This window comes from Pithys albifrons, chromosome Z, assembly GCF_047495875.1.
Source record: "Pithys albifrons albifrons isolate INPA30051 chromosome Z, PitAlb_v1, whole genome shotgun sequence".
Taxonomy (NCBI): domain Eukaryota; kingdom Metazoa; phylum Chordata; class Aves; order Passeriformes; family Thamnophilidae; genus Pithys; species Pithys albifrons.
In genome coordinates this window covers 78,804,429-78,876,517 of record NC_092497.1, presented here as the reverse complement: position 1 = coordinate 78,876,517, position 72,089 = coordinate 78,804,429, and positions in this window count along the sequence as shown.

Sequence of the window (72,089 nt, the reverse complement as noted above, 5' to 3'; positions counted from 1 at the left end):
TCAAACGATAATTAAATAATATTCCTTTGCCTAGCATTACAATATTCTTGTTTCTTTAGGAGATTCCTGGAATGGGTGATCAATTGAGGCAATCAAAACAATGCTTTAAGAGAGTGGAAGATTCAGCTTCATACTCATATTGTTCTTTGTGTATGTTAAACAAGGGATCACAGTAAGTTGTATTTTATTTCTTAATATTTAAGTGTAATTTATTTTAAAAATATTTTTTATTTTTAGGGACATCATTTGCATAATCTGTAAAACTTCCCTTTTAAGAGAAGTCATTATTGTATTGTATGCTTCTGGAGCAATTATGCGTTATTTTACACTTACTGAAATTCTTTTTCAAATTAGTGTAAGAAAATTGGCTCTATTGCATTCATTGTACTGTTATAATCGATTTGACCATATTGAGATTGTTTCCAGTGCAATGTCTTTATTTTCAAAGGCTGTAAGTTTGTTTGTTTGTTTGTTTGTTTTTAATACAGCACAGTTTTATGAAACACATCTAAAAACTTATGTGAAATGCCCATGATCTTATCCCAGTGGTGGACCTTAGACCCTCCAGTCTGATTCTACTTTCAAGAACAGAAGCTGAATCCAGAGGAACCTGGATTAAATAATGTATCTGCATAATTCTATACATACAAATCTCTGACTAGTTTAAATTCTCTTGTATGTTTGCAAATGAGGTAATTGTGCGTATAAATCAGTAGTTAGATACTTTATTAGCTGTTGAAATTGTACATAGTGATTGGAAGTAGGTTGTAAGTATGTGATTTTGAACACTGGAATTGCTAATAAGAAAACAAACATTTCAGAGGGTTCTTTCTGGACTACACTATTTCTAACTTTGTTTTATAGCAAGAGGGGGGTGACTTTGGCTAGTTGTATCATTTTGCTCCCTATGTTTTCATAGGGTAAGTAGATTTTATGTCAAAAAGAGATCAGAAGGAAAATATCACAAAATACGATACAATGTATTGATAAAACACTCAAAAGTAAAATGACCATGGTTTTCTTCCGAATATTATTATTTACCTATAAAAACTATAAGTATGGATGGTGCTCATCAATGCAGAATAATTGTACAGTTTATGCCCCAAGATATTATAATCTAGATGTTTATTGCAGAATAAATTGAGTCTTGTTGGGCCTTTTTTACTATTGCTATTTGGAGTGCTCTTTATATTTCTCAAGACAGCATTTTCTGTGCTGCCAGACAATAAATTTGAAAACAGTTTGAGCGCATGCTGCTCTTTGCACATTTTTGAGTGTTTGCAACACCTAGCAAGAAAAATATTTGGTTAGCATGGCATTATATAATGGTATTAGACAGTTTGGATGGGAACAGGAAAATTCAATATAGGGTATTTATGGACTAAATTTATTCTGGTCCTAGAAACTTTACATGGAACGGTATCATCTAGGAAATTGCAGAAACTAATTTTTAAGTCGTCTGATATTGATCAAAAGGACACTAAAAGATTTACTGAGGGATTTAAATAGAGTCCAACAATACAATTGGTTTAATAATTTCATTTGAGAATATATGCAATTTATTCCTATCTGTATTAATATAAGGAGAATTGTATATGAAGCATATCAATTTTGCATCTATTCACATCTTTGAAAAGTTTATGGCTTTTTTGCCAGTCAAATTCACTTTATTAGGTCAGAGGTCTCTGAGGAGTTATGGACCCCTTCTTAAATCATGTCCATCAGTGGAACTCACTGCATTTGCCATTAAGCATGTATGATATGTATATTAGGGATAAAAGAAGTGCAGAGTTGAAAGAAACCTTGAGAAATCATGTTATCTGTCTTCCTGGTCTGAAGTAGTATTAAGAATACTTAGATTATCCATGGTACTGTTAGTTATTTTGTAGTTTAAAAACCTGGTAAAGTTTTAATAACCTTTACAGGGCAGCCTTTATCCTCTTAGTTGTATTTGCAGTAGGAGTTAATTTTTGACCTGGAGTCCCACAAGACAGAAATTTTTTTCATTTTTATTAATGAAATCTACTGTGTTCTTTGAATTTAAGCAGACGTAGAGATGCAGTGTTTCCTCGGGATGAAATATATTTTTTCTTCTGTATGTTTGCTGAAATAATTAAGTGCTACACTAAAACTGAAGTTGTACTCCAAATAATAGCTCCATAGAATACGTAGAATAGAATAGCTGTAATTATTGTCTTAGATACAACATTTTTGTTACTATACCTCACAATGGTAGCTGCCTGACATGGTGATTAAGAACAGCATTGTACTTTTGACTTGCACTCTATTTCATCTATTCAACAATTATTTTCTGTTTGCAGGACTTCAGCCCAATCCATAATTTTCCATTCTTGCATTTGTTAGGTCCTTTCCAAATGTAGGTCTTTGCATATCTTTCCTGAATATCATCTGATTTTATGCCAGATCTCAAATGTGCAAAAATATTTTTTTAGCTAAAGACTTGCTTTCTAAAGGATGTGCAATGCATTTCAAGCCAGTATTATACTTGAATTTTTTTAACTGCACTTTTTATAGAATTTAGTTATATGAAAAGTAGTGTTTTCTCTAACTAATGCAATAGGCCTGTCATAAAGAATGTTGTTTAGCATAATTTTTTTCTGATTAATTTACATTTCTATAACCTTACTAATTTTCTATTTGCATACAATTTGCTTGTAGTCATTCATTCCAGCATTATTCTGGAGACTGAAATATGGGATGACTGGTTACCCTTATTAAATATTAACATATTCCCTGTCTGTTTCTGTCCTCTTAGATGTTAGTATATTAATTCAGAAAATGAATTATTTAGTTTTTTAAAGAATGTTTCCTTTCTATAGCTTTTAAAAAAGAATAGAAAATATTTTTGATTACATTCACTTAGATTTGTTTGCTTTGACATTTAGAAGTTTTTAATAAATAAAATTTAAGAAAAATGTAGTGTAAAACAATGTATTATGCTGTTATGTGCTAAAGGAGTTAGCAACATAGAGACCTCTTTTCCCTCTTCCTTTTATAGCTTCTTATCACTCAAGCTTGAGTATGTGAGAATATGGTGGATGTTCAATATGCAAAGTTAAGTGTTAAATTTTGCTGTGAAAAAATTAAGAAGTATGTAAAAAACAGAACTGCAGGTCTGTATTTCATAAATTTATAGTAACTACAGATTCTAAAAATCCCAAACTGAAGGCTTTTGCACCAGAAAGAATGTTGATGTAACCTAATTCCAGCCTGTGTCTTGGTGCTTTTTTTTGATACTCAGATTCACCTTGTTATCTAGTTGGTTTGGGATTTTATTTTTTCTTTTCTCTTTATATTTTTTCTTTTTATATTATCTTTAAATTCCTTTTTAACTTGTTAAGAAATAGAGTAAAATTCTTTCCCTTACCCATGACACTGGTTGCTAATAATTTAATTTCAAATTCCTATTAGAAACCACCAGGTAGTAGCAGTTTGTTCTTGGTTTGCTATGCTTTGTAAATACAACTCTAGTGTTGACTGGCTCTGATTCTCAGCTGGGCATAAAATGTTCCAGGAGCCTCATTTTACCTATAGAGATACATTTTCTTCTGTCAGTATAATGTATCTAATTAAAAGAGTGTGTAGCATTAACTGTCCTCATCATGTACACTTCCTGTGTTTTTATGTCAAGACTGTCCTTTTTTCACTGGCATATGAAGAGACATTGGTTACTATTGGAAAGAGGTCTCCCTGAGACTATGCTCCTCCTTCTGCACATTGTGCACACCTCCCTTTTGCAACAGAAACTGTAGATACTGTGCTCAAATTGAATTCTGGTCAAGTTCTGGCGTCAAACCCGTCCTTCCAGTAAGCTTCTTTAGTGGGTTCCATAACACTCAATAAACCCCTATCTCTTAATTTCCTTTAATAACAAAGTGGGTCATTCTGTGACTAGGGAGGCAGCCAATTGCTAAGGGCAATAATCATCCTAAGAGCACCCCCCAGGGTGTAAAGTTGTAGGTAGACAAATTTATAATTCATGCTAAGCAAACTTTTTGGATGCAGCAGCAGTTCCAGTCAACTCCCACTGCCCTGCCAGATAATTAGCAGTTAGCGGAGGTACCAGATGGAGCTGTGCTAAGTCCGGCTGATTGAAGCTACTCTTTTTAGAGCCTACACCAGCCATTACCTGTGCATTGCACTTAACCTTCATATGTGGTTGCACTCATGGGTAGATGCTGGATGTGGAACATTCAATTCCTGTGGCATCTGGCATGGTGAAACTTGTATTTGGCTCATAACAAGGAACAAAGAAAACAAATTGGCAATGACCATAGAAATAAGATAGCTTCTCTGGCCATGCAGCACTCCCTTGAGGTAAAATACAATTTTTCTAGTGTCCCAACATCTGCTTGCCAAAGGAAATGGTTTCTAATCTAGGGAGAGTTTATTTCCTTTCTTTATTAAATGAACTCATCATCTCATTACAAAACAAGCTCAGGGCTTCTCAGTGCTGCCAACATATAATGAATTACTGACTCAGCTGGGAAGATGTTTCTGTAGTTGAAACTGAAATCAGAAAATAACATGCAGGTCATTCCATTCTACTGTGTAAATCTCTAGGAGCACAGTACACACAATATTCAGTTGCTTACTGGGTGGGGGTGATGGACTGGGCAAGGAGCTTCTCCAAGTCATCTTCATCCCAGTGGTTACACTGAGAAAATGTAAAGAATAAAAGAGTATTTCTTGTGAATAATACTTCTGGTAGAGTCAGTTTTAAGATTGTTTCTGCATTACCTTATTTGTTTGTTATTAGATTTTTCTAATTATAGATATACATTCATATTTATAACATTTCCTGTTATATTGTAATTATGTGCTGTATTCTAATTATATATACTATTTGAATTATAAACAAAATTATCTAGTTATGTATACATTTCTGACATGTATTTTGCATTCTATTTTTCTAATTTATCAATATATTGTGTTTAATGTAAATAACTCCCTCACTCAGCATTCACATATATAAGAAAAGACAAGATAGCACTATTTGACTATTTCAGGATGCAATCTTATTCAAACTTGTTTATATTAGTCTCTAGGAAAATTACGACTATTGACATAAAAACATCTCTGCTGCTTTCATTTGCATCTGAAAATTAGGAGTTCCACATGTGCAGTGTACATCCAAGGTTATATATTTTCTAGAACCATATAGGAGGAAATTGAATAAAACAAACTTTATAAAATTAAATGCACTAACATGGTATATCTAGAATCTGCAAAAATGGTTGGTTGCTATCTAGTCGGAAGGTCTGTAGATTTATTTTTAATTAATTCATAAAATACATTCCTGAATTGGTGCTTTACATATAAATTATTGCTATATATTGCTTGGAAATATGATAGATCATTAAAATGTAATGAAGATTTTAAAAAGTTCTACCAATTTACCAGTTTGTGGAAGAGCTTAATTCAGGTTTCATTCATTCTTTCTCCAGCCAAAATTGAAATGTAATGATGTAGAAACCCTCAGGATCCTTGTTTTATCAGAGTATGCTTTGCTGCTTCACTTATACATTGAACTATTTAAAACTAATTTATATGACTCTAGCACATTATCTGGAAATATGCAAATAGGATTGATGGTTTAATATTTGCATGACAGCTATCTTCAGCTAGTAATTTTACATCAGATAATTTATATCCCTTGTTCTTAACCTTACTGGCAAGAAAATAAATTCTGTGTTGAAGGAGAAATGCCAAGTTGACATCCAGTTTTCAGCCAGAGAAGTAGTGAGTGAAAAGTAGGGTCTGTACAAACTGCATTTGCTGGGGGAATAGAAGGGAAAAGAAAAAAAAAACAACAAAAACAAAACCAACCAACCAACCAAACAAAAAAAAAGGAAAAGTATGCAGAATGAATATAGAAGTAAATCTGGCTAATGTCTGGATTCAGAAACCACCACAAGTACAAAGTGCTTCTAAAGGGGACGCAATGTACACATAATAAATGAATGGGAAGAACTGAGGAGTACTGTCAATGTGGTTTGGCTGAATATAACTTCCGAGAAGCACCTAGAAAGAGAAGAGTTTATCTTTTATCTTCTGCATAACTGAACAGCCAGTGAAGATATCTTCTTTAGTTCTTTAGCAGCCTGGATTTTGGTTGCCAATGGGAATGGAATGAATGGGATAGCTTCCCGCTCATGTTGAGATATATGTACAGCTGATCCATATCCAGAAAATGTAACATTAGTTCCCAGGACAAAGCAAGAAAACTGCACCAGTATTTCTGCATAGCAACCCATTTTTATTGTTATATGTGGTAGAACATAAAACACTAACTTTTTTTTATGGAAAGAGAAGTGCAAGGAGAGAAGAGTGAGTAGGGCCAGCATCATTTTTTCTGTGTGTGTTTGTTTGTATATATACATAGATGCATATATATATATATATATACACACATATATACACACATATGTGCATATATATGTACGTGCATATATATATATACATACACACAGACATACATATACTGATAAGCATACAGTGAAATGCTTCTATGAATTGTTATTTAAATAGCAATATCTAATGCAATGGCACTTTTTTATTGACATGGCAATTGGAGTTGGCTAAAACTTGTATATAGGTGTACGAGGACACAGTATTAAAGGAAGAATATATTTCTTTATTATTTGCTTTTCTTACTTTGCAGAGATAATTATTTCAATCATTGATAAAGTCTAAGGTAGAGAAGATTTAATTTTTTGCAGCTCCCCAGAAACAATTTGTGGAGCACAGGTATGGAATATAAAGCAAACATATTATTTGTATTTTCTATCTTATCATTTACATATAAATTTGATGCGCAGGACAAAAAAGTGGTCCCAAATTAATGATGTATATTACAGTTAGCTTTCAAACTGTTGTGGTTTTTTTCATTGTTAGCTATGTTCAGTGGTATGCTTTTCTTTGAACCCACAGTATTAGTGTAGACAAATTCTCACCTTGAATGCAGTTTGGATAAATGATTTGAAGATGGAGCTGCACAGCTGTATAGCTACAGCCACAGCCTTAACTGGTCCCAGTGATGGAAAAAGGCAAAACAATGCATAAATTTTATACATCCCAGATGGCAAATGTGTATTGAATTTTGTTCTTGTATCAAACGTTGAGGCATTTCTATTTGACATTTATTGTCAACTGTTTGGCTTTTTTTCCACCATCTTTTAAAATAGCATATTCTGCAGTTCATCTGATTTCTATGAGTATCAAGGTATGAGAGTAACTTGTTTGTGTATGCCAAATGTCTTCTGATTAAAGCTACTTAAGGTCATGCTGTAAAGAGTCTTCTACTGTCGTATGAGACAGAATAGCCCAATAAAGGAAGTGCATAATAATAAGGAAAGAGAAATATTACTCAATATAAGCCAGCTATGTGGAATATGACAGCTGATAGCAGGCACAATGGTAAGCAAGCTGTGTTATTTTTGTTCAGTGTCCTGGTAAAAGGAGGCACAGAAGGATGCACTGTGACAGGAAAAAGAAGATAAATAGAAACAATAAACACCACCATACATTTTTTCCTGTAGATGTCCTTTCTTAAAATTTCTAATGTATGTAATATACCTCAAAACATTACAGTATATGAGTATCTGTGGTAACGTTTGGTTGGCAATTTAGCACCAAGTTTTTTGAAATCAACATAAGCATAAAGTATTTTCAAATAGCAGTTATAGGAAATAATTTTTATTTTCAGGGCAGTAGGTATCTTTTTATAATGGAGTTGATAATATCAGTTCACACCACTGCACTTGTTGAAGTTATATATAAGGTTCACTTCCTATGAATGAGTCTGTGACTCAATACATTAAAAGTGTAATTGAGATTGACTTTGTGCAACTGAGTCATAACAACCCTCAGAAAGCTATTTACAACTAAGTTAAATTTACCTGATGTTTCGTATTTTAAGTGAGATAAGTGGCAGCATTATAAAGTGCTTGAGTAACACTTCAGTAGCTGGCGATTACAGTCGTGAGCTTACGAACGTACTGGAGTCAACAGCAATATGTTAGGCAAATAAATAGTCTCTGGATTTAGTTTGCTTTCAGTGATACTGTGCTGCTAGAAATAGGAATTCTATTCTGTGGATATTGAACACCAAACTATAGTTCTACATTAAATGAATAAAGACCTCCTTTTCTCCTTAAAGTCCTTTTGCCTTTCAGGAAATCTTGATTTTATTACATACCAAGTAGCATCACAAAAATATGTATTAAAAATAATAAAAAAAAGTCACAGAAAACCCAAGTAGAAGAGTTGAAATGAAACAACTGTAACTCAAAGGACTTAGCTTTACTTTTTGTGGCAATACATACCCTGCATGTTCTTGATTTTACCATGATGAGATTTAGTGCATGGTAGTAGAAGACAAATACAATGTGTTTAAGTTCTTTTTGTTATAGATTTCAATAGATTAAAAAAAAAAAGTTGTCTTTATAGTATGGTCTTATAGGGAGTATGTTGTAAAATTTCTACAGACTTATTTGGAAAAATGATTTTTTGAAAAATAGTCAAGGAAAATCTTTAGAAAAAGAATATTTGAACCAAAGTCAAGAAAGGCTAAAGCCTTTTTACAGAAGAGATGGCAGATTTTATATGAATGATACCAGGATAATAAATATTTATTATAGAACTCAGTGTGACAATTACAGCAATTCCAAAAATTAAACAATTGGAAAATAATTTGATCCAAACTCCTTGACCATATTTTTTTTAAGAAACACTTATACATTTTCTATTTGCTCATGGGTCTGGAAGGAAAATATGATACCTGAAATAGATAATTTTCCCTTCAAAGTAACTTACCTCATTTTTCTGCTTTATTAGTTTGTGAAATTTGAAAATTACCAGGAAAAGACTTCCTGTATTTCATTTACCATCTTTCAGGAAATACTGTTTTTCTGCTAAGAAATTAACATTCTTCTAATTTGGTGCACTAGAAAAATTATACAAAAAAAAATGCTTCAGTCTTTTAACCCTGTTAACTATGAACTCAGTACAGAGAAATGCTGAATATTGTCTTCTCATGATACTTCAAATCAAGGTATGTCCAATTTACATTGTTTTTACTATAAGGATTTTTTCTTTTCTTTTCTTTTTTTTTTTCATTATTCATTTATTCCCTAGTTTCAAGGTCCTTTTGGTAAATACAACTCAAAATGTGCTAAAACATTTCTATGGTGCTACAGTCCTACTTGTTGTGAGAAATGTAAGTTCAGTATGAAAAGTGGCTGCGTGGATATGGTCAGATGCATAAATACAAGTTAGTCTGCTCTCCTCTCACCCTACAGGATTGTTTGTGATTTTAGGAAAATATTAATTTTGTGACACTCGTGTACCCAAGATTTAGCTTCTTCCCATTTCTCAGGAATTATGGCAGAATAAAAATAAACAGCCTCTGCTCAGCACAGAAGACAGTAAATTCACACTTATCTTTGTTTTTCTCTGAGGACTGCCTCTTAAAATGTATTTACTGTATTATCTTAAAATGTATTATCCATGCATGGATCCAGGACAGAGGTAATTTTTGCAGGAGCTCTGAGGAGAGGGAGCCTGGAGCCATCTGGGCATGTCTAGGAAGTTATTCTATACCACCCATGTCAGTTGCTGGGGGCGGGGGTAAGAGACTCAAAAATGAAAGACTATGAATCTCCAGCTTTCATATGATCTATCCTGCTTGATTCGAAAGATTGGAAAATATGATGGGTGTAACTCATGCCAGTTTTAGATCCCTCGCTAACAGAAAGACAGTGAGCTGATGGAGATATGAGGAGCTGCTGAGGTGGGGCTGCGGCAGTTTAACCTTGACAAAGGAAGGCTAAGCGAGACCTTATTGCTCTCCAAAACAACCTGAAAGAAATTTGTAGCCAGTTGGAAGTCAATGTCTTCTCTCAAGTCACGGGTGATAAGACAAGGAGATAAAAGTAGTTTCAAGTTGCACCAGAGAAGAAGGTTTAGACTGGATGTTAGAAAAAGTTTCTTCAGTGAAAGGGTTGTCAGGGACTGGAACAGGCTGTCCAGGGAAGTGATGGACTCACCATTCCTGGAGGTACTTAAAAGCTGTGCAGGTATGGTTAGTGGCAGACTTGGAATTGCTTTGTTAATGGCTGGACTCTATGAACTTACAGTTCTTTTTTAAGCTAAATAATTCCATGATTTTATGATTTAAATTTTCTGGAAGAAGGTTTAGCTAGATAAGACAACCTGGGTTTCATTAGAAAGGAGGTTTTGTTTCTTTGTGGGTTTTTTCCCAATTTGAAAGAAAAGCTAATGAATATCTCAAACACATTTCAAATTTCCAGCTAACTTAATTTCATCACTTTTAGGTAGATTCACAAACAGTGCTGTTTAAGTCACACTTTAAAGTAAAAGTCATCTCATTTTACATTTTTTGTTTCTAATAGCATTGCTATGTAACTCCATAAAAAACCTTACTTCTTTATACTGGTGCTTCAAAAATGTGAATAATAAATCTCTAAAGCTGTTTTGGGCTCATTTCTGAGCAGAAAATATTTGTAAAATTTAAATCTTGAAACATTTCATTTTGCTTTTCAGTCTCTAATGGAAAGTAGATACTCTTTAACTTTCCACATGAATATTCTCTTCATGGAACACTTTTGGGAAACACATGGCCTTATGAAATACTTTGGGATCCATCCATGATTAAGTTCCTGTGCATTCTATTAGCATGCTATATTAAAAAACTTTATATTAAAAAATTTAGAAGTTGAAACTTGTAATATCAGCTTCTAAGGCATAGCCTTGTTGTCAGGATAAGTGAGGTTTCTGACCAAGTTTCTCACAGAAAGTACTTTAACACATCTAGATTATTCTAGAAATTCAGACTGATTTCTACCTATATCTGACACATAGTCTGCATTTCTTATCATAGCAGAAAGTTGTGAATTAATAAGTGGAAGAAAAGTATTGAAAAGGCAGAACATCTAAACAGTATGATGGAGGATGAACATCTGTAGCCAGCAATGCAATCCTGTTTTAATTTGATATGATACAATAAAATGGTTAAAATGGTATAAATAAGAAAAAGAAATAATTTGAAGACAGACTAAAACAAACAAGAAAACCCAACACCTCTTTAGAGAGATTAAATAAGTTTATTACTTACAAGTATTCTTTCATTTATTTCTCTAACACTTATTTTTGAAGAAAACTAGTTTAACTACAACCTATGAAGTAATTGGTGTGTATTTTCTCATTGTATTAGGCAGTCTTCTGCTACAATCAGCAGAACTGTTTCCATAGGGAATAATGAAAACTTGAATGCAACCACGCCTCATAGCATGAAATTTCCCTCCTGTTATGTTCTAGCTTTCGTAAAAAGCATACTGGCTAATGATTTAAAGGAAAAGCAAGAAAATAAGTCTTTATGTCAGGGTTTGAATTGTGAATTCTAGTGGAAAGTACCATGCACTGTATACTGCTGGCAAATGAGAGTTCTTTAAAAGCTTCAGAGAACCTCAAAAGACCATGTAAACCTCTCATATATTAAAAATAATTGAGAAGGTCAGTGCCAAAAGGATTTCAGGAGAGTATAACAATTTCAATGGACTGTTTTTATCCTGTGTGATGACATAATTTGTGTCTTTCTCTTTTGAGATGACAAGCCCCCAGACATACTCCTGTAAGATGAAGATACACAATGAATAGAAAGTCTCAAAAGACAAAAATTAGGCATGAATTTTCACACCTTTCTTATTATCCTAACCATAAATTGAGAACATTGTAAATGGACTATCTCTTCTCATCTTGTGTATCAAATTCCAGCTTAAAAGCAGGTCTATTTACTCCTGTATAATAAGGTCATAACTTTATTGCATATAGAGTATGAAGGCAAAAATTTTCTGACTAGATTTAAAAAAAAAAAAATCCATATCACCTTTGAAGGTGTAACCACATTTCTTGATTTGATGTTTCATAATGTACTGGTTTTGCAGGGCCAGCTTTTGGTAGCGAAGAGCTACAAGGGTAGGAATCTTCCCTTATGCCTGGCAGAGACAATGCTAGCAAGCTCAAGGATGGACTCACCACTGGTCAAGTCTGACCCAATCAGAGAAGGTAGTAACACCTCTAGGATAACATATTTAAGAAGGTAAAAAGTTATTATGCAGAAGTAATTGTGACCAGAGGAGTTGAGTAGGAATAAATGAAAGGAACAACTCTGCAGACACCAAGATCAGTGGAGAGAGACAGAAGGTGCTCCAGGTGCCCAAACACAGATTTCCCTGCAGCCTGTGATGAAGACCATGGTGAGGCAGCTGTGCCCCTGCAGCCCATGGAGAACCATGGGGGTGCAGAGATCCACCTGCGGCCTATAAAGGAGACCCACACAGGAGCACGCTGATGCCCAAAGGCAGCCTGTGAACCCATGAGAAGCCATGGGAGCAGGCTCTTGGCAGGGATCTGCAGGTCTGTGGAGAAAAAAGCCCATGCTGAAGCAGGTTTCCCGGTAGGACTTGTGGCTGTGTGTGGGACCCATACTGGAGCAGCTTGTTCTTGAAGGACTGAACACCATGGAAAGTCACCCACTCTGTAAGAGTTCATGAAGAACACATGCTTCGTGTGTGATAGTCAATAGATTTGGACGATGAGTCTTATGTGATGTTAAAAATACATGAATAAACAGAATCAGTTAATACTTCACACCACACAGACATACATGCATGCATCTATATCTTTGAAAGCAGAGATACCACTTCAACATGAAAAAGAGAAAACCTCTGCTTTTCCACAGCATGAAATGTTAAGATCTACAAAATTATTCTAGGTTTGACCCATGGAACTTACAGCTTTTGATTCTTTCTTCTGTGTTCATTTTTTTTTAGTCCATTTTGGAAGCTGTTTTAGTTTTAGATAAGTAAGTTTTTTTGAGAGCTTTGTTTTAAGGCCAAAGAACATTTTAAACTTGCAACCAAATGCATTGATACAATAGCTATGGGACCACAACACCCCATTTTTTTATCCTGTTTTTCCTATATTAGATATTCAGGTTTTAAAAAAAATATTTTTATCAAAGATATATAAATTATGTTTAAGCAATGTTAAGATATGACATTGGAATTACTATCTTATATCAGGGTTTGCTACATACATTATAACTTTCAGATTCTAACTCAATGTTTCATTTCTCTCTTACGCCTTTAGGCAAGTTACTTTCTCACCATTAAAAAGTGTTTTGTGTTGGATAAATAGTGTCAGTCTACTCCTTTATTCTTATCCAGACAACTATGGCTTTCATCTGTAAAGAGCCTGTTGGAATGAATTAAGACATTACTTAAGACTGTGAAAGTTATGTTGATCATTAGAGCAATTCTAGAAGAAGATATTTCTTGAAGCTCCAGTTCTTATTAGAACTTAACAGAATACCTTGTGATAGCCTTTTTATTTTCCTTTTACCTTTTTTCTTTTTTTTTTCTTTTCATAGAAAGCCACATTGTAAATGATAATTTATTCTGGGGAAAATAATTATTTAAATCTTAAAAACAATACATATGGGCATACTTCTGAGTCAACACAGCCATTTAGCCGTTGCCTAGTCCCCTTCTCACCCCACAATACCACTGGAAGGTGTACAGATTTTTTATAACAATTAATTAATATGGTCAAACTATTCTAACCTCAAGTTATAACCTAGGATGAACTCATAGATTTGTAAATTTTATACACATATTTATTATTTTATAAAGGCTGCAAGTGAATGGATTGTACTCTACACAGTAGAAAATCTAAGAAGAAAAAATCGTTTAGTGGAATTATTCCACTTGACACTCACAAAAATTAAACCCTTATATGTAAGTATTCTGCTTTAGGGGATGTCCTAATTCTGCAAGCTGGGACCAGTTTATCACTGTGTGGGTGTGACCAAAGCTGTGTATTTTCCACCCTCTATGTCATTTCTTATGAACTGTTAACAATGGACCATTTTCAGCAGCTGCCCAGGGAACACCTGACCCTCAGAATGTAAGCTGGGTGTTAAAGAAGCTTGTGTGATAGAAGCTGTGATAACTCCCCTCCAGGAAGTTGTTAGCTCCTCCACACCCAGCCTGAGGGGTCATGTCTGCTAATGGGCCATCAACGATTCCAAAAATATCCCATGACTCACAGAGTTAAATCATCTACTGTGGAACTCCCTGCCCTGGGGGAGGTACTGGGTGGTCCCACCTGAACCTGAGGGTATATAATCTTGGACTCTGGGACCTCTGGACCACTTGTCGGATCCAGAAGAGGACCAGAACTTTGACAGGACGAGACCACTCCTCTTGACCGGATTGTGACCGTCATCTGCACCAACAGGTTTTACTTTGGACTCGGGGGAACCACATGGGTCTCAGCACAGAGGCCAACAAAAACCATTGTGTTTGTACCCCAGGGTGCTGGGTTATACTTCTGGGTTTTGTGGGTTAAAACCAATCTCTCTTTATACCGTAGAATCTATTGTAATATTTTTATTAAATTGTAACTCTGACTTACAATCTCATTTGTGTTGGGTTCATTTCTTATGCTGATTTACCTTTAAACTAGCACAGGGGGTAAAAAAAATCTGTTTCAAAGTACCCACTGCAGATAATCCAGTTTCCTTGCTTTGTGACAGAGCAAACAGATCAACACAGGTAATGGAGTTATTAATAAAACTCCAAATCAGAAGATACTGAGTTCACACCAGATGAGTTACAAAGAGAGAATCTAGCATTGCTAATGTAGTCTGAATGCAGACTTGTTAAAAAGTGTGCAGTGCCAATTCACACACCGGGGTGAGGTATTTCTTTTTTTTTTTCTAGTTTGTGCAAAGAGGAGAGCTGAGTGATAACCTGCAAAAGGCTGGCTGCCTTATCATCAGAACTTTACACCATTTGTATACCTGAACAAAGACATCTGCATTCATTGGTTAGAGATTATGTAACTTCACATTAATTAGTTCTCAAGCCCTATTTCCTAGTAGCATCTTTGACTTCTCATGCTAATTTTTTGGCATGCACTATTATTCCCTCTGTTTGAATCTGGGGCCCATTTTGAGTATGTGGTCAAAGAGTCAATGGTTGTGGTCACTCACTGCTGTAATTACCTGTCCCTTAGTTATTGCTGAGTTCTGTTGACTTTGCTCCTGGTGGCTATCATCCACACAGATCATTCATCTTGGAATTGTCTTCCCTTTTCTTTAAAACAAAAGATTAGCCAAGCATGCAATATTTTCAATACAATTGCATAATAATTACTGTCCAGATATAGCTACTGATTAACAACTGAAAAAAATTTGCAAAGTTTGATTTAGATCTTGAGAGGCTCAAATCTTGAGTGGCTCAATATCAGTCATGTTATTGTATCAGCTGATTTACTGTTTCTGAGAAACAATATAGAGACTCTGCTAGAGACATGACCTTAAAGTGCTGACAATTCCTTCATAAACTCAAAACTCACTACAATTTTTATTTTTTAAAGAAATGATATTGTTATATAATTAATGTGGGTATAATGAAAACAAGGAGTAACTGACTTAACTAGGTATTCATTTGAATGTTGAACTCACAGAGGTGTCAGGCTTTAATTAACAACCAGCAAAATGGATGACTTCAGAAGGGACAGGCAAGAAAGCAGAGGCAGTGGCGTAATCGTGTATGTTAGGAACTGCCTTGATTATCCAGATCTTAATTATGGTAACAATGTGGTTGAGTGCTTATGTGTAAAATCAGGAGGAAGGCCAGCAAGGTGGGTATCATGGAGAAGTCTCTTATAGACCCAACCAAGATGTAGAGTCAGACAAAATACACTATACACAGCTAGAAGTCTCACATTTTCTTTCCTCATGTGGGACTTCAAGTTCCCAGATGCATGCTGGAAATGCAACACAGTCTAGGAGGTTCCTGGTGTGTGTGCAACATAACTCCCTGACAGAGATGGTAAATGAGCCAAATAGGGAAGGCCTCACTGGACCTGCTGTTGGTGAGAAGGATTTGTGAGTGATTTGATAGTTGGAGGCTGTCTCAGGCACAATAATCATGAAATGACACACATTTTTAGTTGTAAGCGAAGTAATGAACTTCTGGAGGGCAGGCTTCAGCCTATTTAGGAGTCTGGTTCAAGGAGTTGCTTGGGAAGCAGACCCAAGGGACAAAGAAGTCTAGGAAGGCTGGATGCTCTTCTAAAAGAAAATCATAAAGACACATGAGCAGGCTGCCCCTATGTGCCAAAAGAGGAACCAATGTGGAAGATGACTAGCCTGGATGAACAGAGAACTTTGACTGGAAGTCAGTGGAAAAGGAAGAAGGGGCAGGCAACTCAGGAGCACTACAAGGATGTTATGATGTTATGCAGGGAAAAATAAGAGAAGGGCCAAAGGACAACTAGAACCTAATCTGGCTACTGCCATGGAAGACAACAAAAAATATTTCTGTAAACATGTCAGCTACACCAGAAGACTGTCCATCTTTTAGCAAGTTAGTTATTTACTGCAACATAAGCAGAGAGACTTAAATACAAAAATGAAATATGATATGGAAAATGAACACTAGCTTCTATGTATTTGATCTACATCTACTTACAGCTGAATGTACTTAGATCCAGCTGAATGACCTAGCATAAGATCTGTAAGATGAAAGTTTATTAATACCTCAGCCAACCAAGTAAAATCTCAACAACACAGCTACTGTAACAAAAAGAACACTATAAACAGTACTCCGAGTACCTTTTAAATATTTATTAATATCTGCACTGTGCAGATGTATGGGCTTTTTCAGTGTATCCCCAGGTGTTTTCTAAATTACTGATTTTTAGCACAATGACAAGCAATTTATTTCCATATTTTCTGTAATTTGGTCTTAAAATATTTTTAACATGTCTGCTTTATGTATTTTGTAGGTATTTGCTCTCAGAGTAGGTTGGACCAACCATACCTGTGTTACTGTTTTCTGAGATGACTTTCTTTGTTGTCTTGGTTAGCTTTGTGCATTTTTCACGCCTTAATTTTACTTCCTGTGCCCCAGAATCACTCTCCCAAATTTTATTGTCGTTCAGGATATTGTTATTTGCATAACTTCTTTGAGATTATTATCATTCTCCGTTTGCTTCATGCTGTTTATAAGGGAAAAAGGGCTTTATTTTCTTTCTAGTATGTGCACAGAATTGTCATTATTGTTAATGGAAGTTTCATGTGCCCATTGAATTGTAGAATCTGTTCAAAAAGAAGGGAACTCTAACTAGCCTATCTATTTGCAACATGGAAACCCCTTGTTCATTATCTCTAAACTAAACCCAAAAAATAAATTAATTCTATAAGCTAACTATACATATTACTACTGATAGTAATTCTGCTGTCTGTGTTGGAAGCTTTCTTCAGGGTTTTTGTGAGAAAGTTAAGAACAGCAATAAGGTGTTTAACTGAGATTTCCATCAAGTTTGGGAGGTTTGTGAATGTGTCATATGCAATAAATTGTGTACAATCCTTCAGAAAGAAAATTTTTGCGATGTTAGAAATTACTGTGTCATGAGAAAGGGAGGAGGGACAGAAATGCAAAGATTTCTATTCTTACCTGTATTAAATAAAAGTTATTACCTATAAGCACCCCCAGAGTAATCAAAGCTTTATGAACCCAGCACTGCCTGACGAACTCTGGACAGAACACAGGCTGGAAAGGTTTTTGATTCCCCTATGAGGACCACATTTAAGCCAAGGAAGAACTTATAGCTATATAAGTGTCTCCAGAAAATTAGAGCCTTATGTTTCCCAACACTGCCTAACAACACGGCTAGCACACATGTTGGAAGGATTTTTAACCTCTGCTCTGAGCCCACACTTAACAGCTAGAAAAGAACTTTCCCCACAACAGCTCCCAAAATAACATTTATTAATACAAGTATGTGACAGTTATTGTGGGTTTTGCGTTGCCGGTGATAATGTTTAGCTGCAAGATTGTATTTAATTGATGACAAAAGGCCCCAAAAGAAACCAGCACAAAACACATTTTAGAGAGACAAACACACCAAACTTAAGTTTCAATACAGAAGGGTATCCCATTTTCACGACAGACAGAAACTAGCAACAAAGAACTACTAACTAGAAACACAGCCACCTAAAGCACTTATCTAGACACTCTCAATAACGTAGGTTAATAAAATAGCTTCCACACCACTCTCTCTGTAACACAAAAGAAAAGGAAAGAACAGAGCTGCTTCTCATCAACACACATGTTGAAAAAGAAACTGCACACTGCAAGTAGCAAAGTGTAAAGCAAATTACGGTTAGTATTATAGTAGCAAAACACAATTAGTAAAGATGTGCTTATAGAGTAAGAAATAAAGTAGCTGTCAGCAAAAGATGTAAGATAGAATGTATAAAGGAATAAGCTTTGTAAGAAAGTGAAGTTTAAGATATAGAGTATAGAAAGGACATGGTTTCCTCACCCTTACATTGTTCCAGGAGGTAAGAGGAGGCAGGACAAGCTGCCAGCAGTTACTCTCCGCAGAGCCATGGCATTTCTCCCCCTCTCTGTTGCAGCTTAAACTGCACTTCTTTTTATACCTTTTTTTTTCTTGAGGTGATTTTGTGTGTCAGTTTTCTGAGGGTGATACAGATGCTTGAGGGGTGGGCTCCTTGAGTCTGCAGGGTGCCACAGGATGTGGCAGAGAAAGGCTATGCTCATTTAATAACATTCCATTCCTTGGTAACACCCTAACTTATCAGCATCCCTCCAGGGGGCTGAGGCATTTCCCTCAAGTCATCAAGGGTTAATCAGGGCTATCACCCCACAACTGGGTTATGCATAGACTTGATACGAAGAACGCTACTAGTTCTGTCAGACTTCTTGAGTATGAAGGTTTGCATTCTTGTTCTCATTCAGTTTTCTGAAATAATTATCTTTGCTGCAAAAATTTATATGTAAAAAAATGTACATGTTGCAAATAGTCAGTAATGAATATTTTGAATTAGGCCTTATACAAATATAGAGTACTAGTGAAAGCCTTATTGTTGAGAGATATTAGTTATTTAGCCTAAATAAATATGTTTTAATTAGAATGAGTTATGTAAAGTTATACTACTCTGTGATTTGCTGTGCTGTTTTCTTAGCTGTGCATACTTATATGGGTCGATGTATTTGCTGAAACCTGGGGACCTGAGTTGTGAATTTACACTTAGATACATCTTTGACTGGAAGAGAGTTACTTTTCTTAATAATTTTACTGGTAACTGGTACAGTGCTGTATTTTGTTTCTAGTATAAGAAGAATATTGATAACTTACTGATATTTGGTTCTTGAAAAGTAATATTTATCCTAAGTCTAGGACTTTTATAGTTTACCATGTTCTAGCAGGAAGCAAGTCCACATGAATTCCAAACCAGAAGACACGAAGATCACAGAGTCAAGTGTGTGTGTGTAAGAGAGGAGCTGGAAGGAGCACCCTTTGATTCACTGGGGCTGCCCACCGGAAAGGGACTATGGTCCCAGCAGTTACAGTCTCAGGTCATGAGTGTGTGAGTCCTTGAGTGGTGTGAGAATGTTGAGGCAGTGGCTTCTCCTTTAAAATTAGGCTATTCCACTCTGAAACCAGTGTACAGACTCTTGGATATCTTAACATTCCCTGAAGATATAAGTACTGAGCTGCCTCAGCAGCTCACACTTGATAATACTTTTCTTTCAGACAAGGGTGTAGAGAATTAAGTGGGACAAACTAAAAAAGGCAGGTAATTCACCTTCTACACAAAAAAGTATCAGCTTCTGGATTTAAAAGCACATAGAATATATGAAATGGTTCTGTATAAGCACTTGGGAAGAATGCTAAACTGGGAAGGGCTGACGAGTCTCTTGAGGGACAAGAGCCTTGCAGAGGCTGAAACATTGGTCAATCATCAGTGACAAGAAATTTAACAAGGCAAAATACCAGATTCTGCCCCTGAGGTGGTTCAACACTGGGCACAAGTATAAACTGGAAGAGAAGTGTCTGGAGAGCAGCCCTACAGAGGGATCTGGGGGCACTGGCAACAGGTCAGTGTGAGTCAGGAGGGTGCCTGGGCAGACAGGAGGGCAAACTCCATCCTAGACTGCATCAGACATCACCAGCTGCCAAAAGAGGGGATCACCCCGCTGTCCTCAGCTGTGGTGTGGCCTCACCCTGAGTTGTGTATGCAGAGCTGAGCTCCACAGTTTGAGAAGGACTTGAAGGTCCTTGAATGCTCCACAGGAGGGCAACACCACTGGCTGGAAGGCATGTCCTGTGAGCAGCAGCTGAGGATCCTGGGTCTGTCTAGTTTGGAGCGAAGAGGCTGAGTGATGACCTCATTGCTCTGTACAGAGTCCTGAGGAATGACATCAAGATGCTGATCTCCTTCGGATACAATGACAGGATGCATGGGAATAGTGCAAAACTGCATCAGGAAAAGTTCAGACTGGACATTGGGAAACTTCTCTTTTCTGAGAGACTGGTTAAACACTTGCACAGGCTTCTTAGAAAGGTGGCTGAACCCTGGGCCTGTCATGTCTTAAAGATGCATTTGGATGATGTACTTAATATCAGATTTGAACCTTTGGTCAGCCCTGAATTGGTCAAACTATTGGATTAGGTGATCTTTCTAGTCCCTGCCAAATGAACTATTCTTTTCTTTTGTATTCACTTCTATCCCTTAATTTTGGAAATGATCTGTCTGTTGCCTTAAGAGACCACAGAAAACAGGACTCCAGCCAACTTAGTGTATAAGATAAAAAGGGTAGGTCTTTTAATTCCAGGCCTGAGGCCCACAGAAATACATATCCACACTCGTGTACCCAGAATATTGGTTCTATGGTTTTTATAATAATGTTCATTCAATCACTGTTCTGCCACCCCCTTGTTCTTCCCCATCCTGACTCCTGGCACACCCTGTCAGCAATTGAGTCTGGGGGAGTCTGGAACTCTTTCTTCATCATCTTTGTCTTCCCCATAGCATGCAAGCGTTCTTGGAGGCCTTCCAGCGTTCTGAGTTTCGAGATCACTCTGTCTATGTTTATGTGTCTTGTGCAGGTCTTAAGGTGTTTTTCTGCAACTCTGCCCTGGAAAGGAGACTGAGCAGCTAACGGAATTTTGAGAGATTGATATGGGTATGGGTTTGATATGTCTAAACATTCAACTTAAGCTACTAGAAATACTGGTACACTAAAATCTACATTCACTACAACTACTTCTAAAATCTATACAAATTAAAAAAAAATCAAAAAGGCATCATGAAGCATCATGTCACTTTTACAAAAAATTTTAAAGAAATATTCTTGAACTACAGTAAGCACAAGTATGAATATCTGATAATATGTTTGATGTTTTTACTTGAAATGCTGGAGAAATGTGAGTCAAAACTGTCCTTGGGGCTTTCATCTGTGACCCCTACATCTAATAAGTGAATAATATAGGGTGATCTGTGTATACGAAATGTACTACCTTCTAATATCCATAAACTCTCTCATGCTGCTGCTAGGTGCTCCTTCTATTACACGAAGGCTATTTTCTTAAAAGTTCTGCCTCCTTGAATGTTATAGGCTGTGAAAGTTCATAGTCAGGTGCTACCTGAACCCAAACATCATCTAGAAAGTATACGATTCTAGGTCTCCAATGTCTAGTGAGAAAAGTGACCTCAATGTTTGAAGATGGACTTGCATAATTAATGTTTTGACATGGATTTTTCAAAGGCATGGTGTTGACCTGCCCATTTTTTACTTAATAGTTCTTATGAACATTTACTAACACCACAGTAATTTCTCTGCATGTTTCTGAGTTCCCAAAGAGTGCTACAGCCTCTAGTTTAAAGACGAAAGGTTCATGCATTTAATTGCTACCCCCTTTTCCTGAAATCTACAAAATATTTTCATCATAAAGAGAGCAAGCCTCATTCTTCAGGAATTATCTTTATCCCTCCTGTAATCTAGTATTGGGACATGAATCCAAGAAGGGTTTAATTTGTTTTCTGGATCCTGCTTCCAAAATTCATCTGGAATTTAGACTCGATAGTCTTTGTAGGAAGTATATCAATATTGACTGGAGCAAGAAACACAATCAGAACTCTTCTGGAATTTTGTAGGGAGGACAGTGAACATTTTCTTTGCTTATTTGAACCTTCCTCAGTTACCTGTTCTCAAAAACAAAAACCCTAAAAAGAGAGGGGAAAAGAAAAAAAGGCTTGGACTAGCTTGCCTGAAGGTAATGTGAGACACAGTGTCCATTTAGAGCTTTCATGCTGGTAATTGTACTGAACTGAACTTCCACGCAGCAGATGTGTGATGTTTTCTGTGACGAAGGCCATGATTTTTCTCTGTTCTGTACTGGAGATTCAAGTATTTGATTCAACTTTCTGGGACTGATGCTAGAAAACTGAACTATATGTTCAGTTCAGCTCTAAAACCCAGACTAAAGACTGTCATTTTGCCCTTGGGTAGTTGATTCTAAAAATTTAAGGAGAAAATAAAGTACATTCTGTAGTAGTGTATTATACATTTCTTCACCATTAATTTATGTTTGTTTCTGATAAACTAAGACAACTGGTAGTAATATACCATGTCCCACATGAGAAAATACTTCAATAGAGGAAAAATGGCTTTAAAATTAATAAATAATGAATGATTATAAAGCATTTTTCAATTCTAATTAATATCTTCCTTCTGCCCCCTTTATTCTTTTTCTTTACTTTAGAGTAGTCTTCCCTAAGTTATCCCTGAATAAATTATTTTTCAAAAGGTTATGGAGTTTTATTAATTAAAAGTAATATTTACACCCTGATTGCCTAGTAATGTTATTCTAGTTCTTTTTTGTTCTATTTTGATATTAGAATTTATGCAAAATTTGCTATTAGTTAATACTTATAGTGCATTTACTTCATAGAATCCTCAAAGTTTTTATTGCAATTGAAGATAAATAGTAACTAGTCATGTTGTGTGTTTGTTACCTCAAATTATATATATATAATGTTAATTTTACATTTTAGACTTTAATGCATGCAGAATTATTTGAAAGCACTTCTGAGTTTTCTTAAGCAAGCAGGATTATGCTGCTATTTGAATAAAACCTCTAAAATACTTTCATAAAATTCTATAGGGAGTCTCAACTAAATATGGAGCCAATGAAGCACAACATGATGTTTATAAATTAAGTAAAACTTTATAATCCAGACTGGTGTTTAGAAGTGCTATTTGTGTGAAAAAATTATCTTTAAATTGTCTTCATTAATTTAGAAATTAATGTAATTTACAAAAATGAAAGCCAAGGCACACAGCAGCTGCCTTTAATATGGCAAATCCTAGTATTTTTGTGTAATGAGCAAAACATACAGTTTGCTTAGTGATGGGAGATGTCATATTGTCATGGGTTCACCCAGGTGGGCCTAGATTTGGGCTCTGAAGTCTGGACTAGGCCGAAGCTGTCAGCTGACTTGAGCTGGGCTGAGCTAACAGCTGACCTCTTCTAGCCAGTAATTTTGTATTCCATACCACATTATGACATCATCTCCAGGGAAGTAGGAACCAGTGTGGGAGTGGTTAAGGCAGTTGCTTCTCAGCCTCCTCTTGGGAGGACACATGATGCTGTCCCAGGGGGGATGGAGAGGACCAGGCCCACCACTGGCTCACAGGGTACCTCAGGAAAGTAAAATGTGTTGTTCTGGGTCTCTCCTTTCTGCTTGGGTTTGTCTCCCTGGGGAATAAGCTTCTTCTTAAGTAATGTGTAGTTAGGACAGTAGAATTTGTGTGTTCGTTAAGAAGTTGAGGTGGGGAACTTGTTGTTGCAGACTTGTGTGAGTGTATATTTGTACTCTCTTCTAATTGTCTCTTTCTTTCTGTGAAAAATATATGTAGATTTAGTATAAATGCAGTTTGAAGTGTTTTTTTTTTCTTTCCCCTCTCTTTTCCTCCCTTTCCCTGGTGTTAGGAGGGAGGCTTTTCTCTCTGTGCTTGGGGGGGTTGGCAGTTGCTTATCTCAAACCAAGACACATATGCATCAGGGTGATCTGAAATTACAGAAGACATAAGAAACCGCCATTCATATTCAGTGAGACTGAAATATACCTGTTACACTAAAATAACCATGGAAACACAAAGAAGGAGAACATACTGAAGGACAGTATCCTGCTTTGCAGAATGAAGGTGTATAATGGAGTCCTAGAGCTAAGCCTTAAGGACAATAAATTTTCTGATTCAGAAACGTAAAGCTGGGTTCTCAGCTGGTATAAAGTATGTTGCTATGTTTATTGAAATTGAGCTCTACAGATTCAATTCTTGCCAAGAAAAGCAAGACAGGTTGATTATGTAAAAACAAAAAATAACTCCAACCAACCAAAGAAAACATTCCATGCAGTGATGGAGGGTAGAAACTAGTTCATTTAGGTAAACATGGTAAGTCTTCTGTTTTGTTGAAATGTAGAAAAGAGAATTGAGAAAAACCCACACACCTTTCTTTTTTCTGCAGAGTCTGAAAAAAAACCCAACAAACCCCAGGATAAAATAACCTGTTTTGTCTTCTCAAAAGTCAAAAGGGGGAAAAATAATCCTCCCATGAACAAGCAGATTTCCAAGGTTACAGCTGCAGGATGGGCAGGACTACGACTTTCCTTAGCAAACCAACTTCTTGATATTTAATTTCCAATAAAGTTTCAGCTCTTATTGGTGTGAATGCTTACTAAATTCAATTTTAAGCTTGAGCAGTTGTATGTTGGCCAAAAGCAAGTTTCTATTTATTTATTTGATTTTGAAAATTAAATCTTATATAATGCTGGTTAGTTGCATAAATCACAGAATAGCAATAATGTTACTAGAGCTATACAATTAAAGTGAACACGGCTCCAAGCCTGAGCATTCATCAGTGATGGACTACATGAGGAGGAAGTGCATGCTGCAATGAGACTTGAGTGGTTCTGCCTAAAGAGTGCAGATGATTTCATGAAAAGTTCATGAACAGCTAAAGACTAAATTGTTAGACTGCAAGAATAAAAATGAATTATTCATCCACCTTTGTAAGAGAAACCTTCTGGCTGACAACTGTGTTAGTCAAGACATTGAGACCACCTTTCCAGATGCTGTTTTAAAATCAGGACCAAAGGTTTCTATGGCAGTTTGTATTGAGACTAACTCCAACTGCCAGCTAAGTAACAGCTTTATTAACAACTACACTACAAGTAGCAAGCAAGCAAGCAAGCCCAGAGACCCAAAAGCCCAAAGAGCCTAAGGAGCCCAAAGAGGCCCCCTTAACAGAAGCCTTAACTCTTTATAATCTCTGTCTACTGTCCATGCACACATATTTAATTTTTAATTGGCTAAGAGTCTTTGTTCATGAGCCTTAGCTTGAGTCTTTTTAGGTGGCTGATATCTCTCTCCATGTTGGCAGTTCTCAAGCTTTGTGCTGGCATTTCTCAAAACACATCTTATTATTTTGCAGGTGTTTTTCCTCTTCTCTGCTTTCTCATACCACAGTTAAATCCGCTTAAGACCAAGGCCGAGGCTGACAGCAGCACAGGCTTCACCCACAGGCTTCCATCAGAATTTTAGTGAATCCTCATCTCCAAAAAACCCAGTGAGATTTAATTTAATTTTGTTGCAGTTTTGGATCCTAATAACATTTTCTAGCCCTACCAATGCAGAATTTGGGAGCCAATACCCAACACCCATGCCACTAGATAACTAAAGGGGGTGGCCAACTCCTTTGAATTCCAACTTGATTGCTGAGGAGGAGCAGGGAAGGAGACATTTCTCTGGAGGGGGTAATGTAACTTCTTTTTTTTTTCTTTTTTTTTTTTTTGCTAGCTGTAGTGAGTGAAAGCCACAGTGTGCTGGACTTGTGAAGGTGATTTGAGGGAGCTGAGTTGTCGCAGTTTTGCCCAGCCATGACCCCAGCTCAGCTCTGGTGTTCTGTGCTGCTTGTCAGATGGAGAGAAAAGACGGAGAGGATCTTGGATTTCTGCTACGGATCCCTTTCCTGAGACAGCTTTCCATCTGCACAGGAGTGAGTACCACCACTTCCAGCCCCTGTCCCCAGTTTCTCGTCCCTGACCAGAGGACGAAAAGAGGACTCTGCATTTACCTGCCAGAGGGTTCCACCCCATCCTTTTTTGGCAGCTTTCATCTCCTACGTGAGTCATTCGGAGGAGACAACACCTCACCCTCACCCTTCCATCTTTGTTTTACTGGAGGAGCATGACGTCACGGCCAGCCGAGGCCCAGCAGCGACCTCTGCTGTCCATAAATATAATTGCACCAAAAGAGTAAAAAATTCAGTTTCTCTTAAAGGGTTTATTCTTTTCTTTGGGAGTACAGTATAGTTGTTTGTTCTGTTGTTCTGTCCTAGTTTTGGTTATATATATACACATATATATATAGGTATATATATTTTTATATATATAAATATATATATAGGTATATATATTTTTATATATATAAATATACTTATTTTATATATATATAAATATATTTTTAATATATAAAATATATATAAATATATATACACATATATATGTATATATATTTATATATATATAAATATATACATATATATATAAATATATAGTATATATATTCTTATATATATTTGTATATTTTTATATTTATATATATATAAAATTTGTAGTTAAGAACTGTTAACCTTTGTTTCTATAAATTTTTCTGATTAAAACTCCTAAATTTCAAACCTGTAGTGATTCTTTGGGGGATGCTCTTCTTTTCTGGTCCATATAAATAACTTAGTTTTTTTCTGAACTAAGATAAATTTAATGTCCTACCTTCAATGTTTGTAATTTTATTGTCTAAGAAATTAAATAGCTACAGGATTAACGTCTGATTGCATATTATATTTTCTGCTAATAAGTTGATGAGGCAGAAAGTGGGTTTGCATTTGTGTGTGTTTGTCCTTTTGAATCAAGCTGTGCTTTTTTTTTTCTTTAACCCCCCTGGTATGTATCAACTCTACATTTAGGAAAGTCCAAATCTACATTTAACTGCAGTTGAAAAAAACTCTGCTGGTTAAACAACAGAAGAAGTCTTTCTTCAGTCTAGTGTAGAAAACAGAAGATATCTACTCAAAATATATTGAAATAAGACCTTACAAGGGCATTCAGCTGCCTAAAGAAGCTCTTAAGCTGATAGAAATTGTTATGTTCAGACCACGTTTTGCAAACTACTGTATGTTAAATGACTATTTACATAGGACAGGAAAAGATAAGAAAGAATGGGGATATGGAGATATAAAGCTGAAGGAAGTGATGAAAGAATAAGTAAAAAAAAAGGTGAGTGAATAAAGTGATGAGAACCTCAGACACACATTGTAGTACAACCAAGCCTGCAGGGAGGGAAAGAAGGAGAATATGACCTTGGTGAACCTATTCGCAGTAGAGAAAAAGAATGAATAGGACAGTGGCAAAGATCCAGGAGAGATGATAGCAACTTGTAATAGTGAGTGTGTACAACTTAGGAAAATTATTTCATTAAATTTCATTATCAATTTAAGCCTGCAAGCATTACCTGAAGGTTTTCTGTTAGCTACAGATAACGAAAACTGGTATGTTGAGTAATAGTATAATATTTAGGTGGTAATGATTCAACAGGGTAAAAGTAGCTCCATAAGACTTTGGAGTAGTAGTTTCTGATGGATCAGAGTTCTGACAAAGTAGAGGGATAATACAATATTCTCCAATAAGTTCGGGGAAAATAAGAAAAGATAAGAAAATGTATGTATGCGGTAATAGGAATTCAAAGATGATTTGAAGAAATAGCTTGTCAAATGTGAAGACAGCCCCTTTACAAAACCAGACCTTATAATATCTTTTGCACTGGATTTTGTGTCTGTTGCCGTAGAAGTCTGTGAAAGACTCTGAGCCAAGTTTTGTAGGAGATAAGATAATGGGCAGGCACTTTAATGAGCAACCCCGCTCATCCAGGAACACATCGACGCGCGTGCGTGCAAGCTCTAAGTTCTATAGCTTTTATAATATAACCTATCCAATCACTACTGTCCACATGTCCAGTTCTACCTCTGTCCCCTCCCAGTTCCCACCCCCGTTGAATTGGGGCTGGGGTCGTTGGGACACTCTGTCTTCATCCACCTCCTCTTCTTCAGCACACAAAGGTCTCTTGGACGCTCTCCAGGGCTTCGGGTCACACTGCTCCGTGTTTATGTTCTCTTCTGATATGCTTTAATCAAGTACCTTGAGAAAGAGACTAAACAGCTGGCAGATCTCAGCTGCCTGTTCTGGAGCAGGGGTAGAGATAGAAGGACTTTGTGCTACAAGCTGCTAAATATTAATTCACTAAAATCTACAGCATTACATCTACTGTGTCTCTAAAATCTACAAAATATGAAAATTGAAAAATTAAAAAAAACCCTTTCGGCATCATGTCCATATTATTAATTGCCCCATGTTTCAGATTTTTTGGAGAGATTTTTTGATGCTGAAACACCTATTTTACAGTGATACTGAATTATTTCATCTGAGAAATGTTAATCTTAAAAAAAGTCAAGCAAAGAATGCTAATCCTACAACAAGGACATGATACGTGTGCTTTTAGAACTGGAGATTCAAATAGTTTCTTCAAGCTCTAATGAGTTTACTAAGGTGATGGTATTCTTCCAGAGTTTTTGTAATGTAATGTTTCAGGGGTGGGGAAGTAACTACTAAACACAGTTGGAAGGAAATCCCATTTTATTTCCAGTGCCAAGTAGCATATACTTTTCTGCTTGGCTTGATCAAAGCTTTGGATGAGATTCATTTACTGTACAGAAATTTTTTGTACCTGCACAAGTCCCTGTCATGCTCATCTGCTGCAGTGAGTGATAGGAGTCCATAAGCAGAACTGGCCAGGGTGTGCTTTTCAGGGAATGGTATATGAAAAGGTTAAATGAACACAGCTACATTAGATGTCAGCAGTACTAAAGCAAACAAATCAGGTTTTTATGGCAAAGAAAGCCACAAAATGGTCAGCCATCGGACACAAGCTGAGGAATACTTTTACCCCAAATTATAGCTCATTTAAGGAATGTAGGTGTAGGTGACAGACAGAAAACGTGAGGCCACTTTGAACCCACATCCTTGACAGTTGAATGATTTGGGAACTTGTAGAAAAATATCAAAGCAAAAACATCCTAATATTCTTTCCTCACTTTGTTTTGCCCTTGCTTTCTTTCACAGAACTTGTGATCTTATGGCATTTGGAAATAATATTTAAAGCTGTTCTCTGGGGGGTGGGGGAAGAAGTGTCATTGTCAATGTTAATTTAACAAAGTCATTCAGCTTTTTTATTTTAGTGGATTTATTTTAACACTCATGAAAAGTAAGATATTTGACAGTTTTATTTTTCTTAGTCATTATTTCTTATAACATTTGAGCACCAAATTTATCTGTATATGTTTTGTTTTGTAGTAACACTACTTCAATGTTTTAAACTACAACTGTTCATGAATAATAAATATATTATTCCCCTTGGAAATTTATCAGCTATTTATCTATGCAGTTCTTGGAAAAGTCAATTATTTGTCATAATTAATATATTAATAATTCAGAAATAACATAGAATAATAAATTGCATGTTTTCAGATACAAGCACTAAACGATATTGAATCAGTAAAATCTTCTGAAGTGTGTAATCCCCATTATTACCCATTTTGAGTGTTTATTTTTTAATGTTAAAAAATAGAATTGTTTTATGAGGCCGAAATCTATAACCATGTTAATACTTTTTCTAAAATAGACTTTTAAGATAGAAATTACTTTCTAATAGATGTAAAAGAAAAAAGTCCACCACAGTAAAATTGGTATTTTACTTAAATATTTAAATACTTTTTAAATATGTCTTTAATGATTTCAGATAATTCAATTGTCAATATCTAAGCTGTGTATGATTACTGGGGGAAGAGGAGAGCTAAGAATAAAAACCAAACTGAAAAACCCAAAACCAAGAGTCACCTTTCAGGAGTTGGCTTTATGATTAAAACTCCATCACCTCCTAACTTGAATATTTGCCAACAGGTCATTCTGATTGCATTATCTCCATACACCTCCCACTACACAACTAGCAAGACGTTGTTCTTTTCAGCATATATATTCCCCAACTCTCCAAGCTGACCCTGCAGAAAAAGACAAATTCTACACCAACCTGCGCCACCTCACTGAAAAGGTTCCTGCAGATGATAAGATCATTATCCTTGGTGACTTCAGCGCCAGAGTAGGTAAGAACTCTGAAGCCTGGAAAGGAGTCCTGGACAAGCATATTGTTGGAAACTGCAGCGACAGTGGATGCCTCCTGCTAGAGTTTTGTGCAGAACAGCAGTTCACCATCACCAACACTGTCTTTCAGTAGAAAGACAGCCTGAAGATAATCTGGCACCTGACTGACTATGTCTTAGTGCGGCAGAGAAATGTTGGTGGTGTCCGTCATACCCGAGTGATGCCTAGTGCAGAATGTCAAATGGAGCATTGCCTTGTTGAAGAAGAAAACTATTTGTGAAGCACGCCTCACTCAGCCATTTTGCCATGTAAGAAAAAAGGCCTTTTGTCTTGCATGCAGCAAGCTCCGACAGAAACTTTGAGACATCCAGAACAAATGGTGGCTCAACATAGCAGAAAAGATGCAATTATGAGCAGATTTGGGTGACCAAAGAGGATTCTGTGAGGCCCTGAAAGCTGTATACAGACCCACACACCAGGTTCAAAGGCCCTTACTCAGCACAGATGGTCAAATGCTTCTCACAGATAAAACCTCCATCCTGAACCTGTGGTCTGAATATTTTCAGACTCTCTTCAGTGCCAATCATGTAGTCCAAGGCTCAGCAATTCAGCACATTACACAACAACCAGTGAAAAATGAATTGGATACAGCCCCTACTATGGGAGAGACACTTAAGGCCATACAGCAGGTGAAAACTGGCAAGGCAGCTGGGGTTGATGGAATTTCACCCAAAGTCTGGAAGCATGGAGGTCAAGCACTCCATGCTAGATTTCACAAGCTCATTGTGCATTGCTGCAAACAAGGGGAACTACTACCAGATCTCAGTGACACAGTCATCATAACCCTGTGCAAGAAGAAAGGAGAAAAATCAGACTGCTCAAATTACCGAGGTATTACTTTGCTCTCCATTGCTGGTAAAATCCTTGCAAGAATATTTCTGAACAGATTAGTACCCACTATAACAGAACTTCTACCTGATAGCCAGTGTGGTTTCAGAGCCAATAGGAGCACCACAGACATGGTATTTGTTCTCAGACAACTGCAAGAGAAGTGTGGGGAACAGAACACAGGATTCTAGGTAACTTTCATTGACCTCACCAAAGCTTTTGACACTGTGAGCAGAAAAGGCCTGTGGCAGATCTTAGAACATTTCGGACGTCCCCCCAAGTTCCTCAAAATGATCATCCTGCTACATGAGGATCAGCTTGGACAAGTCAGATATGGCGATGCTCTCTCTGAGCCCTTTCCAATAACCAATGGTGTGAAACAAGGTTGCGTTCTTGCACCAACTCTATTCACAATCTTCTTCAGCGTGATGCTCCAAAGAGCCATGGCAGACCTTGATGAAGAAAACGGCATCTACATCCGATATCGTACCGATGGAAGCCTATTCAACCTAAGGCGACTGAAGGCCCACACTGAGACCCTGAATCACCTTGTCCGTGAGCTGCTTTTAGCTGACAATGCCACCCTCGTTGCTCACACAGAAGCAGCTCTGCATCGCTTAACATCCTGCTTTGCAGAGGCTGCTGAACTTTTTGGGCTGGAAGTCAGCTTGAAGAAGACAGAAGTTCTCTACCAACCTGCACCTCAAGAAGTCTTCCATCATCCTCGCATCACCACAGGTGAATCAGAGCTTAAGTCAGTCCAGCAGTTCACCTATCTGGGAAGTATCATTTCCTCGGACAGTAAGATTGACAAAGAGATAGACAACAGGCTAGCAAAGGCATACAGAGCCTTCAGAAAACTCCATAAAAGAGTCTGGTCCAATAAACACCTGAAGAAAGGTACAAAGATCAGTGTCTACACAGCCATTGTACTGTCTACTCTTTTATATGGGTCTCAATCACGGGTCATCTACCACCACCACCTGCGACTCCTCGAACGCTTCCATCAGCGCTGCCTCCGTTTAATCCTAAACATCCTCTGGTCTGATTACGTGACCAATGTGTCTGTTCTTGAACAGGCAAGGGTCAGCAGTATCAAGGCCATGCTGATGGGAATGCAGCTGCGCTGGGCAGGGCACGTCTCCAGGATGGAGCGCTTCTCTAATATTGCGCTCTATGGTGAACTCACCACTGGCTGCTGCAAGAGAGGAGCTCCAAAGAGGAGATGCAAAGACTCCCTGAAAGAATACCTCAGCCTTGGCTAATTGACTGCTATCAATGGTCCACTCTGGCCTCCAATCAGGATTCATGGAGACACACCATTCACAATGCTGCTGCTTCCTTTGAGTACACATGCAGAATCAGTCTTGAGGAGAAAAGACAATGCAGAAAGAACTGTTCCTCCCCAATGTCACCTAAGGAGACTTTCCACTGTGCCTTTTGCAACTGAACTTGCCTATCTCTCATTGGCTTTTTTAGCCACCAGCGCTTGCAGCAAGCGTGGGTAGTGCCCTTCCCAAATCTTCATTTGCAAAGCCTAGCCATGATGATGACAGAAGTTTTCTAACTCTGTATATTTGTCACATGCAATTGGATGCCAAAAAGGACATGAAGCACTGTACTTTCAATTTAGGAAAATCAGATTCAGGGGATGAATCTTTCTTAAACATTCCATTTGTACCTGCTATAAATATTATAAAAAAATATTTGCATATTTCAAATTCTGAGGATTTCTGTATATCTCGTTCCTGCAATCTTAATCATATGAATAGCATGTAACAAACCAAAGGGAAATATTTGCTGTTAATTCAGGATTTCTTAGAGATAATGTGAGTTCTGCTGGCATTATCCCAAGGACCTGAGTTCGAGTCTCAGTGGGGACCGTCCTCTGGGCAGTTAAATGTTTGCCTGCCATCTGATCCTGTCAGATCTCAGATGCTAAGCAGGGTCAGCCCTGGTTAGTACTGGGTGCTGCAGACAGTCCCAAGGACTTCACTGTCACTGTCCAAGCTCACTCGGCTGTGGCAAATGGACCTCAGAACTTAAGCGTTGGGGCCAGTTCTGCACACACTGTGCTTCACCTAAAAAGAAAACCCACTGCACAGGCTGGAAGGGCACTCCCACATGGGGAGAAACTTTCCCAAATCTTTGTTTGCGAAATCTGGCCATGCATACATGCACAGTTAATGGGAAATGCACAGTCTTACAGTCACTCTATACTCAGCTTGTGCTATTTCCAGTATCTAAATCACCTGTTATCAAAATCCATATTCACAAGCATAATGTCATTTCCTAATAATATTGCAGCAATCTATAATTTAATCAGCCTCTGTTGGACCGAACAACTCAGTTTCAACATTTTATGCATCACTTCCACTTTTTCCTAGCTGGGAATCCATGACAGGCAAACCTATGGTGGAGTTGTACAACACTTTCCAAGATTTTGTCTTTGCTTCTCTCTAGTGTTTCACCTTTTTGCAGCAACTTTGGCTCCTGGATGCTGTATTATCACACATGTTTCAGTTGCACGCAACTACTATACAATGAAAGGCAAGCAGCCTAATGATGTTTTGCTCTGTTCATGTAGGTGACTGCTTGAATCTCTTTTGGTTTCCACATTTCAGAGATCAAGCCCATAAAGAAACAATATGACAAAGCATGAGATGGAAATCTTTGAGGGGACAGACCTCCTCAATTCTCTTACCTATGGGAAAAATAGTTAATTTGGACTAGATTGGCTGATTTATCGTGCTTATTTTGACTGCTGTGGAATTATGGTTTGAATCAAAGCTGTCATGTTTTTATGGGAACTGAAAGGACTGCTACATATCCATCATGGAAAGCAAGAGCTTCTCCTCATCCTATATGCTTGAAATAAGCTTGCTATGTTCCAAAGAATGTTGGGGAGTTTGGTATTTTTTCCCCCGCATCGTATATTTAAGTCCTAGAAATCCCAAATATATTGAAGTGTTTAGGTGTTCACAACACAGAGAGTACTATAGTGTGTAAAGACACTATCTGGAGGATTTATTCCTTCCTCTCTGTATATAATATATATGTCTATCTTTTCAGTTCTATAAAGGGTGTAGATACATGTATATATTGAGGTGTGTGTATACACAGTTCACCCTATATTGCTTAACTGTATCTAGAACCACTATATATTTCAATATATAGTAAGTGTGTTTATATGTGTTTATACATATACATATAAGGAAGACACAATATAGAAAACCAGCATTTCAAAATTACTTAAGCTGTAAATTCTGAGTCCAAATTTGCCAAATTTGAGTTTCTTTAGTTTTTGTAGCAATCCTGTTTTTATTTTGAAGAGAGGTTTAAATAGAAACTTTTGAAAGGTTCATAAAAAGGGCTGATGCTATTGGAATATTTGTATAAGATTGAGGAAATAGGAAAGAAAATTTGGACTGAATTGCACATCTAATGCACTTGAGGAGAACTTAATGCAATGTAAAACTTCTCAGCAGTATAAATGGAAATCAATTGGATTGATTTTTTTAAGAACTTGCTGCACTGCTGGTATTTCAAAACTCAATTAAACACTGTGTTTAGTGATAGTCATTAATTGATCAATAGTTTCAGCTAATGTATGAAATTCACAGATTTTTGGAATGCATTTTGTGACTTTTAAAATTGTAATGTATTTTGTATTACAAACCCACAATATGCAAGTTTACATTATGAACTACTGTACAAAAGAATCTTGCTCTTTCATAGGTGTCTGAAAACTTCCATGGGTGCTAATGGAACCACATTTCCATAATATTTACTGTAACAGTCCTGAGATTTGGCACAACAACTGCAGTGGTCTGTATTCAGAGGAGCACTCCAACTGCCAGCAAGTAACAACTTTATTAGCAGCTAATAACTACAAGTAGCAAGCAAGCCTAGAGGCCCAACAGCCCAAGGAGCCCAAGCAGTCTAAGCAGCCCCCTTTAACAGGAGCCTTAACTCTTTATAGTTTCTGTCCATGCTCACATATAGAATTTTTAATTGGCTAAAAGTCTTTTTTCACAAGTCTTAAGTCTTGATAGGTGGCTGGTATCTCTCTCTCTGTGTTGGCAGTTCTCAAGCTCTGTGCTGACAATTCTCAAAACCCTTGTTATTTTGCAAGTGTTTTGCCCCCTCTTTGCTTTCCCATTCCACAATTAAATCTACTCAAGGCCAAGGTCCAAGCTGACTGCAACTCAGACTTCATCCTCAAATAACTATGAAACCAGCAATTTATGTGTTGTATTTGGTTTAACTAGAAAGGTTTTCATGTGTTTTTGTGGTGCTGAAGGGTTGGCCTCCATGAGAAGATACCAGTGTCTGATCCTTGTCATACACAGCAGGCTCCAGTGGATGATCTACTGAAGAACACAACTGAGTCTACAAACCAAGCTGATGGTTCCTGTGTGATAATATATTTCAGAAGGGTTAAAAAGTGCTTCATGGCAGGTGTGTGAGAGAGGGTTGAGAAAAATGTGAGAAAAACACCCCAGCAGACACCACTGTCAGTGAACAAGGAGTGGGAGGAGGTATTTCTGGTGCTGCAGAACAGGTTCCTCTGCAGCCTGCAGTGAAGACCACGGTGAGGCAGTCTGTGCCTCTGCATCCCATGGGGATCTCCAGAGGAGCAGGTATCCACCTTCAGCCAGAGGAGGAGCCCATGTTAGAGCAGGTGGATTCCCAAAGGAAGGCTGTGACCCTTGTGTAGAGTTCATGCTGGAACAGGCACCTGGCAGGACTTGTGGTCCTATGGAGAAAGAAACCTATGTTGGAGCAGGTGTGCTAGCACCAGTTTCAGCACATGGAATTATCCCACACTGAAGCCATCTGTTCTGGAAAGACTGGACCATGCTGCTGAGTTTGTGAAGAACTGCAGACGACAGAAAGAATGTATAGTGGAGAAGAAGTTTATGAAGGACTTTGTCCTGTGGAAGTGACCTAAGCTAAAACAGGGGGAAGAATGTGAGAAGGATGAAGCACTAGAGACAAAGTGTTATGAACACACTGCAGGTCTTGTTTCCCATCCTCCTGCACTGCTCAGGGGTAAAGAAGTGGAAGAGTCAGAGATGAAGCTGAAATTGGGAAAAAATTGAGGGATGGAAGGAAGGTATTTTTAGATTTATTCTTATTTTTCATTATTCTGCTTCGTCTAATTGCAATATATTGAACTATATTCCTCTAGTTGAGTCTGTTTTCCCCTTTATGGTAATTGCTGAGTGATTTCACTGTCCCTATCTTAACCCATGACCTTTTCATTGTATTTCTTTCCCTTGTTCTATTGACCAGGGACAGTGATAGACCAGCTTCATGAGCACCTGGTGTCCAGCCAAGGTCATCCTACCACAGGCATTGTACTGGTGCCCAACATGGGAATTTTAAGATGTTCAAGATAAGAACAGTAATTAGAAGGGTTAACAAAACATGGACTGAACTTTGCTGGAGAGCAGAATAATTAGGTGGAACTCCTGTTTTCGTTGCAGCAGGGCTTCTGGCAGGAAATGCAGCCTAGCAAGGACCCACGCTGAGTAGTCTGTTCCTGAAGGATTTTGCCTCTCATCAAGGATCCTGTGCTGGATCTAGGGAAAAGTCTGAAGAGGAAGAAGCAGCAGACAGTTTCTATTATACAGTGAGCACAATCCCCATTCCCCACCCCTCTTCATTACTCAGAGCAGAACAAGTAGAAAAATTGGGAACAAAGGAACAAAATTGAGCCTGAGGCTGGGATAAAGGTGCTTTGGTTTTCTTCTTGGCTTCTCACCACCCTATTCTACTTTTAATTGCCATTTGATTTCACCAGGTCAAGTCTGTTTTGCCGGTGACTGATTTCCTTACCTTTTCTTCAACCAATAAACTTTTCTGTCTGGTGTTCTCCTCAAATATTTTTGACCAGGGGAAGGAAGGATTGTTTTGGTATGCGCCTGGCAGCGAGCCAAGGTCAGCCTGCCACATGTGGCATGATGCCACCTCATTACTCCAAACTTACAAAGTTAATTCTCTCCCTGAATTTATTATTTTAAGAACAGTGTAGACTGAAAGGGAGGCAGAAATGTTGAGAAACTGCAGATTGTCTAAGGTTATATTTTGGAATTGATTTCATATGTGATATCCCAGAATCATGACATCATACTGGCTTAGCTACATAATCAGCCACAGAGTAGACAACATAGAACCATACTTATGTCAATCTTTCCAGATGTTCGAATACTGCTGTATCTGAAGTAGAGGAGAGCATATGAGTGGTGAACAAAAAGCAAGCAATCAGTGGAGCTATACTGTCAGAGAACCTGACAGCTCAGAGCTTGTTTAAAGTAAAGGCTACCCTTCCTCTCCTGCTCATAAGTAACTGCTAGTTAATGAGTAAGATTTACTATCTCTAAGGATCCTTCTTAGAAATCCCTCAGAAAAGTGAACTAGGGAAAACCAGTTGGCAAGAAGATGCCTCATGGAAAAAGCCACTGTGCTATAAACCAAATTTTTATACAAAGGTTTCACTTTGAATCTGTAGGCTAGAATATTCACCTGCAATGGTGCTGTTCACAGTGAAAAATCTTTCAGTGTTAATAAAATATTCTTTAAGTGTATTTCTGAGAGTTGGAACTTCCTTTTAAATGCAGGAGCTGAAGATACATTCTTGGAATCTATATCATGCTGAAGAAGAAAACACAATCATCAGCCCTGTCCTTTGTGAGTTTCTTCCACACACAAAAAAGTTTTAATTAACTCTATTCTTCTTATGCTGTTTTCAAATGCCAATACGATATTTCAATTTGGGAATGGGCTAGAGATTCTGGTTGAGAGTACTTTTGCATAGTAAGAGGATGGGTGTGAGTTCAGATACACCTTCCTTCAGACAGTTTTTTTTAAATTATCCTTCAAAAAGCTTGCATTTTCTTTAGCAGAGTACAGGAACTAGTGCTTAGCTGTGTTTTGAGATTCAGATTTTGAAATTTTCCTATTTGAATGCTCAGTAATCTGCTCTCCTATTTCTAAGACTTTGCATACCCAGAAGAAAAGTAACTGATTTCATCTGCAGCTGAAGCATCTAGAATTTGATACAAGTATTGCTTTCTGCTGTTCCTTCCTACCTTTTCTCCTTTGGCCTCACACTATATGAATACTGTTATTTTCTCTCACACATTTCAGGAACAGCTTGCATAATTTTTAGCATTCATCTTCTCTTTTACCTGGCAGCATTACTTTTGTTATCATTACTGCTGAATTTTCCTGAACTATTTTCTTGGATTGCATATTCAGAAAGACCCATGCTGTTAAATGCTATCACATGAAGGCCCTCTTTACTCTAGTTCTGCCCCTAAGTGCTGTGTGGCTGTCTGATTAAACTGTCTCCTAGAATTTCTGTAGTCAGACCTCATTGTTTTACATTTTCCTGTCATTTTATCACCTGTACCTGATTCAGTTTTGTTGTTTGGGTTTGAATGTTCTTTGGAATTCTTTATCCCTCTCTTTTGAGTTTGAACTTCATTTAGCTGAGATATGTTTCCAGGTTGTCTCAGTGAATTTAGAACTATTTGAGATGTCAGCCAAAGGTGAATTGATTCAGAAGTGATTTCTAGGTTGAGTGGTAGTTTGCCTCCTTCCTGTCAAGTGTTGTCATTAAAAGACAAAACAAAATTCTAATGAGACAAGTTTATTCATATACTTCATATTCTGTGTAATGTAATTCTTAAGTATTTCATATGAGCAAAAGAAATTAAGACAAAGTTTTACTTTGTACAGATATTTCCAGGGTTGAATGCCACTGTCATATTCTGAGTGATGTCTATGAAAATGGTATCAGCCTTAATTGCAAGTGTATCAGGCTACAGGCTGATTATTTTGTCTCCTTGTAACAAGCTTGACTTCCTTTACACAGCCTTTCTTGTTTCAGACTTTACTTTTTAAATGTCAGATCTATTCTCACATTAATGAGAATATAATTGCCCCTTTAAAATGAATGTGGGTACCCAAAACATTGCGGCACTTCACTGGAATTCTATGCAATGTGTAGTGTTGTGTATGTTTATGGAACTAGATATTGCTTTGATTTGGGGGAGTTAGATGTTCTTTTAATTTCTTTGATTTCCTTATAGTCAAGAACTCTGAATTAGTTGATGCTTAAAATTATCTTCCTCATTCTTTGCAAAGAAGAGGAATGCATGAATTCTTTGGAGGAATAAATATTGAGGTCAACCACCTTTCCATCCTCCTTGTATTCAACTATCTTATTGGCAATCCTAGGACAAATAAAACAAATTGACACAAGTATCAATAGTTGCCTATTACCTGGAAGATAATAAGTTCACTGTACATTTATTTGAAATTGAATGTAAGATCTAGTCTCGTTTGCAATGCTATTCTGCTTGAGATACCAAAATTGAATTTTAAAAATATTTTTGAAAGGTATTCTCCAAGAGTCAAAGTGCTCAGTCATCATAATATTTTAAACTGAGGTGACAGTGTGCAATGTGAATGCCAAAACTCTTGTGTTGACAAAACAATGTCAAGAAAGAACATACATTTTATACATTCTGTTTCCAAAACTTTCTATTTCAGAGTCAGGACTTCCTTCTTTTTCAAGTGTTTGGGGTTCTTTACAGAACATAGATAATGATATAGGAACTAGATTTCTTCTACAAGTAAGAAGAAATTAAGAGAAAGGAAATGTTGGTTGGGTTTTACAGAAGCTGACAGTGAACTTAAATAATTCAATTCATTTAAAAACAGTAGCTCTGGAAAATAGGACAGTATTTCCCAAAAGAGACAACAGTTATATAATCTTGTTGCCATCTGCAGTGTCTGGAATGCGTGAATGAAAAATAATTAAAAGCTCAGTTATTAATAAATCCACTTTGTTTTAATTTGGTGATTGTTTTGTTTTAATCTTATTTTAGTCACAACAACTGAAGGAGAAATATTTTTACAGCATTTTCCCAGACAGTTTTACAGAAATCTACAGAAATCTATTTTCTTCAGCAGGGATCCATTTCAAATTAAGTAATTCACTGATATTTATCTAGAAAGAGGTTTTAGACCTAGAGTATCTATTAATTTCTTGAAAATCCTTAGGTGAAACATAGTGCTTTCAGAGGTACTTTGAAACAAAATTTGTATTTTATTTTAAATCTTATCTGCATGAATTTACTTGCAAATATTTCAAAAAGATACTTAATCTTATTATGATGTCATTAGGATTCAGTTTCTTTGGAGGCTGTAATATAAATTGATAAAAGTAACCATTTTAAAGCCATTAAAATGAGAAGAGCTTGCCTGAAGCTAAAAATCTGTAAGTTCTTTAATAATATCATGTTTTTAATCTATAAGTAGCTGATTACTAATAATGCAGCAACCAATTGACACTAGCTAAGCTACATTATTAACATGAAGATAATGAGAAATAATGTTTTCTCATACATTTACATAGTATTATACTCTAGCAATTAATTAACTTGGTCAGATATTTGCTGATTAAGTAATATAACAGATCTTTCGAATATATTTTATTAACTCCAGCAATGGTATTTTTGGAACAAAACTTTTCTTGGGGAGGTTTTCATAAATTAAGCATAGTTCTGTTCATGTTGGGGCACTTTGTCTTTTACTGATGAGGAATGACAAATGTAATCCTTTTTAAATCTTAATTTAATTAAGAAATATTCTGTTGCTGTCATGGGAGAAATCACCAAGGAAACCAGGCAGTGTATTTCCTGCTGCACAGCAGTGTAGTCCTAAGTGTATCCAATTTCTGCTGCTTTCTAAGGATTAATGATTAGTGGAGTAAGTCACATATTTAACACCAACCTAGAGTGACATCCCACACAAAGCTTAAGTGAACTGACAAGGAGAATGATGCACCTGTCTTTTTGCTGTTATTTCATTGCAAATGATATTCTGATCTTCCTTTTATATTTTCCTCCTCCCCCGTCAATTATGAGGAAAATATGAACTTAAATAAATATAACCAACTTCTTTGTATCTCAGTAGATGAAGTATCGGACTTAATTTTCATTGGACTTGAGGCCTCTCTGGAGGTGATTTTTTTTTTTTTTTGGTTTCAAGTAAGAATCATTGGTGCTAGCTCAAGTAGTAAGTTTCAAAAAAGACTAAAAACACTATAATTGTACTTGCTATGTTGAGAGAGCACTTTGGGAGGCAGGGAGGAAGGAGATGCCTGTCATACTGCTGCTGAATCTTTCTTCCTTTCTGCCAACACTGATTAGAATGACAGAAATTTTCATGACTCATCCTGACAGTTAATGAAAACTTTCCTTGCTTTCAATATCTGTTCTCGGGGAAAGCCAAATGCATTAGGGGAAGTTGATAGGTTCAGGAGAATTTTTATTACTAGAACTCTGATCTAGAAACAAATACACAGCAAGAAAGAAGGCTCCCAAGTAAAATTTTAGACAAATCACAGTATCACAGAGTGGCTGAGATAGGAAGGGACTTCTGGGTATCATCTAGTCCAACTGCTCTGCTAAAACAGGTTCTCCTGGAGCAGGTTGCTCAGAATTGGGTCCAGGTTGGTTTTGAAAATATCCAGAGAAGGAGACTCCATAACCTCTCAGTGCAGCTTGTTCCAATGATATGTTAACTTCAAAGTAAAGAAAGTTTTCCTCATATCCAGATGGAACTTCCTGTCTTTCAGTCTGTGATCATTGTCCTTTCTTCCTGTTGCTGTACACCACTAAAAAGCTTGGCCCTTTACACCTGCCTATGAGTTATTTCTAGGCATTAGAATCATACAATCATGGAAGTATTGAGGTTGTCAAAGACATTATAACTATGGAGTCAAACCACTAACCAATCACTGACAAGTTCACCACTAAATTGTGTCCCTAAGAGCCACATCTACATGACTTTTAAACAACTCCAGGGATGGTTAACTACATTACTTCCATTGGCAGTCTGTTTCAACACTTTGATGGTCATTTTGGTGATGAAATTACTCCTAATATCTAAACTAAACCTCTCACAGTGCAACTTGAGGCTATTTCCTCTCACTCTTACTACTTGGGAGAAGAAACTGACCTTGACCTGGCTTCAACCTTCTTTCAGATAGTTGTAGAGAGCAATAAGGTTTCTTCTCAGACTTCTTTTCTTCAGGCTAAACAACTCTAGCTCCCTCATCAGCTGCTCCTCATAAGACTTGTGCTCCAGACTCTTCCTCAGCACTATTGCCCTTCTCTGGACTTACTCCAGCACCTCAATGTCTTTCTTGTAGTAAGGGGCCCAGAACTGAACAAAGCACTTGAGGTGTGGCTTCACCAGTGCTGAGTAGAGGGAAATATTCCCTTCCCTTCTCCCGCTGTTCACATTGTTTCTGAGACAAGCCAGGATGCCACTGGCCTTCTTGGCCACCTGGGCACACTGCTGGCTCATGTTCAGCCACCAGCTGGTCATCACACCCGGGTCCTGTTCTGCCAGGCAGCTTTCCAGCCTCTCTTCCCCAAGCCTGTAGCTTGCTTCTTCCTTTGACAAGAAAACAGATTTTGCCTTGGATTTTTCCAAATGCAGCAACTGTACCCTCTTTCTTCTCTGCTCCTTTTCGATTGTGGCAGCTAATTTCTATTTTCTTTGATTACCTTTCACAGTAAAGGATCTTGTAATGTTGCAGTTTAGATTCAGTGTTGTTCTCTGGAAAGAATTCAGCAATCTTAGGCTTTAAACTGTGATGGAAAACACCATTACTGAATGATTTAAAATCAATGTTGTTTACTGAAGAGCTTTACCATGTGTAGGACAAACAACAGGTTATATGAAAAGTCTTTTCAAGAGAAATTGTGATATTAAACTCCTCAACAGGTAATGACTAGAAAATTTGTATTATCAAGGAAAATCTAACCAGTTGGTCAACTTATTTTAATTCAGGCTATCACATAAACATTTCTAGAGCTTTGAAGAATAGCATTTTTTAAATGTCTGAATGATTTGATAAACTAAAACTGGAAAGAAAAAATTCCTTTCCAAATCACCAATGTAGCAAAGCTATTTCATATATGTTTAATTCAGATCTATTACATTTTTATTTCCACCAGTGAAGGGGATTTTTGGTGAAATGGCCTGTGTATTGTAATTTTTTTTCGGGTGACCCTAAGCAAGACAGTTTTAAAGGATTTTTCTTTAGTGCTGATCAGCAACACGTTGATCAGGAGACAGAAGTCTATGAGATCAACAGTCAATAGATATCTACATCTAGAAGACAGAGGGAAAGATTTGAAGATTTTCAGTTTGCAACAGAAGCAACTGAAGAAAGCTCTGATAACACTTAAAATTACAAAAACATGTTTCAAAGGAAAGAAAATAATCAGTTTTTCATGTCCAGTGTAAGTAAGACAAGGAACAGTCGGCTCAAATTTCAGTAAAGGTGATTTTATGTTAGACATTTAAAAAAATGTATTAATAAATAGGACTGCTATAGTTTACTTGTGGATGCTATTGAATCTTCACTGCTGAAAGTTTTTCAGAAGGGGATAGGCTGTCATGAATGACACTGGCATTTTGCTGTCATTGTCCTGTAGCAAGACCATTGGCTAGATGACCTTTCAATGTTCTTTTCTGCTCTTTGACTTTAATAATACAGTTGATAAAAGCTTCTGACTTTGAGCAGAAAGTTATAAAGTGTTAGTAGAGAAAATCATTACCATAATTAGGGTTTTCCTTGATCCAAGGTAAGTCTGCAACAGTAAGAACCAAGTGACTGGACAGTATATCAGGTTAAAAGACTTTCTGGGTAAAATAAGTGAGTTACAGGATAGGAAAAACTGAGTAAACGTATTACTAAGTCAGGAAGGAAAATATTGCAAGCTTTTGGAGAAAAGAAAATACATTATTTTGTTAAAGGTGTGAATGACTCTGAGGGATATATAATACTACATTCACTTTGTGACTTTCAATTTGAAGTAACATAACCAACATTAATGCAAATTTTCTTAAGGATGGTTACTGCTAAGGAATTTGTTTTAGTGATCTAGTCTCTCTCCACCCCCAATTAGAAGTTATGAAATTGCTCTTTCAGGAAAACAGAAGGGGGAAGAGAGAGAGGCAGAATGCATTCTGACAAAACATTTTTTCTGTCATATTTGGTCAGAAAGAGATTTGACTAGACCCAAATAAAATTGTTATTTTTTAAAATCATAACTTTACCATATCAGGATCACAGTCTCCATCAACTAATTGTAAACCAACTTTGCAGTGCTGAATCCGTAAACCAACTTGCCAGTGCTGTATCCACTAATGCCACAGCAGCTCTAGCTTGTTCTCTTTCTCCAAGCTTGGATGGTAACTTTCAAGCTCTGCAAGCATTAACCAGTCTGTGTCAACATCATGTGTAATCACAGTCAATCCACTTATGAAGTCTAGAGTTGCAGTAGACTCAAGAAGCATGTGGTGTGCCACTGTAATATGGTCAAGCTTACTAGCAGAACTTTACAGTGTCACCATAGCTCATTTCATTTGCATTATAAAACCTTTTTGTTTTCTACTCTTTCAGTGACACTCATCAGTGTATATATTTTGAAGCTAGATATTTCCTGCTATTTTGTTTTCCTAGGCTACATAAGGTATGGATATTATGGAGGAAAAAGGAATGGAAATGTAAATCTCAACACTGTTCTCTGAAGATGTATAATTACACTCATCAAGAGTCAAACATACTCTGAATTCTCCAAACACCCCTGGCATCCTAGTGAGATATAGGAAGTGGAAGAAGGAGACATAAATTATGAATTACTAATAGTTTTTGTCTGTAGCCCTACTATATGAGTGGTTAAATACCATGACTAACTTACAAGTACTTATAGAAGTTCAACCTCATATAAGTTTCTCAGGATTTAGAAAAACAAACAGGCAAGTATCTGTGTATGGGGTGGGACTCCTTTTTTTTTATTGGATGTTTCTTAATTTTTTTTTGGTAAGGAAAGGGTAAATTGCTCCTTTTTTCCTTTCCTTTTCCTTTTCCTTTTCCTTTTCCTTTTCCTTTTCCTTTTCCTTTTCCTTTTCCTTTTCCTTTTCCTTTTCCTTTTCCTTTTTCTCCTTTTCCTTTTCCTTTTCCTTTTCCTTTTCCTTTTCCTTTTCCTTTTCCTTTTCCTTTTCCTTTTCCCCTTTTCCTTTTCTCCTTTTCCATTTAACCTTTTTCTTTTCCTTTTTTCTTTTCGTTTTCCTTTCTTTCCTTTTCCTTTTTTTTCTTCTTTTCTTTTTTCTTTGTCTTTTCCTTTTTCCCCCTCTGCTCTGATAAAATCTCTACTGACAAACCAGTGAGAACATTTCCTGTGTAAATATTAGTTAGGACTGCATCGTTTGGCCCAGGAAAGTTTTTTATGACAATTACTGCATTTAGAAGTTTAAAGAATTATAGTTCGTTCATTTTTATTTTCTGTGCTTTTACACACAAAATGTTTTGTTTTGCTTAGTCACTTATTACTACTGTTGTAAAAAAAGTCAGAGAGAAAAATGTTGTTGCACCTACGGACATCAACGGTAAATGAAAAGCAAGAATGTATTTCAGGTTAATTGCTGTGACTCACCCAGAACTTAGGTGTTGGTTTTTGAGGTTCAAGGGAGAAACTTTCAGCAAAAAAGGAAGAATAAGTGCTGTTCTAGATATAGAATTGCTTATGTTTTACCATCTGTTTTTGTTTGTCTGGTGTTTTTTTTAAAATACTGAACAAATATGGAGAAATATAGTAGAATTTAAAACTACCCCTTACCATCTTTTGAATGGCTTATATGCTGCTGTGCTGCTTCAAGAATAGGACATATTTTTTTGTTAAAGACTAACCTCTGATGCAACTGATGTTACTTAAGGTACTTTATACTGTCTTTCTAGATAGTAATTGAAAATCATAATGGGAAAGTGAAACCCATGAAATCCTTATTTCCAAGTAAACTAAGGATATAAGCAATTGAGAATAATGTATTTGAATTTATAAGTCTTCAACATCAATTGAAAATTAATTTTTTTTCAATTCCCCCCAAAAATCAACAAGGAAATTATTTTTATTAATGCTGCTTTGTAAGTCAGTAGCACAACCAAAGCTGTAAGAATCTTTTAGCAAGAAATGAAGATGACTACATGACTCTCTGATGAAAAAATAGCATTGTGACTAGGTTTTACTACATATTGTAATTCTACAAATTCTTTAAAATTGACAGATTAATCAGAATACCTTGCATAATCAGAATACCTTGTATAATCAGAACTTGTTATTTTCATTTTTCCATAAATATCCACTATTTTTATTGCCTTGAATGGTGTTTAGAGTCATGCTCCAGTCAGTGTCAATGTCAGTGTATATTTAACAGAACAGCTGTGATCTGTAGAACTAATACTGTAAGCAAGAAAAGACTTGCCTATTGATCAACACTTCTTTTGGTAAAATGTTCTTTCTGCATTTGGATTATTTGTCTCCTAGAGGTTTTCTTTCACATAAGCTCTTGCTGTGGTTCAAGAGAATCAAAACACCATAGCTTTTGTTTATTTATTACCACAACTGCTTAGTTGGTATTTTCTGTTGAGCTTGTTTTGTCCCCTAATTGCTGATCTTGTTTACTGATTCTGCCTAATACTTGATGAAGCATAAGCTATTCCAAGGTTGCCACTAAGCTGAAACAAGATAAAAGAAGATATCTAAGTATTTACATCTCATGGTAGTAGGGACTTTTGTATCTCTTCTTTCAACTTTTCAGTGTTAGAGTTCCAGCACAGCATTGCTAGAATAGCAAGTGCAATTTGTTCCAGTGTATGTTCCAGTGTATGGTCAGCTATACAGTAAAAATGTTCTTCCTTATATTCATGTGGAACTTCCTGTGCTGCAGTTTCTCCATGTTGCCTCTTGTCCTAGTGCTTGGCACCACCAAGAAGAACCTGGCTTTGTCCTCTTGATACCCTCCCTTCAGATAATACAAACATAGATGAAGTCCCCTTTCAGTCATCTCTTCTCAAGGCTTAACAGGCTTGGCTCCCTAAGCCTTTTCTTATCAGGAGGGTGCTCCTGGCTCCTAATCATACTTCTTGCCCTCCACTGGACTCACTTTAGGAGCTCCATGTCTCATCACAACTGGACAGAGTACTCCAGATGTTGCCACACCAGGGCTCTCAACCTGCTGGCAATGCTTTTCCTAATTCACCGCAGTATACCATTGGCCTTCTTGGCAGATTCGTGGCCACTGCAGGCTAATGGACAGACTATTGAGGGGTTAGAAGTTTGAGATTTTATGATCTCATCAAACCCAAACCATTCCATGATTCTATGATTTCTTTCCCATTGTCAACATAGTGAAGAATTCCACTTTTTTGAAAAAGCTTTTGATTTTAATTAATTAGAATTTTCTGACAGAAAACTGTTTAAATGGAAAATCCCTGACAGATGCAATAATTTTTATACTAATTAGTATCCAAAAATAGATCAGATAAGAAATGAATTTAGAATGATAATAATATGATTATTATGTTCTGCATATTGTGGTAGTCTACCTGTAAATATTCTATTCAAACATCTCTAAATAAGTTTTTAAAATAATACCTGATTATAATTTTCTGTAGGTGCTGTGTTTGTAACATGTTTTTCCACATATGCACATTCCCCATTTTACAAAATTAACTGCTTTTTTTTTCCCACTCTGTGGTTTCTGCCTTGATAATTTCCTGTTTCCATTTGGAATCAGCTTCTCTTTAATTCTTGCCTCTCAATCTATTTCTTTTGCAGGGTAGCAGACTTGTACATCCCTTCATTTAATTGCATTCTAAATTTTTTTGTGGCTTGAAATATGTGATTAACTTTCTTCCTCAATAAAAGTACTGTTATGGGTTCACCTAGGTGGGCCTAGATTTGGGCTCTGAAGTCTGGACTAGGCCGAAGCTGTCAGCTGACTTGAGCTGAGCTGAGCTAACAGCTGACCTCTTCTAGTCAGTAACTTTGTATTCCATACCACATTATGGCATCATCTCCAGGGAAGTGGGAACTAGTGTGGGAGTGGTTAAGGCAGTCGCTTCTCAGCCTCCTCTTGGGAGGACGCACGATGCTGTCCCAGGGGGGATGGAGAGGACCAGGCCCACCACTGGCTCACAGGGTACCTCAGGAAAGTAAAATGTGTTGTTCTGGGTCTCTCCTTTCTGCTTGGGTTTGTCTCCCTGGGGAATAAGCTTCTTCTTAAGTAATGTGTAGTTAGGACAGTAGAATTTGTGTGTTCGTTAAGAAGTTGAGGTGGGGAACTTGTTGTTGCAGACTTGTGTGAGTGTATATTTGTACTCTCTTCTAATTGTCTCTTTCTGTGAAAAATATATGTAGATTTAGTATAAATGCAGTTTGAAGTGTTTTTCCTTTCCCCTCTCTTTTCCTCCCTTTCCCTGGTGTTAGGAGGGAGGCTTTTCTCTCTGTGCTTGGGGGGGTTGGCAGTTGCTTATCTCAAACCAAGACAAGTACTTTGACTGAAGAGAGTCTGATTGCTGGGTTAGGGTCTTGCAAGATATGTTGGTCTCAGAATATTTTGGTTTTAATTAATTTCTTGGTCTAGAGTCTGTGTGTTTAAAGAGTTGGAGTTTCTTTGGTTGTTGTTTGTTGTTTTTCTTTCAAAATAGTGTCTTTAACAGTCAAACCACTTTATTGAAAAGGGTAGGAATACCTCATTAAACATCTGAAGAGTTTTCTGATAAAAGCAACCTGTAACTTCTGAAAATGTTGGTTGTTAATAAAAACAGGCTTCTTTTCTTATCTGTGTTATTAATACAAACAGTTGTCTGTCCCTCCGGCATAAAACATGGTTCAGAACTCTTTTTTTTAAATAAAAAATTTTTTTCTTAATCCGTATCATGTGAGATTTAACTGAAATTTGTAATAAAGAGAAGTTAGCTTTGTACAAGTGTTTGTTAAAGGGACATGCTGTAGTTCTACTGTAAGGTTAAGAGATATCCACTAATATATTTAGAGTACATTCTAAACACCTGGTAAAACAAAAGTAAATAATTTTTACTACACTATTTCATTAATTTTTTAAAAATGTTAAATAATGTATCATGCTTAATTTTTGAGGAACTACTTGTCTCAGGGGCAACTTAAATTTGTAATGTTTTGAGTAAAAACACTGACCTATATGACCTATATTGTTCATGATTTGATTATTCAGGTTTGACTAGTAATGCCAAGTAAATAAAGACAACAGCTTTTGCACCCACTTGAAAAATAAAAATGTATTGTAACTATTTCTCTCTCAAGAAAAAAATTACATAAGTCATTCTGTGAACACGTAATAAGAAAGATGGTCTCCTAAATGAAAAATTACCTCCAGATATCCATGTATGGGACTTTTCAGTGAGACATGTAAGAAATGAGAAATCCATAACATCAAAAGATAATCTATAATGCATAATCAGCATAAATAAAACAAATTTTTTGTGCTTTCATGTGAGTTAGTGATTCTATAACTGAGAAAAAAATAGAGTTGAAAAAATGTTTAAAATTTTAAGGTATAGAAACACACTTGTCATTCTTTTCCAGAAGGTATCCTGACATCATGAATTTTCCCTCATCAATTTTAAAGACTTTGAAACTATTATTAATAATTTTTAAAGGTATGGTCTTTTGTAACACTATTTTTTTAATTCATCTACTTGCTTTTAGAGAAATGATGAAATATATATATTTTAGGGAAACTAATAAGTCCTGGGTGATCAGCAGTTTTTTAAACTGTGCTTTTTGTACATCTACATGCAAAATTTTAACTGAGGGACTCAGAAGGATGTACTTATGTATTAACAAGGAAGTGCATATTAAAAAAATTGTAAGGCCAGTAACGTATTCCCAGGAAGCTGTAAGTAGGCATAAAAGTGAGTTCAAATAAGAAGCTTTATTTTTAGATATGAAATTGAATACTTCAGGAAGACTACTATAAATAAGTTGAATACTGATATCCATTGGAAGTCAGAAAATAATTAACAAAAATTAAAAAATAGTAAAATATTTAAAGAAAAAAGATGGAATAACAGTGCAGTGTAATATATTAATATCTATAATATTTATATATATATAGAATAATTATGCTTTGCATTACTTATGTGTACTTCTTTTTTTAGTTCTTAAATTTCACCGATAATATTTCTTGAGAATTAAAAATACAATTTATAAAGAACTGACAATTTCACTTCTGTGCAATGAAACCATCCTACAAAAATTTTTAGTATTTAGAAAATTAATGACTTACTAAAGCTAGACTAGGATCTGAAGGGTTTTATGGTATTTTCAGATATAAAAATATACTTTGATTTTATAAAGTGAATGTTCTAAACTAAAAATGAATGTGAAACCTAAAAGCTCACTGAAGATATGCTAGTAAAAGTGTTATCTTAAGTCAATCTTCATTTTGGCCTTGTGATTTTAATTTTATTTTCTAATTCTTGTTGGAACATTTACTAAAGTAGTAATAACTGGATGACTGATGTGATATCTTAACTCAAACCACTGTAACCAGGTCAAACCTTAAAATGCATATTTAAAAACTTCAGAAGTATTTTGGCTGTGAATTCAATCTACTGGTTTTAATCTTACCTGCTTTTCAATACCTTCTTCTGATAAATCTCATATATGAAAGGTGAAATTTGTACCATATTAAGGTTTTCCATGCTCTGCTAATTATGCTAAAATTCCATTTGTAAAAGAAGGATCCATAAATTTATGCTATTATTTCACCAGACTTTTTTTTTTTTAAGAAATCATTTTTTTTTGTTTTCCAAAATGAGTTTTAATTTTAAATTTTTAGCTTTTCTGTCAATAGCTTTTTTTTGTTTTTAGTTATCCAAAGACTTGGTTTAAAAAACAGACAAAAAATCCAAACCAAACAAACCAACAAGCAAAAAGCTCAGTCAAGCAAGCAAAAGAAGGAATTACTAATGTCATAATAGCTACAGAGTTAAATCACAGTTAGGAAGTTTGAAAAGATTGAGCATCAGTTTTCTGAAGATTTGGTTGAGTTCCCTGAAAACTTGCTGAAAAATGTTAACCTGATCAAGTTTTCAAAATATGAAGTAGGATTGTGCATGCCTGAAAAAATTTGCAGCTTACCATGACAATGAAACTGACTGAGAATACCAACAACTACTCAAGCAAAATACAGTTATGAGTATAATTAATGCAAAACCTATTCTGCTACAGTTTTTCAGCCAAACTCCAAATTTTGACAAAGATGTAGATTCACTTTTCTGTTTGAGAATGTTTTACCCTAAGCAATGTGCTTGAAAAGAATATGGTTTCATTGTAGATTTTCCAGCTAGCAAATTTTTGTTTTCTTTTAAATAATTCTTAGTGAAAAGTAATGAAGTACTGAGATGAGGTCAAAGGTTCTGGCTGGTGGGCATAAGCATCTGTGAGGATTTTGCTGCTGCCACATATTCAAAATAGAAAAAAACATATTACTTAAAAAAGGGGGCGGGGAAAGTGGAGGGTGTCTTTTGAGGGGCTTTGCTGTCAGAGAAAGGTCAACTAAAACCTCAATTTCTATATAAAAGAAAAGGTAAATATTAAGACTGATTGAAAGTAATTTCCTCAAAGTATTATTTAAAGGGAGAAACAAACTTTTTACTTATAAGCAAAAAAAATTTAAATATTGATATTTTTTACAGATATAGAGGAGTTATTACAGATAGAAACAGTTGTTACAGGAGGGACTATATGCAGAACTAATTTTTCACAGTTATACACAATCTTAAAACCCACACACACCATGTAAACTTGTCTTGGTTTGAGATAAGCAACTGCCAACCCCCCCAAGCACAGAGAGAAAAGCCTCCCTCCTAACACCAGGGAAAGGGAGGAAAAGAGAGGGCAAAGGAAAAAAAAACACTTCAAACCACATTTATACTAAAACTGCATATATTTTTTCACAGAAAGAAAGAGACAATTAGAAGAGAGTACAAATATACACTCACACAAGTCTGCAACAACAAGTTCCCCACCTCAACTTCTTAACGAACAAACAAATTCTACTGTCCTAACTACACATTATTTAAGAAAAGATTTATTCCCCAAGGAGACAAACCCAAGCAGAAAGGAGAGACCCAGAACAACACATTTTACTTTCCTGAGGTACCCTGTGAGCCAGTGGTGGGCCTGGTCCTCTCCATCCCCCCTGGGACAGCATCGTGCGTCCTCCCAAGAGGAGGGCTGAGAAGCGACTGCCTTAACCACTCCCACACTGGTTCCTACTTCCCTGGAGATGATGTCATAATGTGGTATGGAATACAAACTTACTGGCTAGAAGAGGTCAGCTGTTAGCTCAGCCCAGCTCAAGTCAGCTGACAGCTTCGGCCTAGTCCAGACTTCAGAGCCCAAATTTAGGCCCACCTCGGTGAACCCATAACATTCTATATAAGATCACACAGCTATAGTTAATATTAAGTAATATATATCTCACAAAATTACTGGATCCAAACAGTCTTATTTATCATATTTTTAACTTTATCAAAGAGTTCCTAAGTGTGTTACTCTGCAGGGCTTCTACAGACTTCATTTTTTGCTTCTGCACCCGCTCAAGGTCTCTAGATAAATTCCATTCTTATCTTAGAAGCTGGCACCTGCAAATTTGTCTTTGGGTTGCAAACCTGAAAATGTATGAATACCAATATGCTCCCAATAGTGAACTCTATCCTTGATCAGTGACAATATGATGATAACTGATGAAAATGCAAATAAATTTTTTCCAGTAATTTTCTTTTTTGGTAAGCAATGTTTTTTCTATGTAAGCAACATAAATTCTTGTTCTCCAAAGTTTAGTTCTATATCTTCATTGATATAATTGCATTCTCTTTGAAGATGTGAATGGACTTTCAGGCAATAGAAACCTCTTTCAAACAATAGTGCTTTTATTGCTTTGGTTTTTTTTCTCATTTTGTTATTTTAGTATCTCATTGAGTGCTTCAATTATTTGTTATTCTTTTATTTTCTTTCCATTTTCTTTCATTTGTTGCATTGTTGGTTTTTTTCATTTAATTTCTTCTCATATATCTTCACATCTATTTTTCTTTTAATTAATTCTTCTTTATCAATTTATTGTTATTGTGAGACAGAAAAGGAGACAGGGAATGCAGTTAAATAAACCAAATAGTTTTCTTAACTTTATTATTTTCTTCTTTGTGTTTCTCATTGGGTTTAAGATATCTTAACATCTCTTTTTTATTAGTTCTTTTTCTTTCCCTGGCCTTTCTCACAGCACTCCTGGAATTTGTGCTGATGATGTGCTGAATATATTTATGTTGCTCAGTTCCGACCCTGAGAATTTCAACTGAATTAATTTTTTCTGTTAGATAGAATATAAACTGATGTATGGTTCAAGTAAGTGAGGATATTTCATCCCTTCATTAGACACCAGATGACTTTTCTGACTCCATTTAGTACTTTCTTTGTTGGTGGCTTTTTTGTTTGTTTGCCTTTTTTTGGTTGGTCTTGAGAATGAGAAGTTATTAATTTTGTAAGAAACTTATAGTGGAAGAACAGGATGAAAAAATGGCGGTTAATGAACAACCTGCCTATGAAGTGACCTTCCTTGGCCTTTAATGTGTCATAGCCCCACCATATTCATTCCTGCTGTTGAGATATCTTTTAACCTTTCTTACTAAACTGCTTTTTACTTTTTTCCTTCATTTTCCCCCCTTTGGCTTTACCTTGTTTCTCTTTCTTCTATTGTTTTTCCTATGTTGTTGCCTTTACATGTTTTCTCCTGCTTATTGGTTTTTTGCAATGTCTGCTGGCATTCTTCATTTTTTTTTTTCCTTTCATATCTTCTTGGGTTTTGTTTCTTTGTGTTTGTTTATTTTTCTTTTGAATCACAAGCAAACAACCCCAAAACAAAAAATCCCCTCTAGGGATAATATCCCTTCAAAGAGTTAACAATATCACACAATATCCTGTATCATACATTATGTAGATGCCTTTGTAGTTTAAACTACTGAGAGAATTTTTCCTTGTTTACAATTTCTCATGCCATTTCTTGGATTTTAACTCAATTATCTTCTGGGTAGTACTGGATTCAAAACACAGCTGTCTAAGATTAGGTGAATAAGGATAAATTCTGCTGTTATGCTGCATGGTGTCTATGAAAGAGATTTTCAAGATAATATGCTTTGTGTATATCTTATTTAAATTGGCATTGTGGAATCAAACTCCCAGTCATGTTTATAATTTCTTTTTCTTTAATTACTTGATTACATTTCTATTTAAGGCTGCTAGAGAAATTATTCATCTCTTGTAAGTGAAATATAATGCACATACAAAGGAAAACATTAAGTGGTACATGTTAGAGACTGTAAAATGAACTAAGTTATCTCAGAAAAAGATCTGTTTATCGCGGACCTGTTTATCACTGCAAAGGTCTTGCTAAAGACTTTTATTAAATATGTAGCTTTACATAATGTTACAGTAATATGTTAGACAACAGTGCTGTTAAACCTGCTTTGAGAGATCCTGTCCCTGAACTTCTATAAGCTGCTGGATTTATTTATTTGTTTGCACAGTGAACAGAATTGGACAGAAGTCCACCTGAGAGACCATATAGCACAAAATTGATTAAACTTAACTGGATTTTATTTTTTATATCACAGAGCAACTCACATGGTTATATAGACACTATGCAGGAAGCATTAAAGGGGCAGAAATGAAACATGGAGTGAGGAAAAAATATTGTAAATACTTACACCAATGTTTTCTTATCCTGTATTAAAAGTTGCTCTAGTTAATGTGATGTGTGGCTGGTACCTGCTTCCCTGTGAAGAACTGTTCTAGAGTTTCTCAAAACAGGTAATTATTTTTAAGGACTACTGCTTCTTCAATACAATTAATCCTTGTATCAGTTAGCTGTGAATGAAGTGGCTAGTGAAGCATCACAATACTTGCAGCTCGGCGTCATATAATTAGAAATCACTGTGGCTTAGCTTTTAAGCTTTGCACAAGGATTGCTTTAAAATGAGAAGTTACAGAATCATATATATGCTATTCATAAATTGCCTTCATCCATAAGCCTAGGTACATCAATGGAATTGCTGACATTTGTAAAATATTTTTAGTGCCCATTTATAAAGATTGTTTGTACTATTTAAAGTTTTGAGATGTACTGCTGAGATCTGTGACACAATTTGAATAAATGTGAGTGGTAAAGACTCATTTAAAATGTAAGTACTACCATTCTTGAATGAGCAAGGCAATGCAGTCTAGATCCTATATAATACATCCCACAAATACCCCAATAAAAAAAATGGTCTGTGGAAATCCTAGAGCCTTTCGCCTCACTTTTCCTGAGAAATAATTATGTAATTGAAAGGGAAGGAAAGAGTTCTTTGAATCTAAACATGATTATCTTATGTAAAAATGAAAAGGGGTTCTTTTGTTTGTGGGGAGTTTTTTTTTTTTTTTAAATATTTACGGTTAACTCAGTTTCTCAGTGGTTGGATATGCAGAAGGAATTAAATGAACACATTGTCAGATGTCCTTACCGGGCAGGGGAAACAATGAGTCTCTAATAATGATGGTTAACTTCTAGATATTAGGACCAAAACTACAAAATACTTGACCTATGCACAGTTTTAGAATATATTTAATTTGAATAATTTCATTTGGATGTAATTAAAAATCCCAGCAATAATCAAAGAAAATTTTCTTGACTAAAATTTGAAGAAACTTCCAAATTCTCTTTCTAATAATTCATCCAGTTCACTAGGTTTAAAGCAAATATTCTAGACTTAGAACTACTCATACAAATTTTGAAGTAGAAGACAAAAACATTTTGTTCTGCATAAAGTTGTGACCCTTCTATGCCATGAACAATGTCATTGGCATATGTGCTATTAACTGTGGATCTGACAAAACACTTTGTCTTCTTTTAGAGACAAACTCCTTTGCTTTGCTGTGAAAACAAAACACACAATTGAGCACTCAATATTGTAGTTTTAAATGCTGCAATAAGAAATGGAATTGCTTAAACCAGGAGCATTGGAATTTGTTACAATGTCAAAAAAATGTACAAATATGAACTCCTCCAAATCAATTCACCCAGAATTTCTGGTGAACTACATTTCATAAAAGAAATAGTCATATGTATGGAAATAGCCTACTTAATTCCTTTATTGTTTGCCTGATTAGGAATAAGTTAGTAGGGGGTACTATTTATTTTAAATGAGAAACAACATTTCCTTGGCCCCCCACAGGACAGTATAATTTGGAGAAATTCTTCACAGGCTTTTATTGGTCCCAGCTGTGAACAAAAACACTATTTATATGTTTTCAATATTATTTCAGCAATTCACTACAAAAGGAAATTTGCAACTCCATCTCCAACTCTAACTCCAGTATCTCTTCTTTACTCTCCTGTTGCCCCACCCTAACATTCTCTCTGTGCCACACTGTAATCACAGAGCATAAGACAATGCTTTTATTAAATAAATTAAATTAAATGTTGCACTGAAAACAAAATCTAAAATGACATTGCTGCTGATCTTTGCTGTGTCAGTGTCAGTCAAAGTCTACTACTATGCAATCCTGCCTACAGCAGAAGGGACCAATGGAAGATCTTCTAGCATGGCTATAACTCCAAACCAAAATCTTGTAAAAACTAGAGGAGAAAATATAGAGATCTTTCTATATGAGCACTTTCATTGTTGATTTGTACATCATGTCAGTTAAAAAATTCTTTCATCATTCTTTTTATTTTCTTTTTGATTACTCTATAAATACCCATAGTTATTCCTTGCAGGCTGAGTACCAGGTAGTTCAATTACCTGTAACACCAGATTCCATTGAACAGACAGTTCAACCTGCTTTTAACAATACTGTAGCTGTTATTAAGTAAATTATTAAAAAATTCTTCAAACTTAATGTTCAACGACACAAGGGACAGAATCTTTAACATTTCAATACACATATGTAGCACAAAAGCAGTTTTATTTCCTCTGCAGAAGTTCAGATATAAAATGAATTTGTGTTTCCCCCAGCCTTTATTGAAATGATAGTTGTGCATTTATCTTGCCAACGGTTCAAAAAATCTAGTTTTCTAACTCTGACCTGCCAAGGGCATTTTTGTTAGCTGCTAAAATTGCAGATATTTTCTACAAGATTTATAGTTCCACAGAAACAATAATTTGCAATATTCCAGGAAAAGCAATTGATTGTATCTCTCCTGGGGGTTCATGGCAAGGTGTTAGTAGCCAGAGCCAGGGCCATCCTACAGGGGGGCCTCTGTGAGATGAGGCCAGAGGCGTCCATGTGTTGGATACAGCTGGTTCCCAAAAGCCAAACGAGCCCATCAGCAAAGCCAGTGATGCCTCTAGGAAAATGTGTGTTAAAAAGAACAGAAAACACTATATGGAGAGACAAGGAAGGAACAAAAGGTGGGATAGAAAGCAGAGGGAGCACTAGGGTCAGAGCAGAAGCAAGAAGAGGTGTTTCATGGAGTAGATCTCCAAACTTCAGCCTTTAGAAAGCCCATGCTGCTGTAGTGGGATATTATTGGAAGAACTGCAGGCAACAGAGAGACAGCACTGGAGCAAAGAAAAATGTGAGTGATATAGTGTCATAAAGGTGGGGAGGTACTAGTGTTTGGAGTGACAGAATGATGGTGAGCCTGGGAGAGGAGAGAGGAAAGGTGTTTTAACATTTGGCTTTTTACTTTCTGCTAAAGTAATTTTCTTGGTTTATCTGGACACACAGATGATCTCATTGAGCTTTTTCCTATTTCAGTCCCCATCCCAATGTGTATGGGGTGTGTATTTTTGCTAAGACTACCAAAATATCTGTATTCGTATAAGGGAAAAGAAACAAACAGCCCCTCCCCCCCCCCCCCGCATTTATATTTAAAAACAGAAAATATGAGCAATTTTGCTTAATGGTGTCTTCTTAATTAATATTTCAGTTTAGACTTTCTCCTCCATCTCAGTGAATTTAAATTAAAGATTTTGTTTTACATCAGGGTTTACTATAAAAGGGCAAACGACTGGTTGACCATCATTACACAGATCAACTTGCGTGATTATCAAGACTGGATATAAGCATTTCCCATCCTTTCTTTATGAGTGACTTGCCTCAGGTGTGAAAGAAAGAAGTGCAAATGGACAATCTACAGTGCTTTAGTTTATACTTAAATTTGACCAGGTCTGATTTAACTAAGAATGAGAAAAAGAGTGGTATAGATGTATACCTAGAGAAAAAAGTAGGCATAAAATTAACTGAATTCCTTAGTAAAATCAAAATTAATAAAGTTCATCTGATATTATTAAGATGCACAAAGTTTCATTGATCTCATAGAATAATACAATGTGCCTGTTGTAGAATTTATTTTTAATATCGCAATCATGCACACAATTAAATATTCATTTACATCCATTTTATATTTTGCTATACCAAATCTCTCTGAGTCTCTCACAACCGTTGCCTTTTGTAATATTTCTCTCTGCAAACTGCTTCAACTACAAAATTGAGAGCACTTAATGATGCAGGGAGTTATGGCAGCTGAGATGAAGTTCTGTCAGGAACTGTGAATATGTCTGATTCTTTTGTGTGTGTGTTTGTATACATAACTTTCTACTTATCCTTCCATATCTTACCTTTTCCCCTTCAAAAACACCTACATAGCAGTAGTAGCAGCTGTATCATTAACATCACCAGTATTCACAAAAAAATCATGAAGGCTGTAGAACTCCAGCCTGCCCCCTTGATTGTAGAACTTAATAAAATTGAATAATGGATCTTCCCTGTAGAAAAGATATGCCACCAGTTATGTACTATTATGGAAACCTAATGGTTTCCACCTGACATCAAGATAGGACAACCCAGCAGAAAAACATTGTACAAAACCAAATTGCCTGTGGTCAGTAAATTCCATGTCGTCCTATCCCTTCTTGACTTCTTGCATGACCTCAGTTGTTTGGTTAATCATGAAAATCTAAGACATGCAAAAGAATTAACGTGATGAGAGTTATCACCTTCCTGCTTCTTCCTCCACAAAGTCTCACTGAATTCCAAGCTTTTGACTTGCCTTCTGTAGAAGCCTAGAAGATAAGAGGGCTAACGTATATCATGTCTTAAACACCAGTATCTGAAAGTCTGTGGAGCCTACTAAGGATTGTTGTTAAAAAAAGCCAAGGATTGTTGATAATAAAACACTGAGAATTTACAGGGCGTGGCTGGAGAAGGAAGCTGTACAGAGGTAGTCCAACTATTTTCCAGGACAAGATAAGCCTAACACAGTACAGTGCAAGTGCAGGAATGAAGTCACAAGTGGGCATGGACTGTAGGTAAGCATCAAGACCATCAAAGACCCTGAAGCCCTCCAACCCATTTCCAGAAAGGTCTAGAAGAATGGACTGCACATGTAAATGAATTTGCACAGAAAGTGAGAAACTTTTGTCCAGGGCAGGGAAAACTTATCTGTTAAAAGTTATCCGCAAGAAGCCTGGGCACATGTGCAACCCCAAGACTGTGGACTCCCAATCACCCCATCAGCTCAATTGACAATGGAGCCAGGGCACTTCCTTTTCATCTTCTGCAAAGTCTAAACAAACTAATACAGGTCACTAAAACTACTGAGAGTAAAACCAGTGTGCTATTTGTGCTGTGAATTTCATAGAAAAAATACACCTTCATAAATATTTTTAATGGCTTTTTAATGTATTGATCCTGCTCCTTTGCTACATTCTTCCATTTGTAGTGGTATACTAATTTGAAAATTTTTATACCTCTTCCATACTGAAAATGGTACTGGATGAATGTTCATAAAAGTGAAGTAACTGAACTTATATGAAGAGAAAAAATCAGACACATCTGCACAATATCACATGGCTATAAATAGCACACAAATGACAAATATATATGCAGTCAGTTCTTTGATGGACTAATAACCACCAATTCTGATTATCACATATAGATGACTATGAAGGTTTTGTTATCATACATTATTTGGCTTTAGCTCTTGGGACTAAAAAATTATGCTAGATTTACACCTACATCCTTTTACACTCCATTGCCATGTAATCACTGGGTCTATATGCTTTATATTTTTCCATATATTTCTCATTGTCATGCCATTGTTTGTTGTTTCTTAAACTCTTTGATGAAAGGATAATACCCTTTTCACTGTTCATGGCTACTGACATTGTAAATTGAATGGGATCTCTGAATATTAGGTAGTGCAAATAATAATAGATGAACTAGCTTTAGATAAAGAAACTTGGATCAGGACCAAAGTCCTGTGTGATTACTAGGTGATGGAAGATTTTCAGTGATGCAGTTAATTTAACTGTTTCTATTAGTGTCATCATATTTATAAAATTTGATTGCACCAGCAAACACTTCACTTCAAAAGCCGTGGACCCATTTCACCTCTCACATCTCAGTTTTTTTCATTCCTTCTTATTAATGTTGATATTCTCCAGTATTCTTAATGCATTTTAATATATATAAGTAGTATTCTTTGCCTGGAAGGCAGCTGTTACAGTGCATAATGAGAGAAATTGTTAAATAACATTTCTACATAATTTAAGTATTACAGCAGGGAAATTCATTACAAAGATGTTACATATTTCTGTCATTTAAGCTCTTTGTTTTATAGGAGTTCTAACAGGCTGAAATCAGTCCACTTCCAAGAAATATACATAGAAACAGATGAAATCTCTTCTTTTGTTGACATTGTTGTTTGTTTTTTCTTTTCTTTTTGGGAAATACTTGACAAACTTGTGTAAAAGCAAATCTTGTGGGCATGAGTGCCCTATTTTTTGCGTAGAATTGGAAATTAAGTTCATGTTTTATCTTCTTAAATGGTCAGTAAATATCTAAGTTTTCTAAATTACTATCCTTCCTATTAATACCTTTGGGATAATTTTTTATTATTGAGCACTTAGAAACATAAGATCTCACAAATATTGTTAACTTTAAAGAATAAAAAATAAATTGGAAAATCTGCAATGAAACCTCAAATTTAACTGCAATATCAGACAAGGGAGCATTCTGTAAAACCTGTATACTTCAGAAGCAGAAACTATACCTTTATCTGCATAGTTTGGTTGTAATTTTACTCAACTGGCTTTTTCTAGACTGAATATGGTTCCAAAATTTCAAAATGTCTGCAAAAACTCTGAAAAAATTATGTCTGGTTACTCAATGTAAGATAATGAATATGGTGTCTCATAAATGCATGGGAAACACACCTAAAAGATCCAACAAAACTACAATTATTCAGATTTCTGCAGCAAGGGGAAAGTCATATTATGGTTCTGCCATGCTTTTGCTTTGCAGATGCTTTGTGTATGTGAATACTTGACCTTTCTGGTTTTCTGGTCTAATTGAACAGCTAGAATATAATTGCCTGTTTTGGTTTAGTTTAGCAAAATGACAGCTGCCCAATAGTCTGTCAGAGTCCCCCCACCTAGGGAAATGGAGGGAGGGGGAAAAAAGAAACAAAGAAGGAGAAAAAAACCAAAGCCCAAAATGGCAAGCTTCTTATGTTTATACAAAAGAGAGATAAATAAAAACAGAATAACACATATATATACAAATATGGAAAAAACAACAACCATAGAGTTGTCAACCCAACAACAGATTCCAAACACCCAGGCCACAAAAACACTCCAACAGACTCCCTGCAAAGGACATCCAGCAAGAGAGAAGAAAAACAATAACAAAAAAAAATGTGTACTTCCCCTTCCAAACAGCTGTGAAATGATGGCAAGGCCTAAAGCTACCAGCATGGTGATAACATGTTCATTCATTGTCAACCATGTAGGGGATGGACTGAGGCCCCTTCTACACCTGTTTCTATGGCTGCTGTGACGTCAGATGATATGAAATATCTCTTTGGTTGCTTAAGTCATGTAATGCTTGTCCCCTCTATTCTACGTAGCATTTTCAGGGTCTACTAAACTGAGGCCTAGCTAAAACTAAAGCCCAAACTACCTCACTGCCCTAGGTAAACAAACAAACAAACATACGCCATATGTTTGAGCCATGTAATTACCTTTGTGGTCCCGCACTGGACTTGTCACTGTATGTCAATTTCTTTTTTGTACTGGGTACCTAAGTCATTGTCAGTGATTGGTGAGTAAAAGAAGTCCCACACTGAACGTTACTAGAATTGGATTGAAGTCGACAGAGGAGAAGAAATCTCTAATGAATTATTATTCATTAGGTACACATATGTGAAAGTTAATATCTAAGTGCATGTGTGAGAATATAAGTATTTTGGCAAAAAGGCTTTTACAGAGATAACATGAAACGTCACAAAAGCATTACAACAGATTACCAGAACTAATAAGCATTGCTGCAGTAAGGAACTTTTGTTATACCCAGCAAAAACAAACTCCAAATAACTTCAGTGAGGTACAAAAAATAGGTGTTTAGGTTACCTGTAAGAGGAAGAAAAGAATAAAGAAAGAGAGATTAAGAGAAGAAGGAATAAACAGAGGCAGAGAAGAGAGAAAAAATTTAGTTATCACTGGGAAGGTCACATGTTCTTGGTTTAGGAGAGAACAGGCCAGGGCAAGATGGAGACCTCTTTATTTGCTCTGGTCTCTATGACCAAACCCCCCAGGTGAGGTCTCTGACCCCTTGGGCACTCTGGGGTCCCAGGCCAGGGTGAGGGGCCATGTTCTCACTGTCCCTGCCAATCCCAGCTGGGTCAGGGGCTCCAGGAGCTGTGGGGTGTTATAGTTTTCCTGAGCTGTTTGTGAATTGCAGCTGCTCCAGCGCGTCCTCATGTGGTGTGGGCTCCAGGGGCTGTCATGTTGGATGATGACGCCCCTGCTCCGTGAACTTTGACTCATCCCTACCCCCCTCACATACACACCCCCCACCCCTCCCAAGGTGGTTCTGACTCCATAATGTCTGAGTTGGTGTCTAATGGTAGCATTCTAAAGAAAGAAAGAAACAATATGTTACTAATCCCATTTCATCCAAAGTTTTCAATGAATTTGCCATTTGAAGTAGAAGACAGCATTTCTTAATCTCACATTATTATGTACAAGGATTTCACAGTGATTACTTTATGATTAAAGACAATGAAAGACTTATTTTTGTCCATGATTCTATCTCTACTCCTTCCTATGCAGTGACTCATGATGTGTACAGTTATGGAAAGAGGACAAAAAAGAGAGATGGTCTGTATATTAATGGTAGGTAAATAAACAGTTCATCCAATTTGACCAAATTTAATAAACACAGAACTTCACTTCAAATAAGATTATTTTTTGGATGAGATGATAGAAGAAGTAAGTGAATTATTTTATTTATTTTTTAAACTTACATGATTAAAGGGGAAACATACTGTTGTTGAAACATTTAAGGTTTGAAATTGGTTAGTTCAGTGTCTTTAATATTTTCCCACATTCTGATGTTTCATAGGAACTGTTAGCTTCTGAGTTCTCACTGAGTTCTCATGAATTTACATCTGTGCTTTTTCATATAGTATTAGAAAACCATAAAGCAGCAAAGAAAGCCCCTGCCTACCAATTTAGAGCAAATAGCAACATTTAGGAATGATCATAGGACTCGAATAATTTTCTCTCCTTTACAATTTTTTCTCTACTTTGAGGAAGTGTCCTTTAGGATAATACCACACAAACTGTACGTATCCAGATTTGTTGTCAGAAGGATCTTCATTTGCATTTAAAAATTTCATCAAGAGAAATTTATTTCCCATTAAATAAGGTGTTAGAGTTTTCTACCTCTTATATGAAAATATATTATACAGTTCATCCCCTTCTTCAAATCCCTTGAGTACTGCAGATTCTTTCATCAGACCTGTTAAAACGAGGATTTGTAAAAAGTGAATATCCTGGTTATTCAGCAAAAGTTTCAGTGTGCTCTTGTTGTGAAACTGAAAATTGTCTGATACAACAATAAACCTTTAAAGAATCATTTGTTACGGTGATTTTTAACCTTCTGATTGAGTCCTTGAGAGGAATAAAAGGACAATTTTGAAAAAGAAGTCATTACACATATGGCAATTCATGACTGACTGAGATCTTGTTTTTTCTGAAGACCACCTTGGTCTAAACAACCCACAGAACCAGCAGGTTTTATTTATCAAACATCACCAGGGAATGTAGTGGACCTCAATTATCACATAAAAAGAATTTGCTCTCTAGTCAGCAGAGAGCTGGGAACAATCTGTAGCTCACAAAAAGCCAGTTAACCAGTAATACTGAGAAAGTAATTTTCCTCAAGGATACTTTTGATTGACATGACATTATTCTGGGACAAACACATGTCATAACCCAGAATCATGTAAGATATAGAGCAAGATTTCTTGAAAAGGCATTATACAATTTTTCGCTTTTTTTTTCATGAAACAGGGAAATATTTTTTATTTTCTTTACTTTTATAGGTTTTGTATTTTTAAAGGGGTGGTGGTGGTGATGCACATGTTTTCCTGTTGCTTGTACAGGGAAAATCATGTCTAACAGAAAACAATGCAGCTGTTTATATTAAAAAAGAAAAAAAAATCTGTGATATACTAATTTCATGTAAAAAGTTGTTGTTAACTGGCCAAGACTCTGAAATGTATGTTGTGAATTAATCACTATATGTTCTGTTCTAGTCATAGCCCTTTGATGTGTTGTTCATACTTGAGAGAAAAATATACTGAAAAGCTACCTATAGATTAATTATCATTCTGTATTTCTATCGGAACAGTTCTTAATAAATATAAAAAGCTTGATCAATTTTCTATGTGGTAAAAAATGTATCCTTACCCTCCAGGTTGAATATATTTTTGTTAACCAGACTGTATTTAATCAGAGAAAAGATAAAAATAGGGGTTATTCCAGGACCCAAATCTCTCTTCTGAGATTTATGAGTAATGCAGTCTGTCTGTCTGTTTGTTAAACCAGACGTGAACCTATCATGAAATGAAAATATAAGAAAATGCTAGCTCAATGCATGGCATTTCTCTCTTCCTACACTGAAAAATGAAGTCAGGTAGTTGTGGCCTTCTTTTAATGTTTAAATTCATAGACTTTCAGAATAAATCTGTTTCAAATTATTATATAAAGCATTTATTTCTTCTTTCAGATAGTATATTAACTTTAATACCAGGAAAGATGATGAGAGAGGTAATCATTTCCTTAGCAGAGTGTAGTAGTTTTGGCTTTAGTCAGCATAGGTCCCCATTTAGGCCTCAGTTTTTAGCAGGCCTCAAAGGTTGTGACACAGATTAGAGGGGACAGGTATCATCTGACTTAAGCAGCCATAGAGGTATTTCATATCATCTGACATCATCAGGAAGTGTCAGGGAGTATAACAAGCAAGGTGGGAGGAGTCTCTGCTCTCTTCGGTCCATGCTTCTGACCAGGACGGTTCCCGCTCCCTGACTGCTGATATCAGGCCCTCCTGCCGGTCCGCACGTCTGTTTAGCCGGGGACGTGAGCACATTCCGGTTAATTCCTCTTTCCCTCTTGCTGGGAGGTTTCCTCTGGGGAGGGGGTTTGGTTGGTTTGGAGTTTCACCTGTTAGCTGGGGCGACCTCGGTGAGCCTGTTGTTGTTTTCTGTCACTATGTGCTATTTCATATTCTGTGTTAAGCTCTCCTCTTCTCTGTATAAATATAAAAACCTCACTGTGTCTAAAGCCTCGTTTCTGCTGTTTTCCCTCACTCTCCTGCTCTGGGAGTGGACTTTATGACTGGGTACCAGGCAGTTGGCATTTTGCCAGCTCAAACTATTGCACTTGAATATTGTATTGTAAATATACCATGAGGTCATTCACTAAATGTTTTAAAATAAAGGATTCTGAATAGCTGGTCTTCAAGTAAGCATAGTCCCTTCTGTGCACAGAGTGAGCCAGTTATCCTCAGGGAGAAAATAATGCCTGATTATGCAATTAAAAACTCTGTTACAATGAACACACAAGGTAGGCAATTAAAGGTTTTCTCAATATCTTAATTCAACAATTCATAATTCTCAATACTTGGCGATACATTCCTAATAATAATTTTATAGCAGGTTTGTTGATGTTAGTGAAATAATCATATTACAATTGTCAAAAAAATTTTAATTCTGACTTTGAAATTTTCAGACATGTCTTTTACTTAATTCAATTTGCCCAATTAATTTAATGGTCATTTTGCCCAACTGTTGGAACAATAAATTCTAAAGGAAAGAACACCCTGAAAGAGACCAAAAATTGAAAAAAGGCCTATTGGATATATTACAATGATTGTCTTTTGATTTTATGGAACAAAATGCTATTGTTTTTGAAGACAACACAAATTGGTTTCCTGATTATTATTATTGTATGTACGGCCAGGCTTTGCGAACAAAGATTTTGGGAAGGGCTCTATCCCTGTGGGTGTGCCCTTCCAGCCTGTGCAGTGGATGTTTTAGGTGAGGCTCAGCGTGCACAGAACTGACCCCACCCTTTAACTCCTCAGAGTTCAACTACCACAACCGAGCGAGCTTGGACAGTGACAGTGAAGTCCTCAGAACTAGAACCTACAGCTCCCGGCATTCCCAGAAGGTCTCCCATCCAGGTACTAACTGGGCCTGACCCTTCTTAGCTTCCAAGATCTGACAGGGTCAGATGTCAGGGAGGCATTTAACTGCCCAGATTATTACCACAACATAAGGAAATTAGCCAACTATTCAGTTTGATAATCTATTTCCTTTACTTCGCAACTCTACACTGCTTTGCAGAATACTTTGAATTGCTTTCTGCTTTTCTCATTACACAAATGTCTTAGAATTATTTTCTAGAAAATGCTTCCTTTTATGCAACTGCTATCTAATAGTGAAGCTGCTATCTCTACAAAAGTGTGTTGCCTTAAAAATATGTAGCTGTATGCTAATAGTCTGTCATGTGTAAGCTACTGTGTAGCTAACTATCATCAGAGATCAGTGATAGACTACAAATAATCACTCTCATCTTTGGTTTGTACAAATGCCATCTAAAATCAAATACAGGGCCTAGTGTTTGGGCACTAAAATATTTCTTTCTCTCTGATAGTGACTGAAACAGTGACTAGAGGTGGAAGTACATGTTCATTTTCTCCTTAGACTCAGGTTTCTGAGTAAAAAACCATAATGAACTCAGTCATAAACCATAATGAGCTGATATATACCAAAAGCATTGGAAGTTAAATTTACATATGTTTTTTAAAAACACTACAATCCCAGGATTCATGACAGTGGGAAAATAGTCACTAGTCTTTTATAGTTGTTGTAATGGGGAAATTTCCTTCTTTATTCCACAAAAGGCAGTGATCAAGAGGATCTGTTGTCTTTGTGAACAGCCTCCAAACGTTCATTTTCATGAGGAAGATAAACTTGCAGCTAGGGCAAGACAATCCAAAAGCCTGATGAAAGCGAACAAGGGAAGTGAGTGGTCAATGCTGGTTTCCCTTTATATGTTTTGGGGAAGAAAATTTTTGTTAAACTGGAATTTTTCAGGTATGCCAAGTACACATGCCTTGCTCTTCTTTTGTTCCTGCTGATCCATAGCCTGATCAAACATTCCTAGATTTCGGTCAGGTGTGTATTTTCTGAGAAGGATAGGGGTATGTAGAGCCCTATTTATCACTGTTGGTGTAGGATATATGTAAGGAGGTTAGTTCAACCTATAAACTCAAATCTATCTTATGCTTTCTTCCTCATTTGAACTTATTTTCCTATTTTGAAATGCAAACTAGAAAATATCCAGTCACATCACAAAAGACAAGTAACTTTATTTTCTTTTCCTACAGCAGAACTTTCTTTGAGGTGGATGTCATAAAATTCAGATGTTCTTGTCAACTGAATGTCAATTTACAGGTCCACTGATATCCTGTAGTCCTTACTGAAACAATAAAGAAATCTACCTAAACAGAACTGAAATGAATATTGTCCAGTACATTTTTCTCATAACGGTCAATATTCTAACTAAAGAAAAAATTCATAGCAACTATTTGAATATAAACATAGTTTAAAGTTTCTTCTCTTTTTAAGATATTGTGCTATTCTGTCAGTTTTCTCTTTGATAACATGATGTTTTACATAACTTTGGTAAGTATTGTTATTATTGAATGGACTTTTAAATCCTAGGTTTCCATGAGTGACACCATGCCCCAAGTGTCTCAGTTTGCTATAATTTCAGAGTGTTGAGTAGCACAGCACTTATTTTAAAAAGTTTGTAATCAATAACCTGCTGTTGAATTACTGAAAAAATTTGCTGGTGACTGTTTAAATTCAGAATTCTATTTGTTACAGAAAGTGTGGGGTGGGGAAAGCTGGAAATAAATAGTTTTGTGTATCTTCATTACACCTGTTTTTCTCTCAAATTTAAACGTCATGTATGACTTGGAAAATTATATAAGAAGCCTTAAAAACTCTGGAAATCTTGGGCTTATTATATGACTTTTTTTTTCAATATTACAAATATTTTTACGAAACAAATTGAAGAAAACTGAAAAAAAATCAGTGATAAATCCAGTAGGAAATGTAAACATTTATAGTTACTGAATCTTGGCAGGAAGATACACCATGCAAAGCTAGAGTAAAGCTTAACTGTAAGTGGATAAAATAATTAACTCTGACGATTTGCCAAGGATTTGTCTTGAAAATATTCATAGGGTTTTGAAAATAAAGTAAAATTATTTCAGTCTGAAGAGTGGGCTAATTAAATTATTAAATTTATCTATAGTCTTTGACCATTCAAAAATGCTTACTAAATTATTCATTTAATATTTGTGTAGAAACTGGAAACCACCATAAATTTGCAGATTGTCCTTATTTCTTTTCAAAGTTCAATGCTGGTAAATCTTTCTTCAGTTAGGAAGCATTTTGTTTTTAATTAATGAAATTAAATGGAAGTTTTCCAAAACTACAAAACACTTGAATACCTCATTCCCTCAGTTTTCCGGTTTTGTTCCAGAACTGAAATACCAAATTCTTGGATTTATTTTGTGTTGAATTTTTTTGTGTTTCAAGGAGTCATCTCAGGAACACTTAAATCATTACAGTAATATATTAGCTGCATGCTTATTGCATCCTATGCAATAGACTGTATTTTGATATATTTAAATCCGTTTAACTCTAAGTTACTGTTATATTTTTTGATTTCCCAAATGTCTTCTGTTTGGATTAAACAGGAGAACACATTTGGTTATTACCTTTATTAACCTCACAGTTCAGGAGAGGCAAGAGTAGTCCAGAGGACCTATAAATATTACTGGCTGTAAGTCTTTTGCCAAACTAAAGTATGCTCAGCATATTTGTAGGTGAAAAGGACAGCTCATCAATTGCTGAATAAATGAAATAGAAGAATTACCAGAGTCTTAATGAAAAAGGGAATCTGCTTCCCATAGAATATTTAGTTTAATTTATTTCACTTTGTTGCAAATATTTTTGCAATTACTTCCGTACCATGCAGATGGCAACGTCTTCATCTGTCAGTCACACTGATAGTAAGAGTGTATTTAGTTAAGATGCAAAATGCCAACTGCTCAATACAGAGTCAAAGCTTCCCTGCCCCTGACAAGAAAAGGGAGAAGAAAAAATTCTAAAACTTGAAAGTGGTTTATATATTTATACAGAAAAGAGAAAATTAAAAGAAGACTACAATATAACACACATCAACACAAGTTAGAAATAACAAACAATAACATCCCACTCCCCACTGAACACAAATCCCACCATTCTAGCAACAAATCACCCAAAAGAACTCAATCCCCTGAGGGACACACCCAAGTAGAGAAAACTAAAATAAACATTTTCCTTTCCTGTACATAACATAGCAGTGAGTCGGTACTGGGCCTAATCAGCAGAGCAGCACAGAGCACCACTTAGCACCACAGTCATCAGGAACTGAGAGAACTCCTCCTGCTCTACTGTATTTATATTTGACATGATGTCAGAATATGGTATTCCATACCATTGTCCAGTAGAAATCAGCTGACAACTGGCCTGGCCCACCTCAAGTCTGCTGACAATTTGAGGCCTACTCTGAAATTAAAGCCTAAATCTTGGCCTGGCTAAACCCGTCACAAAGACATTGCTTTTATTTTTGGCTTTTTTTTTTCCCCAAGGTTCTCTATATTTTCTACCCAGTTTCATAAGTGAGAATATCATACACTACATGCCTACATCTGTCTCTATATATGTAGATAAGTACACATACATAGCTACATATTGAAAGGCCCTACAACGTTATATCAGCAAAAGAATATACCAGTGTGAGCATCTTCTCTACATCTGCAGTCTGCACTGTGAGGAATTATCCTGTCAAGAGTACTAAGAACAGGCTCACTCTCCAAATCTTTGTCAAAGATGTTTTACTGACCTCTCCCAATACCTCGCTGCTGAAAGCTGGAAGCTCCTGAACTCTCTGCTGAAGCACAGTAGTGCCAAGCACACTCACAGTTGCCTTTTGTGCCATTCTTTTAAGGCCAATTTCAGGGATATCAGATGCCTTAACAACATTTCTTTGGTGAAGCTGTGCACACTTTGATTGGGTGTACACTTTCACTCATCATTGCTGGTTAGATTTTATCCCTTAAACTCCATTTCTGGTAGACAGAAATGTACAGTCTTTATTCAACTAAATGCAGTAGAAGTTCACTGGTTTGCCCTCTATTTGCTAAGACACTTCTAACCACACAGTGTAAATAAGAAGGAATCCCTCAAGAAGAATTATTTCATTTATTGATAAATGCCCTCCTTACCCAAGGAGGATATAGAGTGAAATCCCTGCCCCTGTTCCTCAAATGTGCTCTTCTAAAACCACGTGGGTTTTCTTTTTTAATTCATGGCCAGGCTTTGCAAACGAAGATTTGAGAAGGGCACTACCCACGCTTGCTGCAAGCGTGCTGGTGGCTAAAAAGGCCGATACGGGATAGGCAGGTCCGGTCACAAAAGGCACAGTGGAACGTCTCCCTAGGTGACATTGGCAAGGAACGGTTCTGTCTGCGTTGTCTTTTCTCCTCCAGACTGACTCTCTGTGCATTCTCAAAGGAAGCAGCAGCGTCGTGAATGGTGTGTCTCCACGAATCCCGATTGGAGGCCAGAGTGGACCATTGGTGGCAGTCAATGTGGCCAAGGCTGAGGTGTTGTTTCAGGCAGTCCTTGTATCTCTTCTTTGAGGCTCCTCTCTTGCAGCAGCCGGTGGCGAGTTCACCATAGAGCACAATCTTCGGAAGGCGGTGATCCTCCATCCTGGAGACGTGCCCTGCCCAGCGCAGCTGTGTTCTCATCAGCATGGCCTCGATACTGCTGACCCCTGCCTGTACTAGAACAGACACATTGGTCACGTAATCAGACCAGTGGATGTTTAGGATTGAACGGAGGCAGCGCTGATGGAAGCGTTCCAGAAGCTGCAGGTGGTGGCGATAGATGACCCATGATTCAGACCCATATAAAAGAGTAGACAGTACAATGGCTCTGTAGACACTAATCTTTGTACTTTTCTTTGGATGTTTATTGGACCAGACTCTTTTATGGAGTTTTCCGAAGGCTCTGTATGCCTTTGTTAACCTGTTGTCTACCTCTTTGTCGATCTTACCGTCTGAGGAAATGATACTTCCCAGATAGGTGAACTGCTGGACTGACTTAAGCTCTGAATTGCCTATGGTGATGTGAGGATGATGGAAGACTTCTTGAGGTGCAGGTTGGTAGAGAACTTCCGTCTTCTTCAGGCTGACTTCCAGCCCAAAAAGCTCATCAGCCTCTGCAAAGCAGGATGTGAAGCGCTGCAGAGCTGCTTCTGTGTGAGCAACAAGGGCGGCATCATCAGCAAAAAGCAGCTCACGGACAAGGTGATTCAGGGTCTTGGTGTGGGCCTTCAGTTGCCTTAGGTTGAATGGGCTTCCATCGGTACGATATCGGATGTAGATGCCGTTTTCTTCACCAAGGTCTGCCGTGGCTCTTTGGAGCATCATGCTGAAGAAGATTGTGAATAGAGTTGGTGCAAGAACGCAACCTTGTTTCACACCATTGGTTATTGGAAAGGGCTCAGAGAGTGCATCGCCATATCTGACTTGTCCACGCTGATCCTCATGTAGCAGGATGA